Source organism: Dryobates pubescens, chromosome Z (genome assembly GCF_014839835.1).
Source record: "Dryobates pubescens isolate bDryPub1 chromosome Z, bDryPub1.pri, whole genome shotgun sequence".
Taxonomy (NCBI): Eukaryota; Metazoa; Chordata; class Aves; order Piciformes; family Picidae; genus Dryobates; species Dryobates pubescens.
The window spans coordinates 88622592-88694475 of record NC_071657.1 but is presented as its reverse complement, the minus strand read 5'-3'; the positions used below and the strand labels follow the sequence as shown (position 1 = coordinate 88694475).

General features: G+C 39.9%; 2 protein-coding genes and 1 non-coding gene across 3 annotated transcripts; 2 read left to right on the top strand and 1 right to left on the bottom strand.

Annotated features, from left to right (window-relative positions):
* Nucleotides 1-7379: 7379 nt before the first annotated feature.
* On the bottom strand, nucleotides 7380-18963 carry SUB1 (SUB1 regulator of transcription). Its single transcript, XM_009902858.2, has 5 exons — nucleotides 18903-18963; nucleotides 16994-17066; nucleotides 15193-15312; nucleotides 10758-10866; nucleotides 7380-8379 (listed from the first exon to the last, which is right to left on the bottom strand). The coding sequence occupies exons 2-5, from the start codon at nucleotides 17063-17065 to the stop codon at nucleotides 8300-8302; spliced, it is 381 nt and encodes a 126-aa protein (XP_009901160.1). The 5' UTR covers nucleotide 17066; nucleotides 18903-18963; the 3' UTR covers nucleotides 7380-8299.
* An 8982-nt stretch (nucleotides 18964-27945) lies between these two features.
* On the top strand, nucleotides 27946-69561 carry ZFR (zinc finger RNA binding protein). Its single transcript, XM_054178111.1, has 20 exons — nucleotides 27946-28059; nucleotides 28343-28427; nucleotides 40712-40994; nucleotides 42844-42988; nucleotides 43742-43960; nucleotides 45213-45460; nucleotides 46937-47128; nucleotides 47457-47757; nucleotides 48630-48823; nucleotides 50924-51043; nucleotides 51923-52068; nucleotides 52397-52559; nucleotides 56264-56469; nucleotides 56696-56846; nucleotides 58151-58292; nucleotides 63116-63213; nucleotides 64036-64131; nucleotides 68238-68349; nucleotides 68451-68548; nucleotides 69141-69561. The coding sequence occupies exons 1-20, from the start codon at nucleotides 28023-28025 to the stop codon at nucleotides 69318-69320; spliced, it is 3216 nt and encodes a 1071-aa protein (XP_054034086.1). The 5' UTR covers nucleotides 27946-28022; the 3' UTR covers nucleotides 69321-69561.
* On the top strand, nucleotides 37565-37699 carry LOC128899546 (small nucleolar RNA SNORA66). Its single transcript, XR_008463138.1, has one exon. It is a non-coding gene; the product is annotated as a small nucleolar RNA SNORA66 (small nucleolar RNA).
* Nucleotides 69562-71884: the final 2323 nt, after the last annotated feature.

Below are 71884 nucleotides of genomic sequence, written 5' to 3'. Positions count from 1 at the left end.
AATCCAGCTTAAACCTCCCCTGGCACAGTGTGAAACCATTTCCTCTAGTCCTGTTGCTTGTCATCAAGAAGAGGCAGCCTCCTCCTCAGTCCAACCTCCCTTTAGGTAGCTGTAGAGAGTGATAAAGTCTCCCCTCAGCCTCCTCTTCTCCAGACAGAACAACTCCAGCTCACTCAGACACTCCTCATAGGCCATGTGCTCCAGGCCCTTCACCAGTCTTGTTGACCTTCTCTAAATATGCTCCAACACCTCCATGTCCCTCTTGCAGTAAGGCACCTAGAACTGAACACAATACTCAAGGTGTGGCCTCACCAATGCTAGGTACAGGGGGATGATTATCCCCCTATTCCTGCTGGCAAGAAGACAGGATGCCATTGGCTTTCTTGGCCACCTAGGCAACCTTCAACCAATACCCCCAGGTTCCTCTCCAAGTTGCCACTTTCCAGCCACACTTCCCCAAGTCTGTAGCTTACCATGGGGTTGTTGTGCCCCATGTGGAGGACCTGGCACCTGGCCTTGTTGAACTTCATACCAACAGCCTTGGCCCATCAATATAACCTGTCTAGATTCCATTGCAAAGCTTGCAGTAAACAGGTTGCACTGATAACACAACAGGCTTGAACAGGGAGCACTAACTGCCCAGGAATCTTGGAAGCAATCACAAACTGGCCAGGGGGCAAAAGTTTCAGAGCCAGAGGAGGAGGGTAATGTGCTGAAGAGGCCCACCATACAACAAACTGCCAGATAATGACAGGTCCTGCTATGTTGTGGGGAAAACACTGAACGCGAAAGGCTGCTGTGTGGAGTCCTACATGACAGGTTGCAGAAGCTGCTGAGGGAAAAGGTGAGTCAAGTCAGTTTGCAGAGATGAAAGCCATCCAACTGGCTCTACATATTGCTGAGCAGGAAAGATGGCCAGTGCTCTGTCTTTATATCAACTCATCAGTATGGTAAATGTCCTGATGTTTACATCAATGGAATAAAAGCAACAAGTAGTGCAGAAGTAAACCCATCTGTGCTGCTGAATCATGGCAAAATACTTTTGCTCAGGTAGCAAACCTCAGGATGAAAGAGCTGGGACGCTGAAGAACATTGAAACAATCAGTGGGTGGATCAGGCTGCTAAGATTGAAGGGGTGCAGGTGGATTTGGACTGGCAATGTAAGTGTGAATTATTTATAGCTTGACAGGCCCATGACACTTTAGGCCATCAGTGAAGAGATGCAATATACAGATGGACCTGAAACAAAGGGATGGACCCAACCATTGATGCTATTGTGCAGGTTACCCAGGAATGTGAAACAAGCTGCTATCGGGCAAGCCAAGCAGTAAAAACCTCTGTGGGATGGAGGACAATGATATATAAACATGAACAGGTCTGAAAGGTTGACTACATCGTGCTCCCACAAACCCACCAAGGCAAGTGCTATGTGCTCACAATGGTGGAATCAACCACTGGACAGCTGGAAACCTACCCTGTGCCTTATGCTACCACCCAAAACACTCAATTTTTAACCCAGGAACTGTCTTTCTGTGGTATTTCTTCAAGTTTTTAACAATCACAGCAGGAGAAAAAAGCATTGTTCACTGCAGAGAATAATCCAAGCTAGTGCCTAGAGTGTGAGCCAGAGGGAAGATGTGATTAAAAGAACTGAAAAAAAAGACACTGAGCTATACCAGCTTGGGAGCGGAACATCACCATGAAGCCTGGAAGCAGCAGCCCAGGAACACCTCTCTCCTCCCACCAGAATCACCAAAGGACCATCCCATGCCCTCTGTAAGAGAGAGGAACTTCACTGTAGGCAACACGCACTGGAGATGTCACAGAATGACACAAGCTGAAAAGGACTTGGACTTTGGGATCTCTCTTGCAGCTCTCTCCCTTCCTCCAGCTGATGGCAGCACGAGCCGACAAGGAAACATAAACGTTGGGATTTCTCTCCCTCCTCCTCTCCAAGCCAAAGCAGAAGCACCCTTTCCCGGACCTCCTCCAGCCAAAGAAAGCATCTTGTGGGGTTCTGTGTGTATATGATAATACAATTACTTTCCTGCTCTCCTCCTCTCTGTCTTCATTTGTTTCTCTCTTTCTCTTTCTCCCTTCACTTTCATTTACTTTGTCCTTTAATAAATGGCCTTGCTTTCGATGTCTGACCTCATTTGTGCCTCAAATTTCACAACACAGAAATGTTTTAAAAGGAACTAAGTCTCTCTCCCCTCCTCTGGACTGAGACAGCAACCAACATGACAGACAGACTGAAAAGCTTTGTTGCTATATGGAACCCAATTTTCAAGTAGTTATTTTCAAATTTGTTCTTAGCATATAAGGTAATTTGGCTCTCAAGATATATTGTGTGTGATGTTAGTGAACACAAGAAGTTAGGGCTTTCTAAGACAAAATGGGCTTTACTTTCAACAGCCTGAAAATTATTCTGACACATTAGCCTATTAGTGAAAACACAAAGATATTTTAAAATCTCGAGGTGTGAAACAGTTCTTTAAATAACAACATAAGTAGCAGGGTTATATGAAATCTTAACACTTCTTTAATTCAGTGGGTTTTATCTCATTAACTTCTTCCCAAGGGAAATTATAACTAACAGGAGTCTACTAGGCACGCTGGCCAAAGGGGCATAACATATTCTTGGTTTGCCTTACCAAATCTGCCTAGACATTTCCAGTGACAGTCTGTTGATTCCACCAAGTTGTTTTCAGTTTTACAGCAAACACTACTCATGTTTTGAACAGAGAGCTCACCTCCTTCCAAAGGGTAATGATGTTTTAAAAACTTGAATCCTTAACCTGGCCTCAATTCCTGCCTCATTAGTCATTTCATCAGTGATTATATACATAGAATATACATAGAATATACATAGAATAAACCAGGTTGGAAGAGACCTTCAAGATCATCGCGTCCAACCCATCAACCAATCCAACACCGCCCAAACAACCAACCCACAATGAATGGAAACAAAATGGCAACAAAAAGTACACTGAAAACAAAGTTAAGCAGATCTTACCAAAAAATTATAATGGTTCTGTTAAATGAAGTGCAATAGAAAGGCCATCACCAAGTGCTTGGCCACTAAGGTGTCTCCAGGAATAATGGCATGTCCCTCTGTTCACAAGACAGCATGCTTTAGCCTTCCCCAATTAACAATCACTAAGCCAAGGTCCATTAATTTCAGCTCTTCAGTAGGTGTCTTCATACTTTTAGGTAACAGCATTAAGTTGAAAGAAAGAACCATATATCCTTTATTCACAAAGTGAAAACATAGCCTATAAAATTGCTCTTCCATATAGTCACCAGAGCTATAATCAAAGACCATAGAATAGTTTAGGTTGGAAAGGACCTTAATGATCATCTCACTACAACCCCCTGCCCCATCCAAGGGTTGTTGGCCCCAACCAACCTGGCTTCCCACACTTCCAGAATTGGAGCCTTCACAGCTTCTCTGAGCAACCTGTCCCAGTGACTCACCACCCTCATGGTGAACCCACTCAGCTAAGTACTGCAAGTACTGCATTCAGTTCTGGAGCCCCTATTACAAGAGGGATATGGAGGTGCTGGAAGGTGTCCAGGTGTTGCAGAATGGCTTGCAAAGACATGGTTCTATGGAATTATGGTTTGAACAAGAGCATGTAGGCCGGACTCCATCTTGTTATTTACTGCTCACAGTAAGCTAGGGTGTTGATGCAGCCAGGCCACCATGGCCTTGTAGCTGTGCTTGCAGCTGCCTGCAAAGGATAACAGGATACCAAAGCAAGGTCACTACGCCCTTACAGGCGATAACAAGAAGAATGTAAAACAGAATTCTTGTGATTATCTCATCAGGATGGGAAAGCAGGATGTTTAACTGCAGAAGGTGGGGTTGGCAGCTAGGCTACTGTATATAAGAAGTGTCTGATGCTCAATAAAGTTGGATTTCGTGGATCATATTGATCGTTGTCGACCCCTTCTTGCGGCATCCAGGGAAGGGCCACAAGGATGATCAGAGGGCTGGAGCACCTCTCCTGTGAGGACAGAGTGAAGGGGTTGGGGCTGTTCAGTCTGGAGAAGAGAAGGCTCCGAGGTGACCCAATTGTGGCCTTCCAGTATCTGAAGGGGGCCTACCAGAAGGCTGGGGAGAGACTTCTCAGGATCTCAGGTAGTGATAGGACTAGGGGGAATGGAATGAAGCTGGAGGTGGGGAGATTCAGGCTGGGTGTGAGGAAGAAGTTGTTCACCATGAGAGTGGTGAAGCCCTGGAATGGGTTGTCCAGGGAGGTGGTTGGGGCACCATCCCTGGAGGTGTTTTAAGTCCAGGCTGGATGAGGCTCTGGCCAGCCTGATCTAGTGTGGGGTGTCCCTGCCCATGGCAGGGGGGTTGGAACTAGATGATCCTTGTGGTCCCTTCCAACCCTGACTATGATACTAAGTGAACAGAAGCAACTGAGAAACAGATGGGACATGATAACGCTCCACCAACCCAAAACTTCCTTTCTTCACTTTGAACCAGTCATTCCTATTTCTGTGGCTATAAATTGCTAAACTAATCAATATTACTTGAAGTAAAACATTAGGTTTAGGTTCAAGGCTACAAGCAGTTAATCCACTCTATACATCAATCGCAGCAAGCACATGAAAAACAAATACCCTTTTCTAAGGAAGCCTACACTGCCCTAACTGACCAATGATAATAAACAGGTGAGAAGTTTTTATGTATTTAATCTTGGTTACATTTACTGTCAGATCAAAAAGATCCACTGAAAAAGATAATCAGCTACTTTCTTAAAAGTACCAATTTACCAGGCACTTTTCCTACTCTTTAATTTTTGAAAGTATGTTTGTATCTGCTGCTTCCAAGTTTACGTGACACTTGTGAAATCGTAGTGAAAAACCTCTAGGATACACAATCAATGAGCAAAGGAATAAATATAAGAGGATAATCTTTTCAAACGTCCAAATTACAAAGGTTGCAAGAACCAAACAGTGGCTTCCGTAACAATTTAAGAAAAAGTAAGTTTTAGTGCAGCTAAATTTCTATTAAAAATAACACTATGTCAACAGAAGTCTTCATTTATTTCCAAGTGTTCAAACTGTAAGTACACATATGCCATTTAACTGTTTTTTATTTTAACATTAAGGTAATTACAGTTGGAAGGCTCATATTCCCAGTGGTCTCTCTGCAGTAGATACCACCAGAGCAAAACATGAAACATTCCACACGGTTAACAATATGACATTTGAGTTACCAGAATTACAATCATCATTACCTTTTTTGCTAACAGATCACATAAGAAGTACGTAACCGGGGCATTTCCTTTAACAGAAATATCAAACTTAGTACTGCATTTATTTAATTTCAATATGAACATCTCTACGTAAGAGCAACATTGTACATGACGGTTTTGATTTATCACACATATGGCACTTTGGCAGCTCTGTGATTCCCCCTAAGCTCCATAGTAGGTTTATTTATAAAACATATTGCTAATATGCCCTGCACAAACATCAAGAATCAAATCCATCTTTCTTTCGCCACTTCAGTGGGAAAGGAAGAGGTGTTTTTATCTCACATTACACAGCCTATTCATACATGCAAGATTTTCTTCCACGGGCACTTCTACATGTACCCTAACTAAAATGTTGTCAACAAGAAAATAATCTTTATTCAAAAAATCTGAATGTTCTCTTTCAAATTATAAAGATTACAGCTGCAGACAATTACATGACAAATCAGTACCGATTATTTCAAAATAGCATTGAATGTGCCAAATTTTTATGAAAAAGCACATCAGTCATCTGAAGTACAATGAATTCCCTCCCAGACTAACTCAATCCATTTTGAGTTGATTTGTGAAACTGACTGGTTTATTTAGTTACCATTATTGTAAGACATTCATGCAGATGTGAAGAATGGCTCAGGTAAAATATGTTAGTATTTTATCGTTATTACAAGCAGTAATATCATTGGCAGATGAAAAACTATTTTAAATACACAAGCTAAGTAAATCAAATTGGTGAAAGTTTTATCAAGTGAAATGGCATAAACAGCTCCAGTAACTATCACCACAAATAGTGAATAGTTCTTGTTTAACAAACAATAATTTCTTTGAACACTTCTACCATCAGTTTCCACAAGATAACTAGTCACTATATTAAACCTTTTTTACTTAATCCCCTTGAATGCATTTAATTCTCCACCTTCCTGAACACAATCATAGTGTACCCTGATACACAAATGACATTCAACAGCCTACTACCATAGTAATCTAAGGGAGGATAATGCTCTTGCTAATATATCCATACACTTTAAAATAGCTACATGGAATTTCTGAGATCAAATGGGTGAAACCTTGTTGCAAAAAATCTCAGATTGAAAGGAAAAAAAAAAGAGTATTACAAGTTAAAAAAAATATGAAAACTAGAGAGTCAAGCAACTTAATTCACTCATGTGTGAAATTTTAGCAGATTAGTTGGTATTTATTCCTTTTGGTCCAAATATTCCTACATGACTGTAACTCCAAAAAGTACATTGTGCCCAAAACGGCGTGTGCTCCCAGAAAATATCTCTATCTTCTTTTGATCCTCAAGCAGTTCTTAAAAACTCTTGAATTCCTGTCCTATGCAAAAAAACCAGATCTTAAATTTCAACAATGGGTAAGTTAAAAACCAGGCAGTGGTATGTGAAATATTTAAATAAAATCCATTTAATTTGCTGAAGTCACCCCTTCTTACCCTTCAACATCCATTTGCTTTAAATTACAAACTCTGCTACACAGGAACTGTGAATGGCATTTCTATGAATGTCTGCAATATAAACAAGACATTCCAAAATTAAGCAAATAGGAAAACCTGTATTATCTACACATATTTGACATCAAATGGGAAAATTAAAGCCAATTTAATGAAGTTGTTCATTTAGTCTTGAATGTCAATTTTAATGAAGTTCTTTAATCTTCCTTCAATTATCAAATCAGAAAAACTCTTCTCCACCTCTGCTAATGTACAGGTGTGTGAGGTAACTTTGGTCTTTCACTATTAACTTCCATACTAGCATGTCCCTCATGTCTTTAAGTTCTGCTAAAACATCACATGCTCCCTTCTCCAGTGTTTGCAACACCTACCAAGAAGCCCTGCAACCCAGGCAACATCTAGTCTAACACAGCTTCCCCTGGGCAGCAGGGAAGCTTAGCAATAGTACAATGGTTGATGAGCAAAGTCCCCTACAGTCATGATCCAGTGCTCCACTGCAAGCACTAAAGATCTTCTGTACAAAAGATTAAACAGCTGTGCAGGTGTAAGCCACACAAAGCAAGCCAAGTTAACTGATTTGGGCAGGCAGTGTGGACAGAATAGAAGTGATAGCCAGACCTTTTGACTGAAACAATTTATCAACCTGTGATACAGCCTAGTTTAAATGTCTGCACAAAACTCTCAAACAGAAGGTCAACAAAGAGAGGTTAACTGGTGTTTTCTATAGAATAACTAGTTTTCACATGTTCAAGAATCAACTTAAAGCAAAGCTTGAAAAGGGTACCTAAACAATAAGCACATTTGGAGCTTTTAAATACTATCTTACTCTGAGGTATTTATCTATTACTGGAGAAGTTTATGCATCGCATTCTAAAATCTAGGGTCCAAGAAAAATGGCTACCTGTATTTTCTAAGTCAAGTAAGCTATGGGAAATGGGAAGAAATAGCATGGGACTTGTGTTCAAGTGTTATTGTTTAGTGTAACACTTCATGCAAGTAATGCAAAAAGTCTAAGTACTCAGGACCCTTTACGTCTGAATAAATAGGGAAAATTAGCAAATACAGTATTTAAAATTATCTACAAAAAATGTTTTACCAAGTATTCATTGTTTGTATCAAGTCTTAGAGCAGAAAGCTGTCAGGGCAGTAATAAAAGAGTAAGATATAAAAGGAAAAACTAAATGGAGACACTTTTAAGAAATGTCTTCAGAAAGCACATTCCTAGACTGTTAATTAAACTTAAACCAAGACTAAAGCTGTTAGGTGGCCTTATGAGCAAATATTTTAAAGCAAAAGGCCATAAACAAGTATGCATTACATATTACTTGATTTCTTTACTTTACATTATGAGGTGAAAGCAGTATGTTTCCTTTTAGTAAAGTATACACAAATAGCCTCACTCAGAATACACTTTTAATGCACATAAAAAAAGTATTCATCTTACAAATCAGTTTGCAATCCAAATATACAATAGCTTGGAAAACAATATTTTAAAAAACAAAAGCCAATGTAAAAAGACTGCTTGAACAACCCAAATGATAAAAGTTTCTGTATGGCTTTGTCTTCACAGTTTTCTTACTGCATCATCAATATCAGAAATCTGTTCCTTCAGCTGGTTCCACTGCTCTGGATTTAAAGAAATACCTGAAATGCATTAAAAATAAGTACTTAAGACAAAAAGAAAATTACTGTTTAGGATCTTATGTCAAGGTTGGTTTCATGCACAAAGTCTACCGTAACTCTTAATGCCTGAACTACTTCAGGAATAATACACCTCAAAGAAACTACTCACTTGGAACACTTCAGTTCAACTTTAGGTTATCCCTGGTGAATCTTAAATTACAAAGAAAATGAGTGCAGTGTAATAAATTTATTCACCAGTATTAGGCTAAACACAGGAAGTGAAAGACAGCTTTGGCCTTAATAGAAGGCAGCACAAAAGGCCTGGGTAAGAATTAGGATATAATTGGTATCCCTGTTTGCTCCTGAAAGCTCTAACTCCATGAGTGAAATTTCTATGCGCTTGTATCACAGTTCTGAATTTGTTTCCCTCCTGTCTCTTAAAGCACTGTGAATAAACACACACTGCAAGTAACATTTTGGAAAGACTATTCCACCCCCCACAATTTTCAAACCAACACAGTTTTTTCACTTCAGTATAGTTTCTTCTAGTGACATTCAATCAATAACCATTCAGTCTCCCACAACTCATCTCCTCAGCTCCACATCTGTACTTCTTAAAACTTTGGTCGAAGCACAAGCTTTCTTTGTGCTTTAGTCTCTTCATACTTGGCCTACAATCTCTATGTCAAATCTATGCAAGTAGAGTGTCAAAGGCCTATCTCAAAATCTCTCCAGCAAGGCTCTTCTACTTACCCTCACTCTCCCCCCCTCAGTGATCAGGCTTCCTTCATTATTTTCACCCTGAATATGAAGCAGGACTAGAAACAGGCAAAACTCTGTATTCCATTTTTGGGTCTCAGGCTTTCCCCACCCCCCCACTTCCTTCTACCATCACTATCTTATAAGACCACAACTTTTAGCAGCAAGCTGTCTGCATGGAGCTACTCTGCAACAGCCGGAAATAGCTGCATCAGGTGTGCTAACCACCACTAGGGGACGAATCATTAAGATGCCCCTGAAGCACATACTAGATGAACTGCATGCAATTTAGACCTGCCATCTGAAACAACCTGACAGAGTAATTTAACATGTTGGATTTTTTCCATTCTGCTTTTTATTACACTATTTGAACTGCTCATAGTGTTTTTGGGATACCTAGGTAAGTGGCCCACAGCACATCAACGGAATAAGAGACTCGCATACTGTACCAGATTAATACCTATAATATCCTCATAAAATTCAGACCCCTTTGCCACACTGATAAACATTTCTATCTACATTATGTATTTTTGTCACTTAGCCTAGCCATCATATCTCATTGTAGTCAGCCACTCAAACTGCATATACTTTTGTCTTCCTCATCAAAATACAGCAGGTTAAAGTATTTACAAGTCAGAGCAGTACTTTTTGTGAAGTAGCAAAAACAAATCCAAACCAAGAAATTTTCTTGTACAGCACCAGTACATTTGCTCATACAAACCTATCCTCAATGGTTATTTAAGAGATGTTGAAAATGCTTCTCAAGCTTTCCAACTCTCTATTCACTGAGTGGCATCTGGACAAACTAGAAGAATGTAACAGACCTTATGCTGATTGTATTGTAAGTATCCTCAATCTTCAAGGCAGCATATTTATACTTACCTCTTTCCTTGGTGCAATATGTAAACCAACTAAAACCTGTCTTTTTTAATAGAAGCAAAGCAGTACTACTGCAGATATCCTTGCATCCTCATCTTCTAGGAGGCAAAGTTCTGAAAATGATTCAATGAAGGCATGCCATAGAGCACATATGGGAGTGGTAAAGGCACAAGAGATTATGCTGTGCTGCAGAGTAGATGCACGGTTCTGCAGAGCAGATGCACAGTACTGCAACTGGAAGACTTGAGATATATTCACATCAACTCAAATCTTGCCTTTTTTTTTCCCCTCTCCTGAATTAGCCACATTAGATGTCTAAATCATTTTGATCCAAACTTAGAAAGGAATTGAAGAACATAATTGTTTTAAAAGAAATTAACATCTCACCAGCAAATTTTGAAATAGAAAGTCCAATTGTAATAAGAGAGAGACTGCACTAATGAAATTAACCAGTGGTGAAGCCAAGAGTTAGGAAGTATGCCTCTGTTTGTAACTCCTATGAATACATTTGCTTGTGTTTGATGCCTTATGTTTTATGGAAGTCATGGAGGATCCATTTAGGAAAAAGACTCAATCCAACAAACCCACTCTGCTTTTGTTCACAATCTACAGATAAAACTAATCATCCATTAAAAAATAAATTATAAAAAAGTATAAATATGACACTAAAAATACCATGCAGCAACCAAATATAGAAATCTTATGTACACACTTCTCCAGCAAAATGTTTTAATATAAAACAACATTAAGTAGAACAATACCTTTTCTGCCAGGCTTCATTTCACCTTCTTGATCCATCCAATACTCTCTAATATCAATTAGGACTTTCCCCTTAAAGTCACGAACACTGACATACCTCATTTTGCCAATCTGTAAAACACATAAGGAGTTCTTTTGGTATTTTACATATTACAGCACTCACTTTTCCCCATCAGTAACAGACTCAGACATGTGATGCTGCACACTGCAGCTTATTTTAGACACCAGAGAACCAACTAGATCAAAAGCTTAATCCAGGGTAGTCAGTAGACTAATAAGTAATGACAACATAAATGGATGAACGACTTAAAATGAGTTGAGCATTCAATGCTCAATAGAAAAGCAGCTCTCCTAGAATAAAAATACCTGTATTAACATGCTTGCTTCTTTAAAAAGCCATTCATTCACTGTTTTCTGAAATAAATTTTTCCCTGTTAAACCAATCTTTGTTTGCAGCAGCAGGAAACAAAGAGGGACAGAAGGAACTCCCACTCTCAAATCTCAATTTTACAGAAAGCCTCCATGGCACTTACTGGAACTGTGGTTGAAAGACTATCTCACTGTACCAGGATGCTCTTAAGTTTACTAGGATGTAACACAGTACAAAATTACTTTGGAATTCCATCATTTCTGCCCCACAGTGTCTTAACTGAATTATAACAGTACCTTTTTCTCTCTTCTTTTCAGGACATGCAGGGGGTGGAGAGTGGGAAGGGTAGGGGAAGTAGAACAAGCAGACACAATGACAACAATGCACTACATGACATATTTCATCTCATTGAGGCCTTTCCAGATTTGATAAACACCTATTTGTTCACATAAAGTCAAAGTATAGTGTCAACTTGAGAATCAGAAATTGGATAATAAAAACACAATCAAATATAAATCATGTAAGAAACTCTCAGAATTCTGCATGCACCTTCTGGATACACTTTTTGAAAAAAAGGATACTCTAAATTAAACAATTTTAAAACAGCATAAGCCTTCCTGACAAAGCATTAACTTTAGTTTACAGCTTCCTTAGTTTATGCATCTTGCATTTTGATGCAATTTAATGAGGATTCAAATACATCTTCCTAGAAAGTCATACCAGAAAAGCTGAGCAACTCTCCAACCAACAAATATAATCCACATATGTTTAAGTCATAAGCTGTTACTTTACAAAATAGATATAAACAGGAATGCTTTATATTTGTTTATTTTTTCTTCTTACTCAGATCATGCTAAGTTAACTCCAACATTGGTTTTAAAACAACTAAGGCATCTTCAGATACTGCAAGCCCAAAGCAGTTTTCTTACTTCAAAGCACCCTTCAAAACTAACAAGACATTACAGTTTATAAGATTTTATTTTACTTATTAAATACTTTCACAGTACTACAAATTTAACATTCAAAAATAAAGCGTGATGTTGCAGTAGTTTAGTTTTCAGATTAAGCTTGGTACCACACTGAAGTCCATCACCACTAATGGCAATGAATATCCTGGTCTACACAGCTTTTCTCAGGTTTCTCTTTAACACTCCAGTGATTGAAGAACTGCTTCAAGTAGAAAGGTCATATTGATATACAGCAGTGTAGTTACTGCTGTTCAACCTTCACAGGTAAGTTGAGGTGCTTTTTATTAAATAGTACAGCTCCCTAGGTTATACTATTTTATTGAATTGCATAAATTAGAATGACACAAAATGCTTTATTTCCAGGTTTCAGTTTTAGAATAAAATGCACTGAACTGAGTCTTAATTCCTTTCACAAGTATGCAGCTGACTTCCTCTATGAGTTTTAGCAATCACCTTCATTTTCCCTTCTATTTCCAGTTTCTCTTGATTAAACTGTACACACTGTGGTACCTTCCCTCTTAGCTGGTAACTATATGCATATCATTCAGAGCACAACAGAGTCCTGCAACAATGAGCTATGCAACATCAATACAGGAAATTGACTGTGAATGCACTGAAGTTTCAGAACTGATGTGCTAAACCCATTACCTCTGCAGAGCATCATAAACTTACATGTATATCTAATTGCAGGAGCCTATGGTAGACAAAGATGTTAGTCTGGGGAACTGAAAAGCTAATTTCTCACAAGGCAAAAAGCAAGTATGATCTGAAGTTAAAATAAAATAATGTGGGGGCTGTGGGGAGTGGGCAGAGGGACAACACACAGTCAGATGACTTCTTATTAAAAATGTCAGTGGAATGCCTGATCATGCAATGTGGTTCATTAATACTGCATCCAGTGAGCTTTAACAAACCTTACCCTCATCAGGCATAGGTAGCTGACAGGATTTGTCAAACTAACCAAGGCACATGATGTAGAGCTCAAGCTGGCTTAAGGCCATGAACAGGAATCAAAAGCACCAACGCTAAAGCCTTCCACATTAACATGAATAACACTTGTTCTCAGGGCTTCTAGTAATACATCACAGATGGGACTAGGATAAATTCTGCACTTCAATGCTGCAATTAAGAGACAGGGCTCAGCCTGATTCAGGCCAGGTGTCCACTTTATTATGCAAAATCTTTTCTTTATGAAAGCTAACATAACAAAAAAAGCAGTTTGTGGTTGGTTACAGAAAATGCATCACACAGGTACCTATATCTTACCAGGGTTTTAGCAAGCATCAAAGAAAAATTAAGAGACCAGAGACTCTGCTATAACAATCTATGGTATGTGTGAAGTCTTACACTTTCAGGTCATAATAACCATTCGTAATCAGGTATCTGTGCTCCTCCAACTACACTTCTACACCGTGCTCCCATGGTTCACAAGCCACCAAGGCTAACACTGTCTCCTCTTAGCAGTCTAGCAGTGCTTGGAGCTCAGTTCTCCAAGTTTTAGCCCTTCACTTCAACTGCACTCAAATCTTTTGACGAGTTCTGAATTATACTAGGCTACCTGCAAAACCTAAAAAGACCAAGACATACAAATAAAAAAAATACATATGGTCTGTTACACTGAATTGCTTACTGAATTACTTACACTGAATTCTACTTATATTTGTACTATTCCTCCTAATTAGTTTCAAGAATATCATTGCACCAATGTCTCAAACATAATAAAACATAGATTTTCATGAAAATGATGGTTGTTCCCCACACAGCTGTCACAGTGAGCTGTATACATTCAGAACACACTCTGAGGGTGTACAACAAGAAGCCTCCAAGTTTCACAGCATTTGCTGCCACTTCCACACACACTACAGGCACTACAGAGCGTCTGACTCTCACATGAATGCTTTACAACCTGACATCCATCAACTGAAGCCATGCCTGTTAGCTCCAAGTCTGGAATTTCTGAACTTATTACAAACACAGCATGAAGTTATACATAGGGTTGTTTTTTTCTTAGTTGTAACTGTAGTTCACCTGGAAGCATAGATGATGTTATCTTTATGCTTTGAACCATCTTTCATACACAACTCAAAGCGTGCCCCAGCAAACTCAAAAATATTCTGTTCTTCCTTCAGTGGGCAAGTCCAGGCATTGCCTTCAACCGAAGCTTTCCCTCCCACTATATGTGAAGAGGAAAATGGGAATTGATACATTAAAAGTAATTGCCTTGTGTTACAGTATCAGTTAAGCGGGTCGTCTCTCCACAAAACGTGGGCGGCTTTCCCACATTACTTTGCACAGATACAGCCCAAAACAATTTATTTTGCTCTAGTCAGTGTTGGGGCCATTTTATCATAGCCTTTTACAAACTCAAGAAACAAAGTTTCTAAAAATTTAAGTTCCTTTCCAGACAGCTAGCCAGAGACAAGTAATAAGCCCTTATCCACACTACTAGAATTCTTGCATAGCTTTCAGCACACAGTTCGCCTTAGCAAACCTCAGGAACTGCAATACCCTTAATTCCCAAATGCATCTTGCTACTGAAAAATGTACATTCATCCCATCCTAAAAATTAAATGACAACACCAAAAATTACCATCTTTCTGGGTGTTCAGTGAGAAAAACCTGCATCATAAAACAAATGAACCTGAATCATAAACCTATTCCAAGACACTGTCATGTGAATACAGGAGCCAAGCTGCCCTTGACCTCCTTAAATAGGGATGAGGAATCCATACTTTGGTTTCCAAGAACCTTTCTTTCAAGAGCCCTGACTGAAAAAACATTTTGACTTAAAGCAGAGCGCTTATGAGTATTTACAGGACAATCATGATAATTCTGTATTTATCAACAAAATTACTACACAGTTATATGCACAGAGATACAGTGGCCAAACACGAGGGTTAGATCAACTGCTACAGCTCAGCTGAAATCTGACAACGCTTTTTATGATCACCTCGTCAGCATGCATCATAATCCTCTTTGGCCAAGGCTTCAGGAGATCAAGCACTAAGCTGCCAAGATACTCAGATCAACTAATAAAAATTACACTGAACATGATGTGAAGTGTTACCTTAACCAGGCTTTAAGAGTCACCACTGTTACCTGAAACATGTTCTCATCTCTGTTACTGCTTTGCTTAGAAGAAGCTGCACCTTTTGAACTTTCACCCGTCTTTTGTTTCTTTACAGGCTTCTCTGGAGCTGCTTGCTTTTTCCTCTTTGCCTTGAAGCAAGAACAAAAAGAGCAAAGCATGAACCACAACTCATTCTGTAAGTTACAATAGTTTATGTCAAAGGTCACAAACCACTACTATGCTTTGAAGGCAGAAATCCAATACTGTACATTTAGATTGGAATTTTAAACCCCCCCCAACATTTAAATTACCCTAATTCTGTTTCCAGTGAAGTCTACTTTGGCTTAAAAGTCAACTGAGTTACATTAAAATTAATTTCAAAAAGCCTACTCCTCCTGTGTAGTAATACTGTAATTTCAATAGTTTTAATAAAAAATCGCAGAGTCTGATGGAAGTTTCACCTTCTTTTCCAATAAATGTAACAAAAAAGGCAAGACAACTTACAACACTTGCAAAAAAGGAACAAAGCACCTACCTACATGAGATAATGAAGAAAGGATCTGGAAATCACCTCCAGCAAAGTAATTTAGCTTTTTTTTATATCAGTCCAATCTCTGCCCATAGCATGATAAACACATTTCTAAAACCAGACAGTATCACCTGTAAATCAGATTACTCACAGACACTACAATGCTATCATTTCTCCTAACAGTTATTACTTTCATCTGCTAGAATCATATTAGGGATATAATCTCTTTTAAACACTAACAGTTCCAACAAATATGGGAGGTTATATCAGAACACCTTATGGCCCACTAAAGCACCACTGTTAAGACCATGACTTTTCAACATTACAGTCCCCTATGAAAAAAACCAAAAACACGTGGCATTTTCTCTTATATGAATATCTGACAGAATGACTAAATTGGACAACTAATGCAGATATCAAAATGGGGGAGGAGCAAGGTGTCTGTCCTCAAAATTAATCCAAATTCTTGCGACCAAGGACAGCTTATACTGAAGCTCTGTGTCCAGTTCTGGGGCCCTTAGTTGAGGAAGGAAGTTGACCTGCTGGAACATGTCCAGAGAAGAGCAACAAAGTTGGTGAGGGGCTTGGAGCACAAGCCCTATGAGGAGAGACTGAGGGAGTTAGGGTTGCTTAGCCTGGAGAAGAGGAGGCTCAGGGGAGACGTTATTCTCTCTACAGCTACCTGAAGGGAGGTTGTGGACAGGCAGAGGTTGGTCTCTTCTCCCAGGCAACCAGCACCAGAACAAGAGGACACAGTCTCACGCTGCAGCAGGGGAGGTTTAGGCTGCAGGTTAGGAAGCAGTTCTACACAGAGAGTGATTGCCCATTGGAATGGGCTGCCTGGAGAGCCCATCATCATTGGAGTCATTATCATTGGTGTTTAGGAGGAGACTTGATAGGGTGCTTGGATGCATGGTTTAGTTGATTAGGTGGGATGGATAATAGGTTGGATGCAATGATCTTGAAGGTCTCTTCCAACCTGGTTTATTCTACTCTATTTTCTATCACTTGCCACAAAGCAGCAAATAATTCCTGGAAGCTTGTGGTTAGACACATCATACGGAAAGAAAGCAAAATGCAACTTACAAAAAAAATGTATTTGTCTGCTGAAAGGCAAAAAGCATTCTGTCCACCCAAACCATTTCATTTGTTGTTGTAGCTGGCACGGGGTGTTGTAAGTTAAGTGTCTGATAAACCATATGGAATGACATTATGTTGTGGTAAGTGCTCACCCAATTATTTAACTCCAACCTGAAATAAGAAAGTTAATATGATAGTAATAAACTGCATATGCTATTCACCTTTTTGTCAACTTCACTATCTGAATCACTGGCAGATGAGCTCGAAGACACAAGTTCCTTTGACTTGGGCATTCTAGGAAGAGAAAAAACAATGTAAGAACGCTATACACGGAATACTTCCCATTACAGCTGGAAAACCCTCTTCAAACCTGCTTGTAAAGTCTCATCCTATTCAAACCTCTACTACAGACTTCCCTGCCTTTTCATATAAGCTTTAGCACATGTTGTAGATGCAATCTTAAATGCTCTTTAATATCTTTTCCACTTTTTGCTGTGACTGCATTAAATACTCTATTTACACACAGACAATTTTTTAACAGTTTCTCTATATCCCTAGATAAGGCAGGAATCAAAATGTGAAAAACACAGAACTGTCCTCCAGCTGAAATCTTTACATTACTTCACAAATGCAAACTATTTAGGCTCTAGTCTAATCTATGCTCTTACATGGCCATTATGACTGGTTGGAAGTTATACCCGGCATAATCACCATACATGAAGCTGAAGTCTGAAAAACACCACAGTCCTGCTGTTAGTATTTCCACTGCAGCTTCAGCACATCAGTCACAAGAGTCTATTCACTTCCCAGACAAGTGAACATTCAACTTTCCTTGAATGTGTATGCTGCCAGGTGCACTTCCACATCTCCCTAGTATGCAAACATGTGGTTAGATATAGAAATTGTACATCTTGTCTGCTTCTAGACACTCTTTGCAACAGATAAATAGCTCACTTGTTTTCAGAATAAAAATAAGCATCCCCAGAGAATAACTGTATTCAAAAAAGCCCTACAGCTAGGAAAGGCTGAGAAAGGCCTAAAGAGGCACATCTCAGGAACAGAAATAACAATTTTTAAACTGGCAACGAAAAACACAAGCAAACGAAAAAACCTGTCTGAATAATGCTACTGTATCAGTGAAGTTCTAAAGTAGGGTAAATTCTGTGGTAATGCTGCAGCATTGAAAACGAAACGGTGTATGGGAAAGCACACATCTGCCACGCCGCAGGCTGAAGCGCACCGGTATGGGACAATGTAAAAAACACAGCGGTGACAGGAAACCGTAGAGCCGGACTGATACCTTGGGGGTGTGGAATCCAGCAGGAGAGACCCACGCGGCCCTCATTAGGATGAAGCAGCCGCAATATGGAAGAAAGGGGTATGGGAAACTCGATGGGGGAAAAATAGGGGGTGGTAGGTGCCCCTCGGTAAAGGTTGGCTGGCAGAGCATGAGGAGAGAACTGTGCATGGATGAGAACGACAGAGGAATGAGAAGGGCTAGGCAAAGAACACGGAAAGACAGAAATGAACCACAAGTCAGGACGAGCTAGAAACACCAGGTAGGCGGATCCCAGCCGCCATTTTCCTTCCTATTCCTCTTTTCCACGGCTCGTGTTGCCCCTCAGGGGAAAAGAGCGAGGGGCCGAATAGAGGGGCGCAAGCAATGACGCCCAGATCCTCCCGGGGCACGATAGCAGTAAACGGGTTGCAGATCCTTCGTGGCATATGACGGGAAAAGAAAGGAGTAAAAAAAAAAAGGCTGCACAAGAAGAAAGGGGTCAGGGGTCGTCAGCGGGCAGGGTCAGATCTCAGGGTGGGGGAACGGCGCCGGGCGGTTCCCCGCCGCCATTTTCTCCCTCATTCAAATCCTCTTTGCCCCCCAAACATGGCAGCTTCTCCTCGACAGCAGCGCCTCCTCCCGCCCCAGGCCCACGCCACAGCGGAGCACCCCTGCCGTAGGGCACAGCGGGCACTCGAGGAAAAGGGGAAGTCTCGCCATACGCCTGTGCGGCACGCCTGCCCTGAACCGGCTACAAGCTACCGAGACCCCAACAGTCGGCAACGGGAGTAGGGGGCAGAGAACGTTGCGGTGGACCCAAATGGGGCGCAGAGAGGGACCCCAAAACTCACGTCCTACTCCGCGCGGCTCCGGCACACAACGAGAGAAACGGAAGTGACGCACCGCGGAGTCCCCGCCCCTACCCTGAACCACGTGGGAGGGGCATGGGAAAGCACTTAAAGGGCCCTTGTCCTTTCTCACTTGCCCCTTTCACCACCAAGTTGGGTGGCGGCTGGTGGCAGCAAATTCTTTGCACGGGTCTAGCGTCATGTCTGCAGCATCACGCCAACCTAGCACCGCGGGGGCAGAAACGCGCCTTCCGAAGGGAAACCTGTGAGGCTGACAACAGGCCCCTCCCGAGCCGGGAGCCCTTCGGGCTGCGGCTCCTTTTCAGAGGAGCTGCTGCCGGGGCCGGACCTTCACCAGCTGCCTGCCTTCTGCCGAAGGGAGTCGGGAAGAAGGCCCTTAACACTTATACAGCAACCCTTAAATCTCGTTTTGCTTTTGCGTGCTACGGCAGTTCCTCGATCTCGTTGGCAGCCGCCTGTCCGGCAGCCGTGGAAGCGTCGTGCGGCGGAGTTGTTGCAGTGGCTTTGCATACCCAAAACCGCAGCGCCTGGTAGTACCTGAGGCGCTGTTAAGGAAAGCACCGGTTCCCCTTTCTTTCCCCGAATGACCGGTTTCTTTCTGCAGGGCTTTGCGGCGGATGACGGCTGAGCGTTAGAGCGCCTCTCTTGGCAGTCAACCTGGGTCAAGCACAGGTCTGAACCCCTAAAGATTGAAAGCTGAAACAATCTAGGCACCCATTTTAAACACCGACCTTTAAAAAATCAAACGTGATTAAAATCAAACGAGCAAAAAAAAAAAAACCAAACAGAAAACAAAAAAGGCACCAAAAACCCCAAACAACAAAACCCCCGAAAGTACCAGAAAAGCCAAGAAAATACTTGCAAATATAATTCGATGGATTTGCCGATTTCTGTGGCATGTTTACACCCTGAGTGTCCTGCTGATGCCAGCTACTGTGTCAGGACTTGAGGAGCCATAGATCCTCGAAACAAGTATGCAACACCTTCTGAGATAAACCAAAACGATACCTCTTTGGAGGGGAGCCGGGGAAGGCGGCCTTTGCCTCCGGTTTTGTGAAAGGAGAAGACTTCTAACAGCCTTTGCAAACGGCAGTAGACCAAGTGTGCTGTCAGAGCATGAGTGGTTTCACGTTGTATTACCTATCTGGACCTGTACTTTATGATGAGATTTATTAGCACTAAAATATACTGCAATTCAATACAACTTCACACAGAACTTCACATACACTATTTGCTTAACACTATTTAACACTGTTTGCAACAATAGCTGACGTGGTTGTTAAGTATGGCAGTATGCCAGTGCTTCAGGTAACCATTATCAGTTTAGTTTAGTCCTTTCCTCGTTGTTTTTACTTCCAGATCAGTTGGTAGCACATAAGACCCTTAATGGGAAGCTTGTGAGTTCAAGCCTGCAGTGGGCACTATTGTCCTCCCTACTCTAGTCAAGGGGTCTGTGGTGACAGGTTGGACTCGATGATCTTTGAGGTCTCTTCCAACCTTGGTAATACTGAAAATACTGAAAATTGTTTTTAATACTTGGCTTTTGCAAGGGGAATTACTGGGGACCGTGGAGTTCGGTCGTTGGGCTGATTGGTTGGTGATTGTGTGGGGCATTGGTAGAGAAAGGTGAGGGCCAACATGTCTAAAGACTGGCCAGGTCAAAAGTGCAGGTTTTGTCTCAGTCCTGATGGAGAGGGGGTGGGAGTGTGCTGAGGAATATATGAATATGTACGTTTTAATATATTAATATGTATGTTTGCCGTCTATATAAGTTCAACTCGTGTTGTTAAGGTGCGCCTCTAGCAAACTCGCTATGCGCCCAGCGCTGTGTTGCCTTTATTTTATAATAAACTGGTTATAAATTTCAGCAGTGAGTTTGTTTCTCACACAGACATGTGCTTTTGCTACCATGACAGTGCAAGCTTTTCATAAAACAGGTCAAGCAAACTATCAGAAATAGGAAGGAGACTGTAGTCCCAGTTCTAGCTTCCAGATAATGGCTATTGTGGACACAGGGGAGTGTGGTTGGTGACTGATCAACCTCTGTAGTTTTTAGAACAAGCAATATTTAATAAAGGATTTAAAATCAAAAGTTATGGACTTTTCTAAATGCCAGTGGTCCCTGTTCATTAACATGGCCCAAAAAAGTTAAACATCACGTTTAAAAAAAAAAAATCCCAACCAACCAATTACAGGAGGTGAAGAAAGAGGGTTTTTTAGGAAAGTTCGATGAGGATTTCACAGCCCTCACGGTGAGATGGGGTAAGCTGGCCCTCGGTATGAGACACAGTTTTTCATCTTTTCACTTTATTATTAGTCAGAAAACACAAAGTTAATACCTGAAATTAGAAGTGCACTTTTAAAAATCATTCTTAAAAATGGACTGTTTCATAATGTTATATATACACCTTTCAAAAGGAAGAGAAAAATGGTAAAACAGTTCTTACTAATGCCTGACAAATAAAACTATGGCTGTTCATACTGAATCAAAGTATGCAAGCAAATATAGTAATTATCACTAATGCACAAATATCAGGCTTGTCAAGCCATATAATTGTGGAAGATTAACAGATGATATTTTTATATTTAAAGCTTAACTCAAAAAACCAAACCAAACCAAAACAGTACAAAAAACCCTCACTATTTCACACAAGATAGTCTCCACACTTTTGAAAAAAACACAGCCATTTTTTTTTCAAGGCTTTTACAAACTTTTCATATTAGAATAATAACAGCAGTTCAGGTCTTTGTAATATCTATCTGCTTTGCTTTCTTACAGGTCAACAGTCAATACACAAAGAATGCTAAGATTTAGCAGCATCACTTTCAAATAACAAATTCCCTGTGCATTTTTAGTCAAGTCCTCCAGCCTTCAAATGAATTGAATAGACTACAAGAAAGGCACTTTTTTAAAAAAAATTAATCTTAACTGAGGTAATCTCTTCTACCTGCAGCATTTTCACCAAAGCAAGCACAAAGTTTATTTTACAGATGATTTTTCCAAACAACAGGTCAGTGAGGGGATGGAATATCCACTGCAACCGGGTATTTATGTTCCGGTTTTTAGTAATGATACATTTAATTGAGAATTATTCTGGTCATTGAGTAGTAACTGTTTGAGCTTTTTTGGTAAATTACTCTTGCTATATTTTATTCTATTTAAAAAGAAAGAAGATACTGAGAAAAAAAAATGCAGACTGTAGAGAAGTGGGAAAGGAACCTTAATTTTCTTAAGGTAAATTTCTTCTGCTATATTCTGAGTCTGTCATCTACCTCCCAAAGGAGCATAGTTCAGTTGCTAAGCTCTTTGTTATGGGTTTGTTCCCTCATCAGGTACTTGGCTTCGGCAGCTGCCTGAAAAAGGTTTAAATTCTTCCAGTTACTGCACAGTTGCTTCATTTCCTATCACACGTCTCTGGCTGAAAAGAATGTTGAAGCATCAGATTTTTCTTCAAAGAGAAATTTTTGCATGCACATTTGATTGCCTATGTTGAAAAATACAAGCTCACACCTCTGATCACAGACCAGTTTCTAACTGCAATAGATGACTTCCCTAGTTACAAACAGAGCTGGTAGGAAACACTTTTTGGGACAGAGTAAGGGACACCTCTCAGCGCTTTAGAGATGGATGAAAAAAATGTCTAAGGAAGGGAAAGTTAGCCTATACATGGACATTAATTTTATTAAAGTGTCAGGGAATAAGGATAACGGGATACTGTGAGGCAGTATTTTTGCTTGTGTACACTGTAACTGGTTGGTTTGTTTTGTGCATTTGATATGTAATTTGAATTTGCATTAACACTTGCATAATTTTGTCTTATACTTGGGTTTGAGTTGTGGTGGTGTTTGTGTCGCAATTTGCTATTCTAAACACTGATAACTTCTGTTTGTGGTTTAATAAATTATTTTAGAAACACTTCTGTTGTTATGGTTACTGTTTAACGTCAAAAGTCTGTTGTTAAGTAGAATCACAGAATTGCTTCAGTTGGAAAAGAGCTTCAGGATCATCAAGTCCAACCATTATCTAGCTCTACCAGGTCTGGTGCAAAAACATGCCCCTTAGCACCACGTCTATGCATCTTTCAAAAACACTTCCAAGGATAAGGATTCAACCAGCTCCCTGGGGAACATTTCCAGTGTCTGATAACCCTTCCAGTGAAGAAGTTTCTTCTGATATCCAATCTAAATCTTCCCTGGTGCAACTTGAGGCCATTTCCTCTTGCCCTATCACATGTTCCTTGGAGGAAGACCCTAACACCCATCTCACTACAACCTCCTTTCAAAGAGATGTAGAGAGCAGTAAGGTCTTCTCTCAGCTTCCTTATCTCCAGACTAAAGAATCCCAGTTCCTTCAACCACTCCTCCAAAGACTTGTTCTCCAAACCCTTCATTTGCTTCATTGGCTCTTTTTTTCCTTGAGTTACAACCAAATGCCTCTATTCAGCCAGCCTTCCTCCCACTGACTCATCTTTCAGCATATAAGGACAGCCTATTCCCACACTTTTGTGACTTCCTTCTTGAGCAGTGTCCAGCCTTCCCAGACTCCTTTGCCCTCCAGGTCTGTGTCCAAAGTAGACCAGTCTCTGAAACAGGTGAAGGTCTGCCCAATGGAAGTCTAAGGTGTCAGTCTCTTCTTTGAGAACTCTTATCATTTTTGGAAGCTGTAACCAAGACAGCTTCCAACCATCACATGACCCAAAAGTCCTTTTCTGTTCACAAACGGCAGGTCTAGCAAGACACCTTCCCTGGCTGGCTCCCTTACCAGCTGTGCCAGGAAGTTATTCTCCACACACTCTAGGAACCTTCAGACCCTCAGCTGTGTTTAATTTCCAGCAGATATCAAGGAAGTTAAGTCCCCCATGAGAACAACAGCTAGTGATCATGAGACTTCTTCCAGATGCCTAAAGAATATTTTTTTGTCTCTTCATTCTTATTGGGTGGTCTATAATAGACTCCCACCAGGATTCCTGCATTGTTGGCCTCCCCCCTGATTCTTACCCGTAAACACTCAATCTTATTGTGACCATCATTAAGGTCAAGACAACCATGGCCACACTTGTAAAACTCTTTTCCTTTAATCACTCAGAACCTTGTTGAAAAAACACTGAGTATTTGTCTTCACTACTTAAAAAACATAATTTCACTTTAAAATAAAAAGGTTGATAAGCTGATTAATATCTTGTCTTTGTAGCTATCTGAAATAATTTCCAGGTGAGAAGACAGTATTGGGCTCCTTATACTATATTCAACCTTTTCCTAGGGCTTCTACAGAGAAAGCACTAGGTATTAAACTTACCTTTTCGGGAAATGAAAGTGCAGCTTTTGTGGTCTGTACAGCCAAAGAAACCTTTATTCTTCTGCTACATCTGCTCTGCCCTCTGGTGGTCAAACAAAGGCTGCCTGAGTTTTAAATAAACTGGAAGGCTGTTTCTGAGAAATGTTACCAACATCTGTTACCATTTAAAAATATAGATACAATTTTATTTACTAACTTTTAGTAGTTAGCAGAGAAGGTACAAAAGATTTAGAGTTTTCCCCGTTTTGTTACATATACAGTTTTGCAGTCCTGTAGGAGCAGCAGAGACATGCATCTTAGACACTAAAATAAAACAATAGGATTGATGACACTGCATGTCATATGGTGCTTTCTTCTTCTCAGAGTGTTTTGGAGATCTCTCTTCATGTAGCTGAAATGAAGGTTAAAGATTTATTTTTCTGAATGCCAGCTTACCCTTTTTGTCTGTGGTATTTTTAGATGCATCAAACTTTGTACAAATAGAGTATCTGCACTATATAATTCTGTACCAATATTTTGTCTTCTAGGGTATATCTTCAATCTGGAAATACTTGGCTGTTCTTCTGTAATCTTAACAGAAACAGAAGAAGTTTCTTTTTCCTGTTAAAGAAATATCTTTTGAATGTTTCACTAAAGCTTTTCTGCCTTTCTCCCTCTGTCACATAATTTGCACTTTATCACTCCATTTATCTTCATTCCAGATAAGGGTACAGAAATCAGTAAAGTTCGAAATGCCCTTAAGGACCAAATCTGAATTTATATCTGTTTCATTTTGAAGTACATCTGACACATATCTTACAGAGATTCGATCTTGTTTTATAACACACTGTGGGGTTTTTAAGTATAGACTATGAATCTGATCCTGTGAGCTAGTAGTAACATAAATAGACTTTATGTAATGGTTCACAAAGTCACCAGGAAGCACCAGGTTCTTATTAGGAAACTGCTGAGGCAAAAACTTGTACACCACCACTCATTATTTTGTTCCAAGAAAATGTGAAACTTTGTTGCTTTTTTGTGTTGGTTTGGGTTGTGTTTGTTTGTTTTGGGGTGGGGGGCAGGGTGTGTGTTTGGGTTTTTTGGCCACACTTAGTAAGTGTGATTTCTCATAAAGTATGTTGTAATCTTTTTTAAGTGATACAGATGCTGAATATTCAATATGCAAAAATCATCCAGAAAAGTAATCTGAAACTTCCAGCAGAAGCTGAAACTGCAGCTGAATCAGGCTGTCAAATGGAAGTTTATTCATGTAGGGCTGAAATCGCAAGATGTATGGTGGAATATTCAAACTACTAGACATTGCATAGATGAAAGAAGTTACAAAACCTAAGACAGAAATCTGTATTGTGCATAAGAAAGCTTTTTTTCCCCTCAGCTTGTGGAGTCAGTGTTTGAAAAGAGGGTAACTACTTCATTTACTTCATCATGGAAGAAGGAATAAGCAATTTCATGCCTACCCACCACTTGCAAAATATGTGAATGCCTGTGTATGTGTAGAGAAGATTACATTTTTAATGAAATATGGATTGAATACTGTGTATTTATCACCATATTAGAAGGTTTATAACTGAAAAGACTTGAAAGACAGTGGAACAAAGAAAACTTCAATTTCCTTCTTGTTCAAGCACCATGATTCCAGTGGTGACATTATGACCAATTTTTAATAAAAACTGACTTAGAGAAAGGTACACAAGAGACTCAGCAAGTTTCTTGTATTATGCTTCTATTTCAGCGCCGGACACAGGTAGAATAATTTCAAAAGAGCTGTGTACCTTCAGAGAGTTTTGGGCAAACCTTTATACAAAAAGTTATCCGTCTGTCATGACAGAGGTATGTCAGTATTTCACAGAAAAGTCCAGATGCATCCTATCTATACAAAGATTATCTATCTAAAAATAGCAGAAGTATACATATCATCCAGGTGTCCATTATCTAATACAAAAACCATCTTGTCTAGGACTAACAGAAGTAAGTCACTGAAAAATCCTGCTACTCCTTATCTATGCAGAGACTGTCTGCCAACTCCTCTCCCCCTCCCTGCATTCCAGCATTTCAGCTAACGAGGAAAATTCTTATCTACTTGGTTATTCTGTTAATGAGAATTTTCTGTTCATCAAAACAAGGAGGGGAGAACATGGATACCTTTCACTTCTGTATCCTGGGTCCACTGAGGTTCTCATAGCAAAGGTCATGCCCTGTATATTTTTCCATACGAGGATTGTGTAAAGCCCTCTTTTGAATAACTCTTGCCTAGAACTCTATGGGTGAGGCTTTACATGTGCAAGAAGCACGTGGGAACTATCGCAGAATTTACTTGTGACAGTGTGCATGTGGCTTTAGTTGGATGACAGCAACATGGTCATTCACATGTTCAGTTGCAGTGATGCAACTAAGGCCCTTGGGTCAATCTAAAATTAGTTTGTGCCCAGGCAGCTAAGAGGGCCAATGGCATCCTGGCCTGCATCAGGAACAGTGTGGCCAGCAGGAGCAGGGAGGTCATTCTGCCCCTGTACACTGCACTGGTTAGGCCGCACCTCGAGTACTGTGTCCAGTTCTGTGCCCCTCAGTTTAGGAAGGATGTTGACTTGCTGGAACGAGTCCAGAGAAGGGCAACAAAGTTGGTGAGAGGTTTGGAACATAAGCCCTACGAGGAGAGGCTAAGGGAGCTGGCGTTGCTTAGCCTGGAGAAGAGGAGACTCAGGGGTGACCTTATCACTCTCTACAACTACCTGAAGGGAGGTTGTAGACAGACGGATGATGGTCTCTTCTCCCAGGCAGCCCAGTACCAGAACAAGAGGACACAGTCTCAGGCTGCACCAGGGGAGGTTCAGGCTAGATGTTAGGAAAAAGTTCTATACAGAAAGAGTGATTGCACATTGGAATGGGCTGCCTGGGGAGGTGGTGGAGTCGCCATCATTGGAGGTTTTCAGAAGACTTGATGGGGTGCTTGGTGCCATGGTTTAGTTGTTTAGGTGGTGTTGGATTGGTTGATGGGTTGGACACGATGATCTTGAAGGTCTCTTCCAACCTGGTGTATTCTATGTATTCTAAGTTTAGACAATTTCGAGCTCTCATTTTTTGAACTCTGCAGATGTGCAGTAGGTGCAGCTGCCACCTTCCAGCTCTGTGACCCAGCAAGAGCGCTAATTAGGTGTATACCAGGCTTGAGTGACAAAGCTGGTAAATACTGACGTGCAGCACGGTCATGGGGATAAACTGCACCAACGCGTGGCAGGGGTGGTTATGGTGACCCGGACTATTGGCATTGGAGTTACCTACTGCAATGCACCGTGCCTTTGCAGGCAAGAATGAGAAATTGATCCTATTTTAGCCGCAGGAGTCCGCGGGTATTGGTGTGGTGTGGCTGCGTGCGGGTGCGGAACACGGGATAACGGAGGAAGGACAGGGCCCAGCAGGCACTACATGCAGCGATCTCCCGAACGATTCTCCACCGCGCGTGGGCCTCGGGGAGAGCGACTACAGCACCCAAACGCCTTTGCAGATCCCGCGCGTGCGCACAGGGGCGGAACACTTCACGGGAGGCAGCGGCTTCCGCGGCGCCCAGCGCCTTATTTTGCTGGCGAGGGCAAACGGGTGCGTCTGCGGCGCGGACCACAGCTCCCAGCGGCCACTTCGCATATCCCGCGCGTGCGCACGGCGCCGGTCCGGCCTCACTCCGCCGTTGTCGCCGTGGGTGGGTGGGTGGGGGGAAGGGAGTAAGCGCGGTGGTGAGGAGGAGGAGGAGGAGGAGGGAGGGGGGTAAGAGTTGAGAGTTCAGCCGCTGCTGTCGCTGCTAGCTCGGACTCATGATTCCCATATGCCCGGTTGTTTCGTTCACCTATGGTAAGTAACGGCGCCCGGGGCGTATCTGTGTCCGTGCGCGCGGGGGGGGGAGGGGATGCGGCCCGCGCGCGGGGCGGGGGACTGGGGCGGTGGGGTGTGGGCGAGGGGGGCCTGAGGCGCCTTGTCTGACCTGGCGCTTGCGCTCCTTCTGTCCCTTGTCTGTCCCCTTCTCTTCTCCCCCACCCTCCTCCTCCTCCTTTTTTCCCCTCCTGCTGGGCCTCCTGTCATGGCCCCGAACGCCAACGCCGCCGCTGCCGCCGCCTCTTCGTTGCCGTCGCCACAGTGCCCAGCCGGCTGGGAGAAGATGCCAAAATGGCCACCGGCAACTACTTTGGATTCACCCATAGCGGGGCTGCTGCCCAGTATAGGTAACGACCGCGACCCCTCCTTGCCCTGTCCCGCCCCTTTTGCTGTCCGGGCCCGCAGGGCCGTCTACCCATTTCGTCTCGGGTCCCGTGTCCCTGACGGGGATCTCCCCGCCCCAACGGGTTGCGGGCGCGGGACTGCCCTCACTCCGCGCCCCCTCCCCCCGGCATGGTCGTGCCTGGTACTTTTCTGCTTATTCGCCCCGCCCGCGGCTGTGTTTTCTTATGCTTCTAGTGATGGCCTCCCTGTATCTCAAGTAGTGTGAGGATAGGGAGGTGGAGGAGAGTACCGTGGAGGAGGAGGAGAAGAATCGGCGGCAGTATCAGGTCCCAAGGCCTCTAAATTAAAATGGCCACTTGCAGTAAACACCACCAGTGAGTTACCGTCAGCCGCCCCCAGGCCCTTCTTCTCCTTAAGCTTCAGGGAAGATGGAGTTTGCTCCCCATAGTTTTGCCCTCCACTTATGTCAATGTGGGAGGACAGAATCCTTTTCAATATAGGTTAGAACCCAACCTGTGGGAAACTAGATGGATAAAGGAAGATCCGAAGCACCAGAACATACAGGGGACTTCATTCCTTTGAAGCAGTGTTATAATTCACATCTTTAAGTAGAGAAGGTACTTTCAGGGCCAGTCACCTTTTGAAAAGATTTGTACTTTGATATCTAAAATCAGGACCGGGTCTTTTAGTGGAGCTTGGATACTTGAAACTGTGCATGTTGTAGAGATATACTGGTGTAAATCTTTGTATCTTTGTAGCTTTTGTGCTTTCAAATTAGGTATCAGAGTGTTAAAGTAATTGATAGCATCTGTCATCTCTTAGTTTCTGAAATCAGATTATGTAATTTGGAAAAAGAAACCCATATAAAATCAATAACGTCTTCATATTCTTGGTTTCTGTTGGAGTAGTACCTTAAAGTCTGCATTTGAATCTATGTTGCTCTTTTCATAACTCTGAAATAAAGACCTTCTTTAAGACCTTAGTTGTGGTTAATGGGAAAAATAGAAAAAGCAAATATATGAGACATTATTAACAGATGAATTCAAAAGTGTGCCACTGTTAGCTAGCTGGTAAAAATTGCATACGTGACAGTTTCAAGAATATGGAGTTTTTATGGTGGTCTTGGGGTAACTCCTAGTCATTTAAATACTGTCATCCTTCACACAGTGGATAAATTAAAATTTGTCTGAGGTGTAGGAACTTAAATACTGATGTTTGAAACAGTTACGAAGGCCAGATTGGTAGCTGCACAGATGTTACACCTTGGTTTGGGGAAATTCATGAGTATTGTGTGCAGGATTTCATAATGTATTTATTGTAAGCAGTGTAGTTCCCTGAATTGACCAGATGAGAATGGGAATCAATGTCTTTATTACTTTGTAAATACTACTTTTCATAAAAGGAATTTAAATCTTAACTCATTTCATATTTAATCAAAGGCAGCAAAAGAGCTAAGTGCCCTTTAGACCTGTAAATAATGGATTAGAAGCATTTTTTAATCCTTACAGTGTTGTCACTGCATGAAAGTTCCTGCTGCCCATATCATTCAAAATTCTTTATGTGCACTACCCCATAATTACATTATTACTCAATGAAAGAAGCAATAAATTATGTGAATGGTGGTATAGAAAATGTCTCTGGATATTGCAATACCTTTACAGTTTGTGCTTTCTGTGGTGTTAGGGCCTGAGGTTATAAATCTGCATGCAATGCAAACTGGATCTGTTAACTTTAACTGTATTTAACAGCCTGAAACATATATGGAATTTGGTGTAGTAGTCCTCTTTTCTTTGTATGTATGTGCTCTGTAGGTCGCCTGAACCACTGTGTGTCTCTTCAGTTTGAAATTAGAAACTTTCTCTTTCATGTTTAAAAAATTAGCATTCTTGATTCAGTACTGGAGAGAGGCATAGTTACGCATTTACTCCAAAGTGTGGAAATGCTGTAGGAGAGATGAGGGCATTGAGAAATGCTGAAACAGAGAAATGTGCAAATGTGGTAGTCTCAAATAACCTTGTGTTAAGATTCGGGTTTCTATTAAGATGAACTTTTAAGTGTCTGGGTTTCATCTTAGTGAGATTCTTGGGTAGTTACATGTGATTTGTTAGCTTTATATTACCTTCAAGTAGCATGAATATGACTAAGTGTTGTAAGGCTTCACAGGTAAAGGCAATTTTTGCAGTTCAAGTCCAGAACCTGTGTGTTTAGGTTAAGATGCAGTCTTCTGGGTAGCCATACAAAGTGAAATCTTCCAGTTTTAGCTAGTTTGGAATTCAAATGCAGTGTACAATGTTACAGGATATTCAAGGCTGGGGCAGAACAGAAAGGGAAGGTGAAATACTGTGGATTAGTTAAGTTAGCTATTGAGAATTGTTTGAGGTTGGAGTGATTTTTTTTATATATATTTTTTTTTAAATGTATACTAGTACTTGCAGTTATCTGTACTTTTGGTTTTTGGTGTCTGACCTGGTTGCCGCCTCCTCAGCTTCAGAAGTATTCTGCCTTTCAAGACACGTAAGGTCTGTAATTGACACCGCCTGCATCCTGGTTTTGGCTGCGATAGTTGTCTTCCTCATAGCCTAGTCCAGCACTATGTTCTGTATTGAGAGTGAGAATAATACTGATAACACAGTGATGTTTTAGTTGTTGCTAAGTAGCACTTAAGAAGAATGGCCAGCACAGCTGATCTTGTTAGGTGGGGAGGGGGGGCTGGGAGGAGTGGGATGCCTGTTGCTGCATAGGCATTAATCAGTATTTCATAGAATAAACAAATGCAAATGATTTGTTTCTGCGAACTTTAGGCCCACACTATCTTGAGTTGCGTCATAGAATCATAGAGTAGTAGGGGTTAGAAGGGATCTCCAAAACAGAATCACCCAGGGCAGGTGTTCTTAAAGCATACGCATTTTTAGCAGAAAATACTTCACTGAATGGAGGTAGAGCTGTGTAGTGCTGATTCTCTTTTGTTCCACCAATGTTAGTCTTAAGTGGTATCCTAAATATGCTGGTTTAGCTTATTTAATATACACTGCTACTGCTGCTTATAAAAAGATTTTGATAGATTTATTTTCAAGGCAGTGAGGTCCCACTCTCAAAAGAGTTATAGCAACATTTGAACAGTAAGGGGCTTTGGATTTGTTAAAGTGGGCTGTGTACAAGTATTGCAATTGACTGAAGATCAGGAGACAGAGGAAGTGGTGGTAGTTGGGGAGGAAAGATGCCTTGCTATTCAGAAGTGCTTTTTTTTTTTTTTTTTTTTTTAGAAGAGAAGTCTTCCAACTAGTTGAAATTTGTATCAGGCTCTTATTTTTAAGAGCTGAGTGCTTGGGGAAGTCTCCCTGTTAACAAAATAGAGATGTCCTTTATACTTGTAACCTCAAAATAGTTTGAAAGTAGGCTTAACTCTGGGGTGTTGAATTATAACCATTTTGTCTGCTACTAAAATGCAGCAATGGTAGCTTAAGGTGTAGTTGCATTATTGGTACTAGAAAAGCAAAGTGGTACCTCAAGGCAGGAGACAGAATCTTTTAAGAATTGGAATATGGTCTTCTATATTCGTGAAGTTTCTTTTCTTTTATAGAGAACTTGCCTTTTTTTCATGTTTAACATCTTTATTAATTACCTGGATGATGGAGCAGGGTGTCATCAGATTGATGATGACACAAAACTGGGAAGAGGGGCTGGTACACCAGAGGGTTGCCCTGATATCCAGAGGCATCTCAGTGGACTGGAGAAATGGACTGATGGGAACTCATGAAGTTCAACATGGAAAAGTGCAAAGTCCTGTGCCCAGGAATGAACCATATCATGCACCAATATAATACTGTATGTCCATGCTTCAGCTGGAAAGCAGCTTGGCAGAAAAAGAGCTGGGGGTCCTGGAGGACACTCAAGTTGAATGTGAGCCAGTAATGTGCTCTTGCAGCAAAGAAGGCCTTTGCTGTCCTGGGCTGCATTAGACAAAATACTACAAGCAGGTCAAGAGAGGTGATCCTTCCCCTCTAACTCACCACTGGTGAGGCCACAACTGCATTCTTATGTCCTTTTCTGGGCTCCCAGTACAAGTGGCATATGGCCGTACTGAAGAGAGTTCAGCAAAGGGACCACAAAGGTAATGAAGGGAATGCGCCATCTCTCTTATGAGAAAAGGCTTAGAGACCTGGGCCCATTGAGCCTACAGAAGAGAAGGCCCAGGGAGGATCTTGTTGATTTGTGTAAATGCCTGTAGGGGAAGTGCAAAGGGAACAGAGCCAGGCTTTTTCTCAGTGGTGCCCACTGACAGGTCCAGAGGCAGTGGGCACAAATTGAAATACAGGAAGCTCCCTCTGAGCATCAGGAAACACTTTTTTTCCTGGGAGGGTGACTGAGCCCTGTCACAGGTTGTGCAGTGAAGTTGTGAAGTCTCTGTCCTTAGAGATACTTAAAAGCTGTCTGGATATGGTCCTCAGTGACTGGCCTAAGGTGGCTCTGCCTCAGTGGGATTTAGACCTCCAGGTGACTTCTGACCTCAACCATTCTGTGATTTTGACTGGGAAAATGGTAGTACTTAGTACTTGTTCAGGCAGATGTAGCATCTCAAACTCAGTTCTTTTGTGTTTGTGTGTTTTCATCAGGAGCAAATCTCTTGACTAGACATGAAGTATAGGCAATGAATTGTCCATTATGTACAACAGAGTCAAGGGAGGTAGATACAGACCATATATTGCATCACTGTTACAGGCGCTTACGATTATGTTGTGATATACTGTGAGGAAAACATTGCAGAATTTGATCTGATTAAATCAGGTCATGAAACTAAATCTGAAGATTAACAAAACAGTAGGGCTGTAGTGAAAACATGAGGCTATTCTTTGTGGTGAATTACTAGTAGTGTATTGTTTAGCTATTGAGTAGCAATCAGGTTTTTTGTTTGTAGTGAAATGACACTAGGATATGTTTAGATACATGGAAGAGGAATGGCAACTCAAAATTGCTATAAAGAACTCTCCTTTTTAGGCTTTATGTAGTTAAACTGTAGAATATATTACTGAGAGCTGCTGAAAATTAACAATTCAGGAAAGAATTGTACATTTTTGTGCCTTCAGGCTTCTGTTTGGATTCTTAGTGAATTGTGCTACAGACAATGTTTTGTTTAGAATTGTAATAGGAAATAACAGCTTTCATTGACGTTCTAGAAAGATGTGTTCAATCTGGATATGCAGTCTTCATAAACTCTTTATGCCCATAGTGACAGGCTCTAGGAAGACAAGCAAACTTGCTTCTAACTACAGCTTACTATAGTGTGATAATTCATTTCACCATGTTAGGCTGTTTATTGTCAAGTGTGCTTAGGAAACATGAAAATTACTGAAACATGAAATTTGATCTGACTGGATATTCAGTAATCTCTTCCTAGGTTAGAAAGAAGCAGCAGATTGTAGTGCTGCTTTCAGTTTTTGTAGAGTTAGGTCATGCTTGTTTGAATCTTCTTATCCCTGAAAGAAAAACTGATAAACTGTCTTTTTACTATTCTGCCACTAACACAAACTTTGAGAAATCTAGCAGTTAGTCTGAACAAATGCAATTTCTCCAATGTTAAGATGTTCAAATGTTCCTAAAAGTTAAAATTCAAGAAATAAATCTGAATTAGTGGAGGTTATCTAATTTAAGATATTTGTATTTAAACTATTTCATGATTACCTTAAATGTTTTGCTAAGATAGCCTGAAATAATGCTTTAAATGGAGGTGGGGATTAAAAAACAAAACAAAACCAAACACAAAAATTAAACCAAAAGGAAAACAAGCAATTAAAAAAAAAATCCTGCAAGAAATATTATAGAAGTTGTAATTTCTGAGGAAGCTCCTAGTTTGGCTGGAGACAACATTGATTTTAGCCCTGGTCTAAACTATAGCATTCTTCAGAAAAATAAAAACAAGTAGGATGCCCTTTGCCTCTAGAAAGAGTTTTCAGTGTTCAGCACCCTAATCAGAGCTGGAATGACAGCAGGATTGATGTGTGTGTGTTGGATGTATGGAGATGCACTGGAGCAGTTTCCATGTGGCTTTTGTGCACTTGAAGGTTTTTCCTTCTACTGTATTAGATACAATAATTCAATACAAGATCTCATATAAGGTGTGGTGGTTTTGCTTATTTAGAAACCTATATGATACAGCTGTTTAAGACAAACTTGTGGTTTTGGAACTGGACAGCAATGTTTTCAAAGTGGACACCAATATTTTATTAATTGCTATTGATCAGCAATTTCTGCCTTCTAGGCAGCTTCTGACAATTTAAAGTGCCACCAGATTTTTTTTCCCCTTTGGAAGTCTGTATTTCTTTTTCTATATCAAAAACACTGATAGAGTTTCGCCGTTGAAGTTTTGGAAGTTCAGAAAGGTTGGTAAATTGCTGTTTGAATATTGTGGTTTTGACAATAGGAATAAAAGTTACCAACAAATATTAAATTTATGATTTCAATAATGGAGAAGTGATGGCTAATATCACCCATTTTGAGAGCTTGTTCTCAGAACATGGACCTTTTGTTGCTGGTTTTTTATTGCATCTTGGTCAAATGTTCATGTTTGGGCTGGTATTTTCCTGGCTAAGCATCTACCTAGAATTACATTTTATTTAAAGTTATACTACAGCTTAATTGATTTGTGTTGTTGTTGTGTTGTGAATTGGGCAGGGAGATCATTGTAGCTCTTTGTCTCTGTGTTTTAGAAGAGAGACTTTGCAAATGGGACAAAGTTTTACTTGTCATGCTGTTTCAGAATCAGAGTTCTGAGTGTACACAGCAGTATCAGATGTTAACACCATTAAAGCAACTGCAGAGTTGGCCGTATGTCCAGCTTGCAAAGTGTTCGGGTAAAGGTGCACCTGCCTTGGGAAGGCATTCTTTCATACTTAGTGAAAGGAGATTCATACAACAGATAGCAATGTGGGGTAGGCCAGTGTTTGTCCTGTGACCTTCACTCTGGGGTGAATTCTGGAAGATTGTGAGCCAGTGTGGCTCTTCACCCCACAGAAAATCAGACTGACATGGAGTTGGAGATTAATGTGGAGAATCACTGCAGTCAGTCTTATATAGGAGGTTTAATATCATAGTGGTATTTCATAGTAATATATGATGACCTCTTCCAATACTAATGTATCAAAAAGATTAGTATTTTCCAGAAGTAGTGTCAGGAGAAATTCCAGTATGCGTTAGTCAAAGGTGTTTTACAAATACACTTTTTTCATTCACAGTACTACAATAATTGTGACAAAATAATTTATTCCTGTGGTATTGAGGTTACTTAAGTAACACGTAAAAGATATGGCCAAGCTAGGTATACACTGGGATGTAAAACTTGTGAACCAGAAGGAAGCTTATTTGGGAGGAGGGAGCAGCAAGAGCATGGGAAAGTGGTGATACACATGTAGCAGTTTAAAGCAAGGAAGAAAGGACAAAACACATTTGGTAAGCTTCTGGATATTACTTTTTGTAATGGACTGAAGCCTTTATCTTCATATATAATTGATTGTAATTTGTACTGTGAATGCACTCTGGCTTAGTGAAAATGCAGTGAAATGGAAATCTAAGGTGGAAGATGAGCATTGAAGAGTGTATGTTGTTCCTAGAAAGTAGAATTAAAGTCACCTTGGTGCAGAAGCACTTCTATTATGATGATCAGCTAAAAAAATGAATGTGTGGTATGAATTAGATGCATTCTATTTGAGTGAGAATCTCTGATGGAAAAGGTAATACCAGTACAGTTGAGTACAATTTGAAGCTGACAAATGCTTCACCTATAACTCCTTAAATCAAAAGAATGATCTTTATTTTGATAGTAATTAAACCACTGCAAGAGTGTAATGTGAAGCTACTTTGAATTGAATGGTCATAACCTGTGTTTGCCTTACCTAAATGTTGCTTTTGAAACTGAAGCTTTTACAAACCTATGAAAACACTCATGACAGTGAGGGTTCTCAAGCACTGTAACAGGTTGTCCAGACCAGTCTTGCAATCTCCATTCTTGTATCAGAATCCGACAAGTCTTTTTTTTTCAACTTAAATTATTCTGTAAGTTTTTTAAGCTCCACCTAGTTTATAAAGCCAATTGGACTGAATATCTGTTCCTATGAAGATAGCTGGAATTCCTTGAACTACAAGATCCTAATAAGGATATTAGATTTTATTCTGAGGAAGAGAAGAACAGATTTACAAAGAAAACTGGGTAAAGTAGCAGATCAGTGAGTTAGCTTTTCTGCTGTGCTGCAGAACCTGTTTTTGTCCTTAGCCTATAGAAGACATGGAGTGATTTGATCAGATTTTTTTTTTTTCCCTTGTGCCACAGGATTAAGCTAAACTAATTTCTCTGTTGTGGTGAATAACATGCATGTGGTTTGTTACGATTGCTCAGTTGACATACTGTATTTCATTGTTACTCTAATAACTTAATCTTATGTGCCTAGATCATTTTGAGTCTTACTTATTAGGACTAAGTTGAAATACTTGATGTGGTTCAGTATGGAAAATTATTACTTATGGCAAAGATTAGTAAAAGAATTGTAGAGAAGGAGCTAGTACAGGTGGTTAGTAGAATGAGAAAAGTGGTTATTAAGTAGGAATAATTGTAGTGGAGTTCCCTAGGGACTGGTTCTGAGTCTTACTTAGTATTTATATTAGTATGGCTTATTGTGATATTTGATGAAAAGAGAACGTTGTCAATACACAAAAAACCTTACAAGAAGCCACCCTGAAAAAGTCCAACTAAAAAGAAAGCCTGTTTGGAGCACAGCTGAAACTTTGTCTGTAATTATTCAGATAATTTATGCCATCTGTAATGAAGAAAGATGATTAGATGCTACTAACACAGGTGCACAGATGAACTGCAAGAAAGATCATTCCATCTCAGCAAATGTGATGAGCTAGGAATCACCAAATAAGGATTAAAAACCCGTGTTAAATGAAGTTGGCACAGAAATCTTTGTGTGAATTAATTACATGAAAATGCTTAGTCATATTAATGTTAAAAGATTATTTTTTTTTATTAAGACTGTGGGGAGAAAAATAAGTGTCATAAATCTAGAAAAGATGTCACCCTGAATTTCTGTAATGTATCATAGTTTTTAAAAAGGAGGAAGCAGTCAGTTCTTTAATTTTTCATGCAGTCTTGCAAACTCGATCACTAGCTCTGCATGATGTTGCAGAAGCAAGGGGAACAGGTTTGCTAGAGTAAATATGGTTGTAGAACTGTTAGTCTGAGAAATCGAATGCTTTGGACTGTCAGTTCTATACCATGACAAGGAATTTTGAAGCAGAATAGCACAAAAGAAATTAAACGTATTAGAATCCTGTTAATAGTCCTGCTGATAGTGATGGTGATCTCTTCACAATATAAAAAACTGAAGACTGTCAGGTGGCTTTGGTCACAAAATTCTAAGAACAAAAGCATTTTCTTTGATGAATGGACCAGTTCTGTTACTGCATAGTGTGTTATGAGCACTGTATGGTATTTTGTAATAGTACTTACAGTTTCATAAAACTTGGACATTTTCTGAAGTTGGAAGTTGCTTCCTGGACAGATATTTGTTTTCCTACCCACCACTTTTTTTCCCCCCTTCCCCTGTATAAACCATATGTGGGTTCCAGCAATCAGCAGGCTTGTTTTTCACACTCTTCTGTTTCTCGTGTTTCTACCATGTTAGAAAAAGAATAAATAAAAGAATAAATAAATCATAGATTACTGATGGAGTAATGAGTTAAAGCAGTGTACTGAATAGCTCAACAAATAGCATAATTAGTAGCATAACTAGTATTGACAATAGAATAGCATGGCATAGTCAGGTTTGGTGTATAGGAGGAAGGAAGAGTAAGAGTGGGGATAGGCTGCAGCAAATCTTTCCTTGTTGGAAGTATTGGACTGTTGATGTCTTTAACTGCGTTGCAAGTTACAACAGTCTGCTGTTTCTGAGTTTGGTGTGGTTTTAGTAGATATGGTAATGGTGGTTACCTCAGAATTTGTTAATATATTACTTCTTTACTGCTAGTTGTGTAGATAATGTAGTGTAATTTTATGGATTGTGACACTTCTACTGCCAAAATAGCTTTCCTGAATTTCCTGGTGGAGTCTGGTTTCTCACCTTAAACTGACAAGAAGAGAATCTGCCTATCTACATAAATTGGGAGGAATTGTTTCAAGCAGTGCTTTTAAATCTTGCACTGCTACTCTTACACTAATAATTTGAAAGTAAAATGGAATGTAATTGAGAGTACAGCTCATAAATTAATTGAATTTGGATGGAATGCAAGTGGTCTTTTAAGCCATGAAGGAACTACAGTAGGAAAGAGGTGGAGTCCAGGCAGGGAAGATCAATAGTAATAAAACTTTCTTTGTTTCTGCTGTGAGAATGGGATTTTGGAGTATACTGAAGTTAATGGGCTCTGCTGTAATTACAGTGACAAAATCAGTTTTCCTAAAAATAAATGAAGAAAAATTATTAAATGCAAGGGACATGTAGAACTGGCTATTGCAAATATAATGGGATATATAGGTAAAAAGTGCATTGTTTCTGGTAGCTGCATCAGAGACAATATTTAAGACTTCAGGAAAAAAATCCCGTAACTTGTTCCTTTCGGTTTTGAGCATAACAGTACTGCCGTTGTGCCACCAAGTACACTTGCTTCAATTTTTTTTTTTCTATTTTATTTTGAAAAGTAAGAGGATACTACCATTTTGATAGGCATGGGGTTTGTTTTTAATGATGCTATGGAGGTGTGAATCCCTACAGAGATTCTTAAAGATTACTGAACAACACTGCAGGAGTAAGCCAAAATGTTGAGGAATGGCTTGAATCGCAGGGGCATAGTTCTATGGAACAGCTGCTTGAACAAAGTGTGTAGGCCGTACTCCATCTTAATGTTTGCTGCTCGCAGTGAGCAGGTACGCTGATATTAGGGGATTACCACGGCCTTGAAGCCTGGAGGATGTGCTGGCAGTTGCAAGTGTGGATGGGGCATGGAGGGTCATCGTGACCCTGGAGCTGTGCTTGCAGCTGTGAGTATAGATAAAGGATAAGTAAAACAAGTAGCTAATTAGAGAGGAATCTGCACGTAGACTCTAACTGTAGCTAGGCTGAATATTATGATGTAACCCTGGACTAATAGCCAATGAAATGATTACACTTGTGCATATTTAGCTGAAATGCTATATAAGCTGTGCTTTCTAACAATAAAGTTGAAGCTTGCTTATCAATCATATTGATTGCTGCGAGTTTTTCCCTCACCCTCCTCGCCGATGGATTTCTCTTCCTGACACCAAAATACTCAGAATAATCACTCAATCCCTACCTCCTATCATTGTTCCCAGGTAGTGATTCCTGCTCCTCACCCCCAGTTTTCTTTGTTTAGAAACAATCATTCTAAACTTACAATGCACAATTACATATCAGTCTAAGACAACATCATACACAGTTGTGCATCTCTACAGGACAATAATATTAGTTTCTGTTCAAATTATTAAACCTTTGAAACCATCCTTTTTAATTTCCACTTTTAATATTCAGTCATTCTTGATAAATAGCCATGTGCTAATGTCCTACCTGCAAATTTTAAGAAAGGCAGGTGAGTTTTGGCATGTCTTTGGAAGATTGCCAGAGCTCTGGTAGCAGTCTTCTTGCTTGATGTGACTGGTCTTCTGATACTTCACGTTGTGAAGCACTGGACTACTGTATGAGTGAGTGAGGCCAGCTTTTATAATTCTAAACTTTGATGGGAAAAGGCCCCTATCAGATGCATATTTGAATCTCTCTACATTAAGAGTTCTAAGCAAATTTTCATAGAAGTGTTTAAAATCTCATTACTTTAGTATGGTTTATTGAAAGACTTCATACGAGTGCAGGTTGGTAATAAGCTTTCACAGGAAAGTAGTATTTTTCCTAGATAGATCTGGTATATTGAAATACTAAAGCATTTAAAAACTCACTGATCATGAAAAGAACAGTTTAAGGCTTCTGTATTGTTTGTGTTAAAGACTGGTGTTCCACTGCTTGAAAAAAAAAAATTAAAAAAACCCAAGTGCCCCCCTTTCTTAGGCAGTCATCACTTGTGTGATAAGCATGCAGCCACAGAACTTGCAGAATGATAGACTTTTTAACGGGAGTGGAAGAGAGGTACTAAAATTCATTTAAGTGTATGCATACATAGATCTCTGCTCCAGGTCTGTTCTATGAACAGACAGCTACTAAAGCAAGGATTTTGAAATGTGTAGGTGTTAGCTTAGCATGTTGGATTAATTATTTACTGTCTTTTTCCCATATAGCCAGCAGCCAGCATCGGGTGTAGCTTATTCCCATCCAACTACAGTTGCTAGCTACACTGTCCATCAAGCACCAGTTGCTGCGCACACAGTTACTGCAGCCTATGCTCCAGCAGCAGCTACAGTCGCAGTAGCCAGACCTGCTCCAGTAGCTGTTGCAGCTGCTGCAACAGCTGCTGCTTATGGAGGCTATCCTACAGCACACACAGCTACAGATTATGGTTATACACAGAGGCAGCAAGAAGCTCCACCACCACCACCTCCTGTCACTACACAGAATTACCAGGTGAGTTCTAAAAACTTACTTCTATTGCATGATTCTCTTTTACTTGTAATGATGCGTTAAAGGAGGAAGCTAGAATGTGAAGTGTCTGCAGAGGAATATCATCGCTAGTACTACAGGAACCAAGAGATTCCATCTAAACAGGAAGAGGGACTTTCCACAAGGACACGCAGTGATAGGATAAGGGGGGTAATGGCTTTAAAATGGAAGGGTGGATATAGATCAGGTATGAAGGAGAAATTCTTCACTACAAGCATGGTGAGGAACTGGAACAAGTTGCTCAAGAGAAGTCATGGGTGCTCTGTCCTTGGAAGTGTTAGTCTGGACTGGATGGGGCTTTGAGCACCCTGGCCTAGCGGAAGGTGTCTCTGCTGATGGTAGTAGTGCTGAAACTGAACAATCTTTAAGGTCCCCTCTAGCCCAAACTATTCTATGATTTTGTTATAAGCAGTGAACTTGATGTTTACTTCCAAGTAGTTCTGTGAAACTCCTGCTGTAAAGAGTAGTACTATTTTGTCTCAGCTAGCTTCACATGAGAGTAGCATGCAGTAAACTGCATCGGGGGCTGATTAAAAAAATGTTCCAATAAAAAAATTCAGTGGATGTAGAAATAGTTCCCCTGTAAGGATCCTTGAGTGCTACAGCAGTTCTGGTACCAACGTAAGAGGATAGAAAATTGCCCTGAGAGAGGAGCTACCCTTTGGGTAGTCAATAGTACCCTTTGTGAGATTACACCTAATCTCATCTGGTTACAGCCTTCTACAAAAGGGAACTTTCTGCCTGTTTTAATCTTGGATGTTGAAATAGTATGTCTCTTATAATATTTTTTTAAACTTTTTAGTCCTAAACTTACCAAGACTTTATCTAGATTCTGATTAGTATTTTGCTTTGTTTAGAAGGACTGTACTTTTGCTGCATGTTTTCAGTTCTCTTGTAAGGCTTTTATAATTTGTAACATGGAAATAAATCATAACATAGGAGGCTTTCCAATAGCTCCTGTATGAATAATTAGAGATCAGTTATTAGATGCATTTGGACAGAAAAGAGAGTCCCCTAAACTGAGTAGAAGTGATTCCAGTTTACACAAATTGGATGGAAAAAAAAATTACTGTTATTTCTTGGAACTTAAAAAAAACCCTCACAAACATGTTAGTACATTTCAGCTACAGTAGTTCATGCTCTGCTTGGTCCTCAGATGATCAGCTCTTTATGTTTCACTATAAATATAGTGAGAATGAGATAATATATGTAAATACATACAGTGGCTTCCAGTCCCTCCTAAGCTTACTAGCCATCTCTTGAGTTGGTGAGGTGTTAAATGGGCTCTTTGCTACTTGCTACTACCACATGGTTTCCTAATGGTGTAGAAAGTAAAGGAGGCTTTAAATGTATTACTTTGAAAAACTTAACTAAAAAGAGTATTGTTAATGATGAGGCTTTTAAAGCAAATATAGCATCATGTTTAGAAACTAGTGAATTTGTTGTGGTTTGTAGAAATGGACATCTCCTTGGAGATCTGTGGTGATTTTTTTTTTTTAACTTCATATTTTACAGAAATGTGGTCTGATAAAGTCTTCATGAAAAATTAGTGGGTGGCTGATTTTCAGTAAAAAAAAATTGATGGGGAAAGTGATTTAATATCATAAGGTTAATTCCTATATTAAATTGGAAAAAGACCGTCAGGGCATTTTTCATGCCTGAGGTATCTGTAAACATAAATTTAATTTCTTTAATGCATTTATATATACTTCATCTGTAAGTGATTTTCATTCTGCTTTTTAAATCTGGCTTTTTCTTCAGATACTTACTCAAAAGAGAAATTTCCTTATTTTTCCTCTCTCTTTAATTTTAGGATTCCTATTCTTATGTTCGATCTACTGCCCCAGCTGTAGCTTATGACAGTAAACAATACTATCAACAACCAACAGCAACCGCAGCAGCTGTGGCTGCTGCTGCCCAGCCTCAGCCTTCAGTAGCTGAATCATACTACCAGACAGGTGGGTGTCATGAGTCAAACTACTGTCATTATGCATAGTCTGTGCACTAAAACTCAAGATTTTTTTTATTTTTTTTTGCTTTATCAGGATTTTTAGGTTGGTTTTTTTTTTCCAATTTTGTCACTCAGTCTCTGCCTGTGTATATGACTTTGCTCTGCCTTGAACTTGGACATTATTCTGGAGATGCCATGAGTAGCTATCTCTAGGGTTTGGATTGTTGCTAAATGCAATCAAAACATGCTTCTGGGTGGACTTCTTGTTGAAGTAGCTTCAAATAGGCAACAGTGGATTCATACTATACCTTGATTAGAAAGACTTTTACAGCTCTTTAGTTACTTAATGTGTGTAGTTCTTAGTGATACCATTATTGCTACAAAGCACAAATCCTATTTGCCTTTTTTTTTTTTTTAACTTTAGTTGAAAATAATAGGAAAATTTAGGCCTGTTTTAGTTCAGTGTAGTTCAGTAAAGCCACTGAATTAGAAGGTTGATGGTAACACAGTAAAAAATAAATTGGAGGCTTAGTAGTGTGAGCTGTGAAATGATTAAACAGTTGGGTGATGCACAGTACCAAATGCATAACCATGATGGGAGGAAACCAAACCAACAATAAAAATCAACCAACACCCCCCCAAACACCACTTATTATGCATTTCTGCCTTTCATATTGTTAAGTATCACTTAATGTGGTTTGCATTTTATTCAACTAAACCATGTCAACGTTTGTATGCTTCAATTTTCTATCCTCATTAGCTCCAAAAGCAGGGTATAGCCAAGGCGCAACTCAGTATACCCAAGCCCAGCAAACGCGACAAGTGACAGCAATAAAACCTGCGACCCCTAGTCCAGCAACAACAACATTTTCTATATATCCAGTATCCTCTACTGTGCAGCCAGTAGCGGCTGCAGCTACTGTTGTTCCATCCTATACTCAAAGCGCAACTTACAGCACAACAGCAGTTACTTACTCTGGTAAGAATTTTGCCTATTATGTTACTGGGATCTTTGTAATAGCGATGGGAGCATCTTACAATACTCAGAATTTTAGCAGGTCATGTTGAATTGTGTCGGTCTACTGAAAAACATCAGATAATTCAGTCATAATGGCAAAATATTTTGCTGTATCTTTAGAATAGGTTTGATGTTTGTATGTGCTGCTTCTTTTACTTGTGAGAGAGCATTGGCATTGCTACATAACATAACAAGAGATGGTGATGTGAGGGAATAATAAATAATAAACACATCCACACAAATATTTCACAGGAAAATGGGAATGGAGTGTGTTACCAACAAACAGCACTTAAAATGACAGAGAGGAGAAGACCAATATAATTCTTGTTAAGTTTGAGCTGTCTTGACCCAAAATGAGAGAGGCGTGGGTACTGGAAAAAAGGCATTTCTTGAAACATTGGAAATTCCAAAAAGTAGCTAAAGATGAAAGATGTTAATTTTATGGCAACATAGTAATCAACTGGCATATTATAGCCACCTTGACCTTTTTGTTTTGTTTTATTTTCTGTTTAGAAGGGGATTGTGAGACTTTTTGAGGCAGAAAATGATCAGAGGATTAAAGTACTGAAACTAGTAGATGTAGAAAATTTGTGCGGAAAACTGGCTGAAAGATAAAAAAGCCCAGTTTCCTTGATTTATTCAGTTTTGATACTAGGAATCAAGGACTGCATAGCCAGGTTGTAGTGGGCAAACACCGCTCTGCACTAAAACTATTTCAGTCAGTAAAACAGAATGTAATAGGGCTAGCTATTCTTTTTTAGCTTGTTTGTTTGTTTGTTTTTCCTTTCTCTGCCTACTGTCTGTTCTCCTTGCTGTTTGCAAACTTGAGCAGCAGATTTGGTTCTGGAAGACTGCATACTTCAAGTGGCCCTTGTCAAGTCTTTTATTGAAATTCTTATTACATTGTACTCAGTCTTGCCAGATGCACTAAATTTCACTTTCAGTTTGCTCTGATTTATCTAATGTAATCAAATGCCTGCAAAGATACATCTAAAATCAAATATATTATTGCTGGTACAATTTGTAACCATGTATTTGTGTGCTGTGAAACATGAAGAAAGATTCAGACTGCCTAACTAGACCTCAATAAATTATTTATATCCTGCCCTTCCCCCACCTAAACTCTATTATGCAACATATTCTGAATTAGTGTATTATGTAATTGATACATGATGTACAGTGATGTAACATTTATTTCATTTTCATCTTTGAGGTACTTCTTACTCTGGCTATGAAGCTGCCGTGTATTCAGCTGCATCATCCTATTACCAGCAGCAGCAGCAGCAACAGAAACAAGCAGCAGCAGCAGCAGCTGCTGCTGCTGCAACAGCTGCTTGGACAGGGACCACCTTTACTAAAAAGGCACCATTCCAAAATAAGCAACTGAAACCAAAACAACCTCCCAAACCACCCCAGATCCACTACTGTGATGTTTGTAAGATCAGCTGTGCTGGACCACAGGTACCTGTATTATGTAATATTCTGCTATAGACTTCAGTTGTGATTTCTTCAGGTAAAAAAAAATTGATCCCAGTAAGAATATCTGTAAACTTTTAAAGACCTGATTCTATATTTTAAAGGAATAATCAAAATATGTGCTATTACAGAAAGAGTTACTATAAGAAGACAAAAAGTTAAATCCCCTAAGCTTGTACAGAGGAGCTTCAGCTGTACTTTGGGCTTCAGAAATATTCCAGACTTTTAATCTGATTTGCTCTTTTAGCATAGTCAACTTCTTAGAGAATACTTTTCTCAAAATGATGAAATTACATATATTTTGTGAATGGTAAGCCTGAAAGTTTATTCTTCATTGCATTCCAGCATCCTGGCTTAGTTTCGCAATGAATATGCGTGTGTAGAAAGTAGATAGCAATCCATGCAGAATGTTTGTATGTCTGTCTGGCTAAACAGCTCTTACTCTTTAGGCAAACTTGTCATTATTTCTGAAACTACCTGGATTGCCAGTGTTGATACAGGAACACACATCAACTTCTGCATTTTGCTTTCAGCACAGCTTTATGCATTACTGTGACCGTTTGACGCTGTGCCTTTAAGAAAGGGGCACACTGGCTAAATGTTTATAAAATATTTTGGTATTCTAAACGAATTTCATTGGTAGGATTGTGGGAGGTGAGGTTGGGCCCGGCGCAGCTGGGAACTTTCTCTCAGTCTTCCTTCCTTCGCTGTCCCTTTCGGCTGGATCTGCTTCTGGGCTTCTTGCCAAGAGATAAGAACTAACTCCCTCCCTGTAACAGGCCTGTCCGTTTCTTCCCCTGTCCTGCTAACCATCCTCGTCTCTTCTTCTACCTCTTTGGGGGAGAAGGGAGGTAGGGGGTGAAGGGGGGCATAGGGGGAAGCCCCCTCTGTGGGGGGTCTGGTTTCTGATAGTGTTTATTTGCTGTATATTCCTGTATTATATGTAAAATACCTGTATTTGTTGTGTTACATATAATCTGTTTCTTTGTAAAATATAATCTCATTTCTCCGACTGGGTTTAGCCGTGGTCTCTTTCTCAGTGGGGGAGGGAAAGCAGAGCCTTTCCTTTCAAACCACTACAATTACTTACTTTTGAACTTTTTTTTTAGAACCCTGGATACACTTGATCACTGTGGTCTTGTAGTCTGAAAATGGAGAATAATTGTGCAATGCAGAAAACAATCGTTTTCTGATCATCCCAAGTTTTCAGTCATAGTACCTGTTAACCACTACTTGACTGAGGAACTGAGAAGTTAGAAAAAGAAAACAAATATTGTGTTACCTAAAAGTGGAAATTTCTTGGCCTTGGAAGTGGCTTGCTAATGCCTTAGAGTATGTCATATTGGAGAAATGTTCAGTGTAGGAAGTATTTCTGTGTTCTATATTAAATAGATTCACATGGATGATGAACAAACAGTGCAAAGACAGCTTATTGTGTGTGTATGTTACTTATTTAAACAGACTTATAAAGAACACTTAGAAGGCCAGAAGCACAAAAAGAAAGAAGCAGCATTAAAAGCTTCCCAGAACACCAGTAACAGCAGCACTTCAGCTCGTGGAACTCAGAATCAGTTACGCTGTGAGCTTTGTGATGTGTCTTGTACAGGGGCAGATGCTTATGCTGCCCATATCCGTGGCGCCAAGCATCAGAAAGTAAGAGGTTTCTCTTGTTTTTATTATGCAAGTGTCCTGGTTTAAGCTGAGAATTTTCTGCCTAATATCTGGTACAGCGTTGTGGTTTTGATATAGTATGAAAATAATGCTGATAAAGCACTGGTGTTTCAGTTGTCACCACGCATTTAGTAGGTGGTGTGCAATTGCTTCATAGAATATACGTGTCCACCTTCTAGGGTTTGCTTTGCCAAGATCACTTTGTGAAGAACCAATAGCTAACTTATTAGTTATGTTGAAGTTTGTGTTACTGTCTTTGTGAGATAACTATATAAAATGATGTATTATGAATTTATCTTCATTTTTACAGGTAGTCAAGTTGCACACAAAACTTGGCAAACCCATTCCTTCAACTGAACCAAATGTGGTTACCCAAGCAACTTCCTCAACATCCACATCTGCTTCTAAACCAACTGCCTCTGCTTCAAATATAGCAACAAGCAGCAGTACTGTGAACTCCTCTGTTGCATCCTCTGCGGTGAAAATTCTTACTCCCACAGTAAACACACCACTTAACACTGCGTCCAACAGCAAAACATCTTCTTCTGCTGCTAATATAGCTGTTAAGAAAATATCTACACCGAAAATAAACTTTGTTGGCAAGTACAGAAGTCAGTCTTTATTTTGAAACCTCAATTATTCTGGATTTTTTTTTAAGACTTAGAGAAGAAAATAAAAATGTTATTTAGTTAATTTAAGCTTGAGTAACTCTAGTGTTTAAGAGAACTGTAGGTGAAAATAAGAATGTATAAAAAATTTACTTCAGAATGTATGATGGTTTTGGCCCATTTGTCTTCATCTGATCTTTCTTAGAGGCTTCTTCCACCTTCACTTAGTAGCTGCTAGAGTGTTGCAGTTTTAGTCCAGTTGGTCTTAATTTCAGTTTACAGCCTGTGCTGTTATGGCAACCTGTGTTAGGTTGGCAGGTGATAACTGGGATATTGAAACATCCTTGTAACCATGGAATGTGTTTTTGAAATGAGCATGGCAGACATTTAGATACTGGAAGCAGCTCTTCCAGAATAAGATGTCCTGCTAAAGAAGGAAAGACGTAGGCAGTTGCAACACAGAGTATGCTGTCTTTGTTAGTACAGATGTCATAGAGTTTTGAAGTACTTTTTTGGATTAATTTCCAAAAATAAGTCTAAAAAAAAATTATTAAAACATAGTTGGTCAGTTGTTCCCATTCAGTCCTATCTCTTTGGAAAAGGCATGAAAAATAATAATGAAAACAGCAGTCATATAAAGAGGAAAAAAAATTCTTCTGAAATAATCTAGTACTGAGAAAAACATATTCTTAAACTTTTTTAAAAAATACCTTTAGTTGTATTTAAAAGACATGTTAAGTTTTAACTAATTTTAAAAGACTGATAATAATTTGGTCAGAATATTGATATTTGCAAATGAAGTCTTCAGATTGCACATCGTGTGTAATTACATTCTAATTTTGTGAAAATTAATGGTTTAACTTTTTGAATTGTAGGTGGCAATAAACTTCAGACAACAGGAAGTAAACTGGAAGAAATGAAATCAGCTGAAAGTGTTAAAACAACTCCTGCTGCTACAGTACCAACACAGGAAGTAAAATCAGACACAGCAGCTGAATCTGTGGCTCCCACAACTCTTGCTGCCTTGCAAAGTGATGTCCAGCCAGTTGGCCATGACTATGTGGAGGAGGTATTGATAGATTATTCATTGATTACTTTCATGAAAAGATGTTCAATATGAAACAGAAACACAAAGTGATTGACATTGGCAGGGACGTCTGGTAATATGGTTCAATCTCCTTGCTCAAGTAGAGCCACCTTGAGCCATTGCCCAGAACTGCACCCAGCTAGCTTTTGAATGTCTCCAAGGACAGAGACTCCACAACTTCACTGAGCAACCTGTGACAGGGCTTAGTCACCCTCCCAGGAAAAAAAAAAAGTGTTTCCTGATGTTTAGAGGGAACTTTCTGTATTGGAGTTTGTGCCCTCTGCCTCTGGACCTGTCACTGGGCACCACTGGAGAGTCTGGCTGTGTTTTCTTTGCACCTTTCCTTCAGGTATTTACACAAATCAAGAAGATCCCTTCAGCCTTCTCTTCTGTAGGTTGAGTAGGTCCAGTTTTCTCAGCCTTTTTGCATAGAAGAGATGCTTCATTCCCTTCATTATCTGTTGGCCCTTTGCTGAACACTCTTTAGTGTGGCCTTGTGTCTCTTGTACTGGGAGCCCAGAAAAGGACAGAGGAATGCAGTTGTGGCCTCACCAGTGGTGAGTTAGAGGGGAAGGATCACCTCTCTTGACCAGCCAGTGGCCTTCTTTGCTGCAAGGGAACATTGCTGGCCCATGTTCAACTTGAGTGTCTACTAGGACCCCCAGGACTTTGTGCCAAGCTGCTTTCCAGCTGGGCCACCACCACCACATGAGGTGGGTACAGGACTTTGCCCATTTCTCTAGCCTATTGAGAACCCTCTGAAGGTCAGGGGAACCCTCCATCATATCAGCCCCTCTTCCCAGTTTTGTGTCTTCAGCAAACTTGTAGTGGCTACACACAGCCCCATGCAGATCATTGATGAGGATGTTGAACAGGACTGGGCCAAGTATTGACCTTTGGCACATGCTGCTAGTTAACCAGTCTAAAACTAAGTTTCATTCTGCTGATTGCTGCCCTCTGGTCCTCGCTATTCAGTCAACTTTCAATCCACCTCTCTGTAATCTTATCCAGCAGATAGATCAACAGCTCTTTATGACAATATTATGGTCATATTACTGAAGTTGAGTTAGACAATACAACAGAATTGCAGAATGGTAGGGTTTGGAAGGGACTTCTGGGTGTTATCTAGGCCCACCTTGCTGCTTAAATAGGTTCACCTGCAGCAGGTTCTGTGGTATCAGGTCCAGCAGGTTTTGAATATCTCCAGAGAAGGAAACTCCACAACCTCACTGGGCAGCCTGTGCCAGTGCTTGGTCATCCTCAAAGTCCAGAATTTTTTCCTTACATTCAGGTGTAAATTCCTGTGTTTGAGTTTGTGGCCGTCACCCCTTTCACTGTCGCTGAGCACCACTTGAAGAGTCTGGCCTCGTGCCCGTGACATCTGCCCTTTAGATATTTATAAACATTGGCCGCTTGTTTTTAAGCGTATCAACACTGATCTATCAGACTTGTCATTTCATTGCAGCAGTTTATCAAGCTGATCAAGCATGACTTTGCTTGGTGAAGCCACGCTGACTACTTCTGAGGTTTTTCTTTCCCTTAAGGTTCTTGGAAATGTTTTCCAGGAGTAGGTGCACCATCACCTTCCCAAAGATCAGTGTGAAAGTGTCTGACCTGTAATTCCTTGGGTCCTCCTTGAAGAATGACAAGGCATTGAACCTGTAAAGGCTTGTGCACATGTTTGTTTTTGTATTGAGCATGTTTCTTTTATGCTCAGTTGGGAATTCTTGATGTGGTTGTCAAGACATAAGTGAATGAAGCCTGATGTAAACTTTTAATTGTTTCCAGGTTTGTAATTACTCAACTCAGTACATTCAAGCTTGAGTTTACTGTGTACTCTTCAGAATGGGAGAGCTTGGTTCTTTCTTCTTTACAGAGCACAGTGTGTCTTGTCAGAACTGGAGGTTCTACTTTGCCTTCTTTCAGTTATTCTGTGAAATTTTTAACATGTGTTGAGGCAGCTATATATTATGTAGTGCCACTGAAATAGATTAATTTTCACGTGGCCTTTGCTTTGGGGTTTTTTGTATTGGTTTTAGGGGTTTTTCTAAAGCCGAATGTGTTTAAAACTTTGTTTTTCAGGTAAGAAATGATGAAGGAAAGGTGATCCGCTTTCACTGTAAACTCTGTGAATGCAGTTTTAATGATCCTAATGCCAAGGAGATGCACTTAAAAGGGAGGCGGCACAGGCTTCAGTACAAGGTTAGTGGAAATGCTAATCCTTTTATCTGAAAATTCACCAGATGTCAGCTGACTGATCACACATTTCTGTGTTGAAAGCCTAGACAAAAGTAGGTAGTCTGAATGAACATATATAGAAAGGTAGAGAAACACATTTTGTCAAGAATATAGTCTCTAAAGGAGTAATGCAGACTGTGGAAAATACATTTTGTAGTTTGGGGTTTTTTTTTAATAAACACTTTGAACATTCAGACTACATTAAAAGAAGGTACAGAATATGCAAGCAATGTAGCTTATTTGTTGTGTTTATTGTGAATTTCAAGCAGTGTAAAATAGCAGTGTCACTAGTTTTGACAGGTTAAATCACATAAACCGTTTGTGGAGACATCTGAGAAACAAGCATTGCAGGTTTGGGTTTTTTACCGTCGTGAACAGAGACACCCTTGTATCGACATACAGAGAGCATTTTCGTCATTGTAAGACTGTATTGGAAGAATCTATTACGGTCACAGGAGATAGTGTGCCTGCATAATTATGAAAAGGATGAAAGAAAAGAAGACATTACAAAAAATGTTACTCAGTAACTCATGATTATGCTCCTGTAGGAGGAATCCTTAAGGAACAGGGCATCAGGACGCACCCTATAGTTAAGAGGAAATGTTTTTTTCAGAAACTAGTCATCCTGCTACAGTACAAACAGCAAATTACTTTATTTCATGTAACTTTTTAATCTTAAGATGCTTTGTTGTCATACAAGTGAAGAGGAAGTTCTTTCTTCTAAAATACTGTACACAAGTTTTTCTTCAACTGCTCACTCAGTGCAGTTCTAATAATGCATTTTAGTCCCCTTGTAACCTTGAGAATCGGAAAGACATTTATTTTATTGTGTTTCTGAACTAGAAAAAAGTAAACCCAGACTTACAAGTAGAGGTAAAGCCCAGTATTCGGGCAAGAAAAATTCAAGAAGAAAAGATGAGGAAACAGATGCAGAAAGAAGAATACTGGAGAAGACGAGAAGAGGAAGAACGCTGGAGAATGGAAATGAGGTAATGCATTCTGGTTTATTAATGAATGGGAAAAAGCCGCAGTCAGATTACCTGTAACTAATTTTGGTGTTGTAGCTATTTATTTTGAATAGTTGTTTTGGGAACTGCACTGTCTTGCTTCAAATTAAGTTGTCATTATCCCTCTGAGTTTTTTTGATAGTGTTTGGGCCCTCTGAGGTGTGCAGACTTATTAGAATTATTTTGCCATAAATACAGACCCACTTTCAAAATAACCATTCATTTTAGTTACCCTCTAAGGACACTCAATTTACTTAAGAGTTGTAGGTATTAACATATATATAATGAGAATGCTTTGATCACACTTAAGGAGATATGAAGAGGACATGTACTGGAGGAGGATGGAGGAAGAGCAGCATCATTGGGATGACCGTCGCAGAATGCCAGATGGAGGATATCCTCATGGTCCTCCAGGACCTCTAGGCTTGCTGGGAGTTAGACCAGGAATGCCTCCTCAGCCCCAAGGACCAGCTGTGAGTTTCTTATCTAGAGGGGAAAAAATATCATACTTCTGGGAGGTACAGTTAAGAACTATAAATTATTCAGTGTTAATTCAGTTGACTACACTGTTCCTTTATTAAAGATTTGGAAAAGTGGAGAGGAAATTATGTGTAAATGAACCTGTTGAGGTGGACCTGTCTTCCAAAAGAAGTCCACTGAAATGACAAAAGAATGTCTTACAGACAAATACTGTTTCTTTTGAAATACAAGTCTCTCTGGATTTTTGTACCACTTTTTAAAAAATTTCATTATACACATTATTTATTGAATTGTATTCCAAAGTACAGACAAAAATTTGGATTGCCAGTCTCAGGATAATGCTTAGTAGTGGGTCATACCTTGGGGGTCAGTAACAAGTGCAGTGCCACATCTTAACCTGGGATTTTGTCCTGGGATTTGTCTCTTTAGCACCTTATTGATGATCTAAAAGGTGGTGGAGTAAGTGCACACTCTGAAGATTTGCAGCGGGCACAAAACTGGATCAATTTCAGGGTGAGAGTGTAGTATGATACCTTGAGGGCAGGGCTGCTATACGGAGGGGCCTGGGCAGACTGGAGGAATGGACCAACAGGAACTTTATGGAATTCTGGAAGGACAGATGCTTAATGTTGCACTTGAGAATGGAGAACCCCTTGCACTGAGGGGTGGGGAAGTGACAGTCTGGGAAGCAGCCCTGCTGAAAGGAATCTGTGGATCTTGGCAGATACTAAGCTGAACATGAGTCAACAGTGTGCCCTGGCAGCAGTGAAGGCCAGTAGCATCCTGGGTTGTGTTACAGGTGTATAATTGGTAGATAAAGGGAAGTGATCAGCTTTAATTAGGCCCAAACAGCAACACTGCATTCAGTTCTGAGCTTTTCAGTTCATGAAAGATACTATAAACCATAGCAGGTTCATTCATGTGGGACTACCAGGATGATCAGGAGCACATGCCCCAAGAGAGGAGAGACTGAGAAATGTGAGCTTATTCAGCTTCAATAGAGCAGTTTGCTGCGGTGTAATAGCTTTCTAACACTTGTGCATTACAAAGGCAATGGAGACAGGCTCTTTACAGCTTTGAGAGGGTGAGAGCTAACCAGGTTAAGCTGAGATAAGAGGTTCAGACTGAAAAATGGAAATAATTATTTTCACATATATCAGGAGTTTTCAGAAACTGGATAAAGCCATGAGCAATATGATACGGTCTTACACCTGACCATGGTTTGCATAGGAGGCTGGACATTGGGTTCCTTGGGAGAAAGCCCTTAAAAATAAAGGGGTCCAGGAGGGCTGGACCTGCTTCAAGAAAGAGCTGATGAAGGCTCAGGAGCAGGCTGTGCCAGTGTGCCGGAAGAGGAGCCGCCGGGGCAGACGGCCAGCCTGGCTGTGTAATGAACTTTTAATAGAACTAAAGGAAAAAAAGAGGGTGTATAATCTTTGGAAGAAAGGTGAGGCAACCCATGGAATGTTTAAAGAGGTTGCTAGGGCATGTAGGAGGAAAATTAGGGAGGCAAAAGCATATTTGGAACTTAAACTGGCCTCTGATGTGAAGGACAACAAAAAGTCCTTCTATAAATATATTAATAGCAAGAGGAAGGGCAGGGACAACCTCCACTCCTTGGTTGACATGGAAGGAAATGTTGTAACACAGGATGAGGAAAAGGCAGAGGTACTTAACACCTTCTTTACCTCAGTTTTTACTAGCTGGAAAGAACGTCTACCAGACAGCTGGCCTGCAGAACTGGCAGAGGGAGCCAGGGAGCTGCATGGTTTCCCTGTGTTCCATGAGCAAGTGATAGGAGCTCTCCTCAGCAGCTTGGACCCCCACAAGTCCATGGGACCAGATGGGATCCATCCTAGGGTGCTGAGAGAGCTGGCAGATGAGCTGGCCAAGCCACTCTCCATTATTTTTCATCAGTCCTGGCTCACTGGAGAGATCCCAGCTGACTGGAAGCTGGCCAACGTGGTACCCATCCACAAGAAGGGCCGGTTGGATGAGCCAGGGAATTACAGGCCTGTCAGCCTGACCTCAGTGCCAGGCAAGATTATGGAGCAGGTCATCCTGAGTGCAATCACACAGCACTTAGAGGATGGCCAAGGGATCAGGCCCAGCCAGCATGGGTTTAGGAAGGGCAGGTCCTGCCTGACCAACCTGATCTCCTTCTATGATCAGGTGACCCGCCTGGTGGATGTGGGGAGGCCTGTGGATGTAGTCTACCTGGACCTCAGCAAGGCCTTTGACACCGTTCCCCATAGCAAACTCCTGGCCAAGCTGTCAGCCCATGGCTTGGATGGGAGCACACTGCGATGGGTTAGGAACTGGCTGGAGGGCCGAGCCCAGAGAGTGGTAGTGAATGGTGCCACATCCAGCTGGCAGCCAGTCACCAGTGGTGTGCCCCAGGGATCAGTACTGGGCCCCTTGCTCTTTAACATCTTTATTGATGATCTGGACGAGGGCATCGAGTCCATCATCAGTAAATTTGCTGACGACACCAAGCTGGGCGCAGGAGTTGATCTGCTGGAGGGTAGAGAGGCTCTGCAGAGGGACCTCGACAGGCTGGGCTGATGGGCAGAGTCCAACGGCATGAGATTTAACACATCCAAGTGCCGGGTTCTGCACATTGGCCACAGCAACCCCATGCAGAGCTACAGGCTGGGGTCAGAGTGGCTGGAGAGCAGTCAGGCTGAGAGGGACCTGGGGGTGCTGGTCGACGGTAGACTGAACATGAGCCTGCAGTGTGCCCAGGCAGCTAAGAGGGCCAATGGCATCCTGGCCTGCATCAGGAACAGTGTGGCCAGCAGGAGCAGGGAGGTCATTCTGCCCCTGTACACTGCACTGGTTAGGCCGCACCTCGAGTACTGTGTCCAGTTGTGGGCCCCTCAGTTTAGGAAGGATGTTGACTTGCTGGAACGAGTCCAGAGGAGAGCAACAAAGTTGGTGAGGGGTTTGGAACATAAGCCCTACAAGGAGAGGCTGAGGGAGCTGGGGTTGCTTAGCCTGGAGAAGAGGAGACTCAGGGGTGACCTTATTACTCTCTACAACTACCTGAAGGGAGCTTGTAGACAGACGGATGTTGGTCTCTTCTCCCAGGCAAGCAGTACCAGAACAAGAGGACACAGTCTCAGGCTGTGCCAGGGGAGGTTCAGGCTGGATGTTAGAAAAAAGTTCTATACAGAAAGAGTGATTGCACATTGGAATGGGCTGCCTGGGGAGGTGGTGGAGTCGCCATCACTGGAGGTTTTTAGGAGAAGACTTGACGGGGTACTTGGTGCTGTGGGTTAGTTGCTTGGGCGGTGTTGGATTGGTTGATGGGTTGGACGCGATGATCTTGAAGGTCTCTTCCAACCTGGTTTATTCTATGTATTCTATGTATTCTATTCTATGACATCGTGAGGTCCATACCATTATGAATTCTGTGAAAGTAATCATGGATACTTTGTTTTGAAGCCATATGCATGTACTTCCCGTCTTTTGATCATGGGCTTTCATAATTTTGATGGATTTCACTTTGTGTCATGCATGATTGATAGTGACTGGTATAAGCTAAGATCATTTCAGGTCATGCTTTGTTACATTTCAGCAGTGTGAAGCTTGAATATTCATTCTGTTTAGCCATATGGTCGTTTATTTTGGTCACTAATTTCTGAGCTCAGAAGCATGCCAAAATTTTAGAAATTGGCTTTTTTCAACTGTTTAGCCTCTACGCCGCCCTGACTCTTCGGATGACCGCTATGTCATGACCAAACATGCTGCCATATATCCAACGGAGGAGGAACTTCAAGCAGTCCAAAAAATCGTTTCTATTACGGAGCGTGCTTTGAAACTTGTTTCTGACAACATGACTGATCATGATAAAAGCAAGAACAAAGAGGGAGATGACAAAAAGGATGGCAGTAAAGACAGGTATTTTTTTTCATTACTCTTTAAGAATTCTGTCATTTGTTTCTGAAGTTTCTCCTTGTTGTTGTCAGTGCTTCCAGGGATTCTGTTGGGGTTTCAATACTGTGTATGCTACTCTGCCATCAAGTGTGTGTGGAACACTCCTAATTTAATTCACTTTTCTGTCTTTGGGATCAGTTTTAAGATTGTCTGTATTAATTTAAATGTGAATTTTAACTGTAATTCACAGAGCATTGAAAGGAGTCTTGCGGGTAGGTGTTTTGGCTAAAGGTCTGCTGCTTCGTGGAGACCGAAACGTCAATCTTGTTTTGTTATGTGCTGAGAAGCCTTCAAAATCGTTACTTAGCCGTATTGCTGAAAGTCTTCCCAAACAACTTGCAGTAAGTAGAATTTAGGTTTTTTATTTGAATTTTTGTAAAAACACTGTAAAAATCCCTCCTCGAGTCAAATGTGTGCAGGGCTTACTGTGCCATCTTTCACAGCTCATTTTCAGTTTCTTACCATTTTCTGAGTGGTTCTGTCTGAATTCAGGAACCTATGCAGCATGTTTTGCTTTCTGTATATTGTGCCCATACAAGTATATAGGTGTTTCTTCTAGCAGTGCAGTATCAGTCGTCATTTAATAGATTTTGTTTAACTGGGAAACACAAAAGGAGACTATTATCCAGTTAACAGGAGCAGTAGGGGTAACATGTGCAGTGTTACGGGCATCTTGTTGCCTGAAGGTCAAAGCTCTCTGTTAACGCCAGTTGGTTTGTACTTGCATCTTGTTTTGCATGTGTCAGTGCTTTGTAGTTCCACAATTAGTCAAGTCTTGTGCATTGTATTTCCACAGGAAAGGAAAGTATAGAGTAAAGTCTTTGCTCTCTGACCAAAGCCTGTCTACCATCATGCTTGTCACAGCATTAGTGTCTCAGTACTGTTTGCTAAAATGTTCAGCAGAATCAATGGCATGTAGAACACTTCAGCAGGATTAGCTTAATTACATAATAATCTTGAGTTTGCTTTTATTGGATATATTGGAACAGAAGAAAACTTAAAAGCTACCCATCTTGGTCTGGCTTTGTGGAGAAGTAACTCATCTGTCTGGTTTGTGAAAGGCGATAGGTGTCTAGAGATTCCTTCTGATGAGGATACTGAGAATTATTAAATCTGTTTGCAAGAAGCAATTCAGAATAACAACCTTATTAGTTACTCTTCCATTTTTTTTTCTCTGATGTTTAACTTGCCCCTTGTTTTTAGCGTATTGTGACAGCTGTGTAGAGAATGTACTTAAGCAGTACCCATCCTCTTAACTCTGAGCTTCAAAAACACCGCTTCATCTTTTTGCTTTTGAAGGGCTCCTGTGTTCCAGTGAGAAACACATCCAGCTGACTGAGACTTTTCTTTATCTCAAACACTCTGAAGGTTCTTGTTCACTCATACATGAATTTCCTTTCTGAGTAGGTTTTTTTTTCCTTGCTTGGTGACTATTGTATATTTCCATTAATGATTTGGAACCGGTATGCAAGTCTGCATGTGTCTTAGTTGCACATACTGTGGTTCGTGTGAATACAGAGGTACTTGCTTTATAGAATTATATTATGTTTCTGTTTGTTCTCTTAAAGATTATGTTGAAATCTCTTTTCTTCCCTAACTTGCACTGGCCACATGCTAATGGAAATTTCTGTTTCTTGATATTTAGGTGATAAGTCCCGAGAAATATGATATCAAGTGTGCAGTCCCAGAAGCAGCAATAATTTTAAATTCATGTGTGGAACCCAAAATGCAAGTTACTATCACACTGACATCTCCAGTCATTCGAGAGGAGAACATGAGGGATGGAGGTTGGGAAGTCGTTAAAGATGTTACTGTTTTCACCCATTTTTTGTTTTTATGTTAATCTATTCTGCTTAAGGTGGCATTAAGGTCCTGGAAGGCAACATGCTGGCACATATATTTGATTGTTTTTCAATAACCAGTCTCAGTAGAGAACAGTTGATTAAAATAAATGCTTGTATAGTACAGCTCTTCAATTTTTAAAATGTCTAAGTTTATGTCCAACCTCAGCTTTCTGGAAAAGGTACAAACTTGACTATTTTTTCCTGTTGGTTTTAAAATTATGTGGAAAATTAAGTATTCTATAGCAAGTGGCTATAAACTCACTTTCTAGAGCAGTCTTGCCCTAAGAGAAAGATTTCATGATTTTAGAAAATCAGATCACAGGTTGGGGGGTTAAACTGGATCAGTATTACCATCACTTACACATTCTAAATAGAAGTACACTTAAAATGCACATTTGTAATACTTTTGATGGTAACTTTAAAAGACATTGCGATTTTTTCCAGCTCTCTGAGGTTGCTTTTTGGTCTGGAGTGCTTTTGAGTATATCTACGCTCCTGATATTATAATCAGTCTTCTATCCAACTGGCAAACCCAGACTAGTACTATAAGAAATGGCTTTGTCGTTGAGCTGAAGCAGAAGGTGGAGCTTGTAAATCAATTTACATTTGTGAAGTCAACAGTTTACCCGGTGCCAGCAGTGTTGCTTTAGGGTCTGTTCTGTAACACTTTCAGAGCTCCAAAAGCTTTTAAGCCAGCAAGCATGATTAATGTCTGCAGTACATTGGTTCTTTTTGTTTGTGGGTCAGAGAAAATTAACTTTTGTTTCCTTTTAATCCTGTATTTTCACAGTTAAAAGAGATCATGGTAAACAGGGTTCTGGTGCTTGACAGTGAACCTACAAATAGGATATCTGAGACTATTTAGGTTGAAAAAACCTGTGTGTATGTATACATGTGCTAGTGTATATACTTAAATAAGACACAGAGGAGTTTTTTATTTTTATATAATTATATGTCCTCTAAAATACTTGTGGCTTTTGCATTACATTCAAAAATGTCCTATAGCTGTGACTAAGCATTGTAACCAGGCTGTGTTAACAAAGTCATCCTACATAATCAGAAAAAATTCAAGATACGTTCTCTGGTTTGGATGACTTCCTAAGATTGTTTCATACATGATCTGCGCATACTACTCCTTGCTATAAAAGTTTTGTAAATATACTGTCACACCCAACCAATTTTACTTGTTTTTTTTGACAGACTGAAGTGTAACATGACTCCTAATTTGTCTGTGCTAAATCCAACTTCACGTATTTAAGTTTACTTAGAAGTAAACTTTAAGGAAGTTTGTTTGTTTAAGAATACTTAAGTTAAACAATTTGCTAAATTAGATTAATCATTTAGTGAAGTTAACTTTTTAAATGTGTTTACTTCTTAATGTACTATGCAAAAGTACAGTATTGATTCCTGCCATCATTTTTGACTCTTAAGTGGTTTCTGACCTAAAATTCTATGATGTGGACTAAAATTAATTTCCGAATTGCTACCATCAGTACCTTAATTTATGCTACCTAAGGGAAACAAATCTGTATTTTTGTCTGACCCACACTTGAGATAAAGTGATCATTGCAATTTTACATACTGCTGAATGCAGTACTGCCTCTAGGCAACCAAAATCAAGTCAGATTTCAAGACACTGAGCAGTACCAAATGGACGTGCAGAAAAGTTCACTTTTGAAACTAGAGCAAATAGAAGACTGAATTGCAAATTATTGCAGCAAAGAAGGCCTTATTATGAAGACTGCCGCTTACTTGCTGCAGAGTAACAGTATGTGTTTGTGTTTTTCCTACTGCAGCTTCTCGTGCTCTGTGTCTTACAATGGATTAAAGTTTTCTTTTTTTTTTAGCCTGGCTGGGACGCTAGTTCAGGTGATAAGGAAGGCTTTACCGGAAGAACCAGTTTGAGTAAAGATGACACAGACTTGCACGTGGATTAGAATCATGTTTGATGTGTAATAATTGCATTATGTGATGAAAGGCTAAAAAAAAAAAACACCACAATGAAATAAACTTGTTAACCGCATAGCTACTGTTTCTTACAGTAATGTGCGTTTGACAGTTGGCTGAATCCGATGTATTCCAAGTGCTCTAACCCCTGCTGTGGAACCTTTCCTTCAGCAGACAAAGTATACATAACTTGTAAATACAAATGTGTGCGCGTGTGTCTTTTTTTATCCTTAGCTAACAGCCCCGGTCCAAAGCCTTCTAGCAGAGGGACTTGATTCCTGTTAGGGGTTGCTGCCAAGACATTGGAAGGATTTTTGACCAAGGTTTTCTAAAGCTCATTGTCACACCTGCCATGCTTTACAAAGAAGGGGGGTTGGATGCATAGTTCTAGCATCTACTGGTACTTTGTGGTTTTGGTTGGTTTGTTGTCCTTTTTTTTTTTTTTTTTTTTAAATTCTTTTTTTATTGTCTATTTTCTTTTCGTCTGTCTTCCTCTATCCTAGAATTAAGCAGTGTTCACACTAGTCTTGAAATAGTTGACTGGGTAAAATGTATTTTGCATAATAAAAATTAACAAATTTGATACACCTGTTAACTTTCAACAAAGAGGTAGTGTGGACACAGCATGTCTAATTGAAGATTAACCCCTTATATTTAGGAAGTTATACAGAGTAATAATTCATGCCTGTGTTTCATAAAATAATTCAGCTTTCATTTTAGCTTAAGGTGGTAGGTCAGGCAACTGAATTTAGTTTAAATAGTCTAAGGGGTTAATCCCGAAATGTGAAACAGATGCAAAAATCCACAGATGAAATGTTACAAGACTTTCCTTTGTACATTTTATCAGTCCATGTACTCTGCCACTTCTGACTTCTCAGAATGTGAAGTTTCAAGAATATTTATCCAACAACTATTAGTAACATGCTTTAGATTGGTGTTTTCAGTATTAAGATTCTCTTCTGTGCTTTTAAATTGTAATTTGCTTTAGAAAAATTATTTTCCAAACTGAGTACTTTTAGAGCTAGAAGTAATTGAAGTTTCTAATTATGGATGTATTATTGTGCTGAAATTTTGCACAGTGTCAGCTATTTGCATATTAGTTTCAGAAGAATGTAAATTGCTGACTGATTAGGCTGCTAGGCCAAACAACTCATGTTGTTGTTTCTCAACCTTACTTTTCCATGTTTTTTCCTGCTGTGGGTTTTCTCTAAATGTATTTCTTGTCTTTTATATCCAGGTTGTACTTGTTTAATCAGTTACCTGGCACCTTTATGTATAGGTTGGGTTTTAGGTTTGGTGGAGTTAGTGTTTGGGTTTAGTTTGGTTTGTTTTTTTCCTTTTAAAGGAAATACTGCTTTAAACATATTAGTTTGCTCTGTAAATGCCTCAGTGTAGATTTTTATCCTTCCACTTTAACATATAGCCCACAAGTTTGAGTATTAGTGTGAGAAGGATACCTCAGCTTGGTTCTTCCTTTGACATTCTCCTCTTGTTAGCCTTGCACAGAGCAATGGGACTGTCCTACAAAAATCGCTCCTCTGAATGTACTACTTCAGATCAAATTTAATTATATGGCAAAGCCATACCACTATACTCATTCATGGCTTTTTAGCTCTCTGAAAAGTAAAATATCCCACTGCTTATTTTACATTTGTATAAAAGATGTGGTTTCAGAGCCCCTTCTGCAGCAACCCTAAAAGCTGCTTGCTGCAGGCATGTTTCAGGAGTCTCTCTCACTTTTTTTTTTTTTTTTAAATTTTATTCTCTGACACTCCTAACTTTTTGTCTTGCTAGTATAACCAGTTTTGCTGCCAGTATACCTTGTAACTAGTCATAACTGCAGTTTTCATAATTAGTAACTAAACAAAAGCTGATCACTGCTGTTACCTGTGCACTGAGTAACCAGAGGATGTACCATTGTTCATTTGTTACAGTCTCATTGATTAAATGACTTCCAAAAGGGCCTGTGGTCTCTTCTTGGTAACAAAGGAGTCAGCTTGGCAGTTAAATGCATTTCTGAATGCTTAACTCTATGTGGTGTGCTATATTTTCCTAATCTTTCTGACATTCAGCTTCTGGGGTATTTTTAAACAATTTTTTAAATTTTCATTTTGTTGATGAATCTCGGGCAAAGCAGTCCCTTTGCAGATACTTTGTTGTATCTTAAACAATACCAAAGTTCAATATTACATGCTGAGGAATTTTAGTCAGATGAGTAAGAGAGTCTATAGAAAGTAGTGGAATGCTCTAATAATGAAAAACATTTTACATTCCTTTACTCAGATTTTTTTAAAGCAAAATTTTAACCTTTAAGAAAGAACAGTGTTATTACTAAACACCTAGTGCTTTTAAGATTTGTTGCTTAGTTTTCTTTAAGTCCCAAACAATAAGTGACAGTTAAATTTACAAGAAGCTTACATTTGAATGTTTCTACTTGGTTAAAGTGGATTTTTGTGTTCCTTCTGTCTTGTGTTCTCTGTGCTGGTGCACTGCATCCAACCATCCTTCCTTCAGTAATTAATTTCAGGGGAAGTATATTTTTTCCAGTGTTAGCCTAAATATAAAAGCATTATGCATTGCATAATCAGTAATGTACTTGAAAATAACCTCAGAGCTAAAATATAAAATGCTCTTGCTCTTCATACTGGGTTGATGCCCTAACCCTGATCGAATGGCTTTTGTTGAACATTTCCATTTGTTGTCCAAGGGTTTAAACTTCAAATGGCATGTGTGACATTGAAGCTACTTTAAGGAAGTGTCTTGCTCACCTGGTCAAACACCCATTCCTCACTGCATTTTGCCAATTCAATCCATTTTAGATGTAACCTCGGGTATGGTGAAAGACCCACCGGACGTCTTGGACAGGCAAAAATGCCTTGACGCTCTGGCTGCTCTACGCCACGCTAAGTGGTTCCAGGTTCGGAACATCATTTTACTTTTTTCTTGTAGCCTTATGAGAGATTAGTTGAGTTGCAATATAAATGTATCATTGTGTGAAAACACTCGGCGTCGTTCATGCTAATAATACTTAACATTTTTCTGGTTCCTAAATTGAAATGTAGAAGGTTGAGTATGGAGGAACTGCTCTATGCAGTTGTGGCTCATTTGACATTATTTTTTTTTTTCTGGTTATTGAGAAGGCGATGTTGAAAGCTTGACTCGCTTGGGGTGATCCTATGTTGTATACTTGTTATATAATCCATAAGGCTGCAGAGTAACTTTGCTTTAAATAATAGAATACGTGTTTAAAGCTTCGTGTTTAGACTTAAGACCTTTTTTCCTATTTCTTTAAGTGCATTAAGTGTAGGGAATGAAAGGTGAGAAGCAACTGTTTGGTTTAGTGACTTTGCGTTCTGGCAAAGGCACAATAAAGAAACCAAACAGATTCCCTTGACCTTTCAGTCTCTATACCTATTTCTAAGATCTTCACTTTATCCTTTTTATTTCTAATACAGAAAGACACTGTCTTTATTGTTACAAGTGAACATAGGTCAAAGTGTAGAGGGGATCAAGAAATGTTATTCTTGTATAACCTGTGCACTTAGACTTCCATCACCTTAAATTACTAACCCTGTATAAAATACTGCTGTAAATGGCAGCTCATGAAATAAAGTTGTAAAATGATTTGTTTCTATCTTGTATCTGAGCTTCCATTGAACAGTGGTGTTTTAGTCTCTCAACAAGTCCTGTTTGCTGTAGGTGCTGGGATTAATTAATTTGATTTTGTATTGCTCTCAAGGCTAGAGCTAATGGTCTGCAGTCCTGTGTGATTATCATACGTATTCTTCGAGACCTGTGTCAGCGAGTTCCAACTTGGTCTGATTTTCCAAGCTGGGTGAGTAATGCTCTGTTGAGTGAGGCTTTTTAACACACATGGGAAAAGCATAGGGAAATGATACTACAGTTTTGACTATATACTTTCTCAAGGAGACATGTAGGGGTTTGGTTTGGCTTTTTAATTTGTTTCTCAACAAATAATTCACGTTCCCTCTCATGTTTTAATTTTCTGAGGTTTTGTTATTTGGAGCTAGATTGTTTTGTTTGTTTTTCCCAAAAAATATTTGTTGCGGTTTTTTTCCCTCAAGAGGAACTTTCTTGTTCTTTTGTATTCATTGTGGCATTCTTCTAGATTCTACCACTTTTTCCCAATTCTATATAGAATTATCTGGGTTTTTTCTACTCTCCTGATTTGAATGGCTTGGAGCTTACGTCAAGTTATTTAAAATGTCACCTGTGCCTAGGTAGTTCTCTGATAACAGAAAGGCTACCTGAAGGAAGAAATCGCAGGAACTCCTGTGATCATTAATATGTCCCTTCTGCAACAAGAAATACCACAGTACTTCAGTACAGTCTGTGGATGTGTCACCATTAGCATTTTAATCAGTGTCACTTAAATCTCTAGATTGTATCAGCTTGCCTTTTGATTCTTGATGTCGAGTGTTGTTGTAGCATTTCTTTTGCATTGAGTGTCTTAAGTGATGCTCTCCAGGAATGCCCTCTTATCACTATGACACTGAGTTGTCAAAGAATAAGTCCTGCCACGCTTTTAGAAAAACATCTTTAGAACTGTTCCAAACAAAAGAGGCAACATAGATGAACAACAAGCAATGTTACTTCCCACGTTATGTGTTTTAAGACACATCCAGAAGGGAAGAGAGGTATGAAGCAGTGTGTTGTCCCTAGCTGCATCTCAGTTCTCTGCAAAAGTGAGTACTGATTTGCTTTTGGTACCTGATGCATTGTATCATAGTATAGTCAGGGTTGGAAGGGACCACAAGGATCATCTAGTTCCAACCCCCCTGCCATGGGCAGGAACACCCCACACTAGATCAGGCTGGCCAGAGCCTCATCCAGCCTGGGCTTAAACACCTTCAGGGACGGCGCCCCAACCACCTCCCTGGACAACCCATTCCAGGGCTTCACCACTCTCATGGTGAACAACTTCCTCTTCACACCCAGCCTGAATCTCCCCACCTCCAGCTTCATTCCATTCCCCCTAGTCCTATCACTACCTGAGATCCTCAGAAGTCCCTCCCCAGCCTTCTTGTAGGCCCCCTTCAGATACTGGAAGGCCATAATTAGGTCACCTCGGAGCCTTCTCTTCACCAGACTGAACAGCCCCAACTCCTTCAGTCTGTCCTCATAGGAGAGGTGCTCCAGCCCTCTGATCATCCTCATGGGCCTTCTCTGGACACCTTCCAGCACCTCCAGATCCCTCTTGTAAGAGGGCCTCCGGAACTGGATGCAGTACTGCAGGTGGGGTCTCACCAGAGCTGAGTAGAGGGGGAGAATCACCTCCCTTGACCTGCTAGCCACACTTCTCTTGATGCAGCCCAGGATCTGATTTGCTTTCTGGGCTGCAAGTGCACACTGAGAGCTCCTGTTGACCCTCTCGTCCACCAGCACCCCAGTTGTGTCTCCTCTGGGCTGCTTTCCAGCCAGTCACTGCCCAGCCTGGATTTGTGCCTGGGATTGCCTCAACCCAGGTGTAGGACCCTGCACTTGGTCTTCTTGAACCTCATGAGGTTGGCTTGTGCCTACCTCTCCAGCCAGTCAAGGTCCCTCTGGATGGCATCCCTTCCCTCCAGAATTAGTGACATGGATTATTATTGAAGTCTTTATAATGTGCTATTCTTTTGTCCCATTGGCAAAATCTTACTGATAAAACCAGTAGTGATTTTAAATATATATAATGTCTGCCAGTCACAGATGAAATTTCAGATTGAAGAAATGTATTTTTGTGAATACAGAACTTATATGCTAGAAGCCCAGCAAATCAGAGAAGCCAGAGCTTTTCAAAAGGCCTAAGAAGTTGTAAAAGTAAAAAGTATTAAGTCTAACTATGGACATTAGTTGAACCTTCTTTATGAACCTAAAATTTGACTACATTAGAAGAATTTCTATGAGGTTCCTACAAGTTAGAAGGAAATATATTTAAAGATTTGATTTTCTTCATTTTTCCAGAGTTGAAATCCAGCCTTTTGTGTATGTAAACACCAGGGCATCATAATTCACATCCCCTAAGGGTGAAGTTGTAGACCTCAGTGTATTCTATGAGGAAGAACTAGGCTTGAATAAATGCAAAAATGTGATTTGCTTTTTTTTCTTTCTTAGATTTTACTTCATACTTGAAAACAACTAAATTACTGTTGTGAAATCCTGAGTGATACAGTGCAAGCGTGGAAGTACCATGCTCAAGAATTTAAATTTGTCAGTTAAATGGTGCACCCGTAGTGAAGGATTGTAATTAACCATGCCTGTAGTTAATTGTGTGCATCAGAATAGGCATTTGCTTCTGGAAAATTTATAAAATAAAAGGCAACATTTGAATATTAAGTTTGGTGGGAGGTGGTGGAGTCGCCATCGTTGGAGGTTTTCAGGAGAAGAATTGATGGGGTACTTGGTGCCATGGGTTAGTTGTTTAGGTGGTGTTGGATTGGTTGATGGGTTGGACACGATGATCTTGAAGGTCTCTTCCAACCTGGTTGTGGTGGGTTCAGAGGCAGACCCCCTCCCCACAACAACCATCCTCTGCTACCAAGAATGTGCTGGGTTGAGGCAGCCCCCTCTCTCCCCACCACGGGCAGGAGTAAAACACTCAGACAAACGGATTGCAAAAGTGATGAAAGTTTAAATAGAGAGCAGTGAATGTTACAGAGAACCCAAAGCGCAGTGACAAAGAAAGATCCCAAAGCAGACCCAGAGGCATCCCATCCCATTCCCACCTGAGGGTACACCCGAGACCCTCAGGGCTCCTTCTTCCCCCTCCCTCTGCTGGGCTAGTCTCAGCTGGCCAGGCCTGAGACTGCCCATCCCCCCGTGGCCTTGGGCCTAGCCAGGCCCAAAGCCAGGAGACATCTCCCCCAGTTACCGGCTGGCGGAGGAGGAAGAAAAGAGAACGTGCTAGACTCCGCACTGGATCTTATAGTGGTGCAAAGAATTATGGTAGGAAATACACAATTTCCTGTGTCCATCCCTCTGGGCTGGACTTCTGGACACAGGAAGTGAACACACCAGGGGGGCACCCAGCTCAAACTGCAACACTGGTTTATTCTATGACCTAAAAAAAAGGGGAATAAAACCCCCTAACAGATAGACAAACAGGAGAAGAGGTGCTGGAGATGCAATCTTGCTGAAGAGGTAGTATCGAAACACATCTATTTAGTATTAGGGATGGGGAGAACACAGGGAAAGCTGTTTGCTTTGGCAAATACTTCTGTAGGCTTTTATGGAAGAAAATAGTGACTAATAAAAGTAAACAATGGGGGAAAAAAACCCATCAATATTTAAAATACAGCTAATCATTGATACCATTTTAACAAATACCAAATAATGTGTCTATTTTAGAAAAACTTGCTTAAAAACTTGCAAAGGGTTTTTTTTTTAATGCTTTTCTAACATCCTAGTTAGCACTCACCAATACCCAAGAGAAAACTTGCTGTGAACTTCACTTTTCATAAACTGAAGAACTAGTAACGACTACATGTTAAAAGGTCATTGAATATCAATGCTTTAAGTTTCTGTAATCTCGTAGGAAAAAATTCTGGAGCATTTTGTTAATTCCTTGTGCTGTACTGTTTATTAACATGTCTGACAGATTCAGGTGACCTGCTCTTTCAAAAGTACTTCCTCAAAGTTTCATACTCTCTCATAAAGTGGCTAGGCGAGTTGTCTGCCTGAATATGTAGGCTACTACTGTATAAATGTCTACGAAGTGTTTTAGCAACTTGTGATGAGAAGCAGTGTATCAGTACTCGATATTAATCTTGCAGCAATATTCTTTTTATTCATCTTTATGAAGTACCTGGGTTTTTTCCATTTTAAATGGAAATGTTCTTCAGAAATCCATGTTCAGAAGTTCTGTATGCAACAAGAATAGCAGTTTTTTCCTAGTTTTAATCTATATTCTAAATTGGTTGGATTTTCTTATTGTTGGTCTAGGCTATGGAGTTGCTTGTGGAGAAAGCAATTAGCAGTGCTACTGGACCACAGAGTCCTGGGGATGCACTGAGAAGAGTTTTTGAGTGTATATCTTCAGGAATCATCCTTAAAGGCAAGTTGTGTTTGAGTGTCTGTATACTTACCTAACATAAAATATGTAATCTTGGTTGAAATAAGGCAGAGATGTGCTACTAATTAGCCTAACCATTGTAGGTGGTCCTGGCCTTCTAGACCCTTGTGAAAAAGATCCTTTTGATACACTTGCTGTAATGACAGATCAGCAACGAGAGGATATTACTTCAAGTGCACAGGTAAGGAAATGTATGTGTGAAGTAACTAAATTTGTTGGCTGGGTTTTGGAACTAATACCTGACAACAGTGTAGCATAGTGTTCATTTTTGCAATAAAATTAACATATTTTCTGAAAAGTTTCAAGCACTCCCATCTGTATAATGTATCTGTAAAGCTGTTTGCTCTGCAGCAGTATGTTAATGGATTTAAAATTATGTTGACATTTAGTATTTTAAAAATTTATGTAAGTTTAACATTTGTTATATCCACCAAACAGTATTGAAGATTCACACTTGCAATTTAAGAGACCACTGCCCCAGCTTCTTTGTTTGAGCCTTTTGGTAGAGATGACTAACATGTCATTTTGGACACATAAGAAGCCTTGGCTGCTGCATTGCAAGTCCAGCAGCTAAAACATGCACATCATTTTTATGCTAAGGTGGTGTGCAGAAGTAGCAGAAGTGACATACACGTTTTGTTGCATTGAGTTTGCGAGAGAAAAACAGGAATAGCGAGAGCCTAAGGATAACATCATACACCACTAACAGTCTTCATTAGTTGTTTGCTTTGATATTTGTTTCTAACAGAAATACTTTCTTCCCGTTTTTCCAGTTTGCACTGAGACTCCTTGCATTCCGTCAAATACACAAAGTCTTGGGAATGGATCCATTACCACAGATGAATCAACGCTTCAACATCCATAATAACCGCAAAAGGAGAAGGGACAGTGATGGGGTAGATGGATTTGAAGCAGAGGGGAAGAAAGACAAAAAAGATTATGATAACTTTTAAAAATGTTTATCAGTGCTAAGATCAAGGGTGATAAAAAGTCCATTTGTTGGCCTTGCTTTTGCTTCATTCATAATAATGTCTGTTTAAAGCATCCAAAACCATCTCAGGAGTTAATTTGCAAGAGAACAAATTAGCTCTTTTGTGTGATTCTGAATATTTTAATGGATGTATTGTACCAGACAAATTATGGATGGAAAGACTGCAAATGGAAACTCTGTTGTAATAGGGGGAAAAAAAAAAAAAAGAAATTCCTTCATTTCATTTTCTTTAAACGTGTTGCTAATTCTAACTTTTTCTCCTTTTTTTTGGTCTTTTTATTAACAAGTGCGTTGTCTTCTTATCTTAACCGTATTTAATGCAGCATTTGTGCTTCTGTTGCGAAGTGTATTTTGACTTTTTATTTAGTTTTTTTGCCATTGACACTAGTTGTATGAGTAACTTTGTGTTAGATAGTATGAACTGTTGTCTTCCCAATTAATATTTTGAAAAAACTTTTTTTTTGTAAAGTGAGACTGCAGGATTAATTTTTTTTTGTTTGTTTTTTTGGGTTTTTTTTTGTTGTGGTTTTTTTTTTTCTAAATGTGAAGGGGTTACCACACAATTATCCTGCCATTGAAGCGCTCAGAATTAAATGTTTTTGCCAATCTCGTGGCATTCGTCTCTTTAGTGTGATATAACGGTGTAATTAAGACAAATTTGTGTTAATCTAATCAAGTTTGCTGTTAGTTGTGCATTAGCAATATAAAAGCTAATATATACAATGTGGTCTTGCAACAGTTATAAAGCAGCTGCAAATTGATCAAAGTTTTGCATGATGTTTCTGTTATTAATAGAAGGGCTTATAAAACTACCACTTTAGGTTATTAAATGCATAGGTCTTTGATTGACTTTGTGACATAGCAAGGCCAAAAAATAACTTTCTGAATTTCTTTTCTCAGCATACAAAGAAAAGCAGGCATTTCCCATTTAGATGAAGTTAGTCATTCTTCTCAGTCAACTTTGTCAATATGGTATTAATGCCTCTCAGCCCTTAAAATAAATGTTTGTCATATCAGTGCCTGTGAGGTTATTCTTTATAACTATTCCTGTATAAATTTTCTGTGATTTTTTTTTTGGTTTTCAATAATTCAAATTTGAAAAGTGAAGTATTACTGAGAAAGTGAAGGTTATCAAGGAAAAAAACCCAGAAAATTATTTGATGTGGCCATAGTGTATGCTTATGTCTTTTCCAAGAAGCTAAATATAGCAGTGGTGTAAGTAAAGTTACATCATACTGTTGATGTATGCTCTGGTACACAGGTGTGATTTGTTGTCACAGCACTACAGTGGAATACACAAATAAAAACTAAAATTTATTAAATGACTAAAAATCATTATGCACCAGAAACAGAAGTTTCACTCGTGTTCACTGTATATTATGCTTTGTTGCAAACCCATAAAACACAGATTAGGATAGACTAACATTCCAGTAAGTACTTTATCAGTGGCTGTAGGAGGGTATCACACATAACAAAGATAATTTGTTATTTCTGTCTATTAAAAAATCTTGTTTCTTTTTGAGGTCAAATTTATCTTTGACCTTTTTAGTACGTAGCTCTTGGAGTAAGGGGATATTTCTGTTTGCAACGCCTACTGCTAACAGCGTGGGCCTGTGGAATAAAAAATACAATATTTTAGTAAAATAGAGGAGGTCTGAAGACCTAATGAAAAAATTGTGTTCTTCAAGCATCAGAGTGCAATTTTTAAGGTAGTCATTATTAGTGATTAACAAATAAAAGGTATCTTTCTCATGTAGGAAATATTTCTTAGGAGTTTCAGCGTCAAAAATATAGCAATCATAAGTGCTTTGAAGTTACTTTAAAAAAAAAATTACACTAGGTTCTGTTGTCCAGCCTTCATGCACAGCTCCAAGTATATGCCTGTTCTTGCTCTTTTTTAGAGGGGATATCTTGCTGCCATGGTGTCTAGATAGCCATTACTATTTATTCTGAAAGCCACATGTGGCGAGTTCAACTCCATACCAAAGTTTCTTTCGTCATAAAGCAAACTTGTCTGTTAAGGCATGTGAACCTAAAATTTAGGATTAAAAAGGTCGAAGATGTATTTTGGATTTCCTGTGTTTTTGTTCTTCTGGCTCTTAACTCTTCACCAGTTTCTGGATCTTTTGACATACTGTATGAAGTGATTCCACATTAAATATGAAGCTGTGACCATGATTTTTGTACTGTGTGGTGGAGAGTGAATTTGTAGTTTCTCATTTCCCTGCCCGTTTTAATGGGGTATCGGAGGCAACTTCTGACTTCTCAATACAAGGCGACTGGAAAAATAAGGTTTTACATAGTACAGAGCTAGATTTGACACTGTTCACTGTGTTTCGGTAACCCTAGCACTTTAGTAGTAAGTGGTGGGCTTTCAAAGTTTGGCTTGGCCTAGCTTTTCAGTTTGTCCTGTCTGCAAATAGTGCAGCTTCACATGCATTGCTGCACAAAGACTTTGCTAGAAATAAAAATCTTTTGGACACAGTCCATCAGCGTCTTGCCCTTTTACGAAATTCTAGATGAACT

Bases quoted from the DNA above. Each gene is read 5' to 3' on its own strand.
- SUB1 (XM_009902858.2), bottom strand. From the start codon at position 17,065: ATGCCCAAGTCAAAGGAACTTGTGTCTTCGAGCTCATCTGCCAGTGAT. The intron at 15,313-16,993 runs GTGAATAGCATA...TCTTGCTTCAAG, and splicing joins ATAGTGAAGTTGACAAAAAG to GCAAAGAGGAAAAAGCAAGC. The intron at 10,867-15,192 runs GTAACAGTGGTG...TGTGTTTTACAG, and splicing joins GAGATGAGAACATGTTTCAG to ATTGGCAAAATGAGGTATGT.
- ZFR (XM_054178111.1), top strand. From the start codon at position 28,023: ATGATTCCCATATGCCCGGTTGTTTCGTTCACCTATG. The intron at 51,044-51,922 runs GTTAGTGGAAAT...TTTCTGAACTAG, and splicing joins GGCACAGGCTTCAGTACAAG to AAAAAAGTAAACCCAGACTT. The intron at 64,132-68,237 runs GTGAGTAATGCT...TTGTTGGTCTAG, and splicing joins GGTCTGATTTTCCAAGCTGG to GCTATGGAGTTGCTTGTGGA.